General features: G+C 42.8%; 6 protein-coding genes, 1 long non-coding RNA gene and 1 other non-coding gene across 14 annotated transcripts; 3 read left to right on the forward strand and 5 right to left on the reverse strand.

Annotated features, from left to right (window-relative positions):
- Nucleotides 1-8339: 8339 nt before the first annotated feature.
- LOC121971053 (uncharacterized protein At4g15970-like) lies at nt 8340-11427 on the forward strand. The gene is made up of 4 exons (XM_042522131.1): nt 8340-8733; nt 8825-9190; nt 10372-10853; nt 11048-11427. Exons 1-4 carry the CDS (start codon nt 8440-8442, stop codon nt 11088-11090), a joined length of 1185 nt encoding a protein of 394 aa, XP_042378065.1. The 5' UTR covers nt 8340-8439; the 3' UTR covers nt 11091-11427.
- On the forward strand, nt 10046-10149 carry LOC121973875. The gene has a single exon (XR_006109787.1). It is a non-coding gene; the product is annotated as a U6 spliceosomal RNA (small nuclear RNA).
- Nucleotides 11412-13798, reverse strand: LOC121971051 (protein PLASTID MOVEMENT IMPAIRED 1-like). The gene has a single exon (XM_042522130.1). It carries the CDS (start codon nt 13773-13775, stop codon nt 11541-11543), a length of 2235 nt encoding a protein of 744 aa, XP_042378064.1. The 5' UTR covers nt 13776-13798; the 3' UTR covers nt 11412-11540.
- Nucleotides 13799-21721: 7923 nt separating this feature from the next.
- LOC121971054 lies at nt 21722-26636 on the reverse strand. 3 transcript variants are annotated; one of them, XR_006109064.1, is made up of 4 exons: nt 26464-26636; nt 25638-25755; nt 25123-25202; nt 21722-24992 (listed from the first exon to the last, which is right to left on the reverse strand). It is a non-coding gene; the product is annotated as an uncharacterized LOC121971054 (long non-coding RNA). The 3 variants fall into 3 exon arrangements; XR_006109063.1 differs by having other exon boundaries at nt 21722-22021; nt 24899-25202; XR_006109062.1 differs by having other exon boundaries at nt 21722-25202.
- A 7629-nt stretch (nt 26637-34265) lies between these two features.
- Nucleotides 34266-35905, reverse strand: LOC121973643 (expansin-like A1). 2 transcript variants are annotated; one of them, XM_042525033.1, is made up of 5 exons: nt 35770-35905; nt 35590-35702; nt 35346-35524; nt 35108-35222; nt 34266-34748 (listed from the first exon to the last, which is right to left on the reverse strand). In XM_042525033.1, exons 1-5 carry the CDS (start codon nt 35876-35878, stop codon nt 34518-34520), a joined length of 747 nt encoding a protein of 248 aa, XP_042380967.1. In that variant the 5' UTR covers nt 35879-35905; the 3' UTR covers nt 34266-34517. The 2 variants fall into 2 exon arrangements, with proteins under 2 accessions (XP_042380967.1, XP_042380966.1); XM_042525032.1 differs by having other exon boundaries at nt 34327-34748; nt 35108-35240.
- A 266-nt stretch (nt 35906-36171) lies between these two features.
- Nucleotides 36172-42098, reverse strand: LOC121971055 (probable alpha-amylase 2). Of its 3 annotated transcripts, none has more exons than XM_042522135.1 (13): nt 41638-42098; nt 41190-41268; nt 41045-41075; nt 40209-40246; nt 39639-39765; nt 39334-39560; nt 38656-38801; nt 38456-38574; nt 37677-37765; nt 37461-37583; nt 37302-37337; nt 36740-36838; nt 36172-36667 (listed from the first exon to the last, which is right to left on the reverse strand). In XM_042522135.1, the coding sequence occupies exons 2-13, from the start codon at nt 41205-41207 to the stop codon at nt 36476-36478; spliced, it is 1245 nt and encodes a 414-aa protein (XP_042378069.1). In that variant the 5' UTR covers nt 41208-41268; nt 41638-42098; the 3' UTR covers nt 36172-36475. The 3 variants fall into 3 exon arrangements, with proteins under 3 accessions (XP_042378069.1, XP_042378068.1, XP_042378066.1); XM_042522134.1 differs by having other exon boundaries at nt 41609-42098; XM_042522132.1 differs by having other exon boundaries at nt 41580-42098.
- A 582-nt stretch (nt 42099-42680) lies between these two features.
- Nucleotides 42681-43574, reverse strand: LOC121972769. Its single transcript, XM_042524405.1, has 2 exons — nt 43303-43574; nt 42681-42936 (listed from the first exon to the last, which is right to left on the reverse strand). Exons 1-2 carry the CDS (start codon nt 43572-43574, stop codon nt 42681-42683), a joined length of 528 nt encoding a protein of 175 aa, XP_042380339.1.
- On the forward strand, nt 43295-45877 carry LOC121971056. 2 transcript variants are annotated; one of them, XM_042522136.1, is made up of 5 exons: nt 43295-44105; nt 44192-44255; nt 45111-45172; nt 45332-45464; nt 45548-45877. In XM_042522136.1, the coding sequence occupies exons 1-5, from the start codon at nt 43695-43697 to the stop codon at nt 45688-45690; spliced, it is 813 nt and encodes a 270-aa protein (XP_042378070.1). In that variant the 5' UTR covers nt 43295-43694; the 3' UTR covers nt 45691-45877. The 2 variants fall into 2 exon arrangements, with proteins under 2 accessions (XP_042378070.1, XP_042378071.1); XM_042522137.1 differs by lacking the exon at nt 43295-44105 and having other exon boundaries at nt 44144-44325.
- Nucleotides 45878-70048: the final 24171 nt, after the last annotated feature.

The following is a 70048-nucleotide window of genomic DNA, read 5'->3' on the forward strand; positions in this document are numbered from 1 at the left end:
TTTAAATTACTATTGGTTAATCCTAGGAAAACGTACTGATTCCACTGTACAAAAATTTTTGTACAAGTGTTGAACTTTTCCTTAAATAACCTATTGTGTTCTTTAGAAGTTAAATTAGGAATCGCAGACGGAACTTAACATCATTGATTCCAAATTTAACTTATCTGTTCTTAATGGTTTAGATTTGAATCGCAAGCGGAACTTAACACTATTGATTCAAATCTACCTAAGTTATTAATTTCATTAAATATTAATTTCCAAAATTGGCTTCCAGAACTGCATAGCGAGACATATGGCCTTCTTGGATATGAGAGCAACCACCACCACCTAGGCAAAGCCTTTTAAGGGAAGCTAATATTTAATTTCCTTAAATAACTCTAGGTTAACAAAAAAGAACAATCGAATCACAAATTCGAAAAAGAAGAAAACACAAACTCGAAAAATAAATTCGATAAACTAGATCTAATTGCCTCTTGTATTTAGAATTCTTACAAAGAAAATAACTAGTATGATGCGGAAGAAAATTACTAGTTATACCTTCTCTTTGTAAGCTAATGACCTCGAGATCTTCTGCCGTATTCCTCGCCTCGCCTTGGACGTCGTGTGGGCAACGATCCTCCAAGATGAACACCACCCAAAAAGCTTCCTTCCTCTTCCTCTAAAATCCGGCCACCACCACCACCAAGGAGAAGAGAGCAAAGGAAAAGGGAGAAGAGAGAGGGTCGACCACCAAGAGATTTCCAAGCAAGAGAATAAGAGTTGTGTCTCATAAAGCCCCCTCACCCCTTCTTTTATATTACTTGCCCAAGACAAATAAGGAAAAACTTTTTACAAAAAATAAAATCATCCAAGAGTTTTTCTTTTTCCCTTTTTCTTTTTCCTTTTCTTTCCTCTTAATTGAATCAATCACCAATTTTAATTTTGTGATGATTTTAAATAATTTAATATGGCCGGCCACTTGCTTGGGCACCAAGCAAGGTGGCCGGCCACCTCATCCAGGGGAAAAAGGAAATATATTTTTTATAAAATTTTATAAGAAAACTCTTATAAAATTTTACAAGCTCTCTTTCCTAAAGTAAGAGTTAAAAAAGGAAAGTTCTAAAAATTAAAACCATGTTTTAAAATTTAAAACTTCTCTTACAAAATTTTCTTTTTTAACATGATGATAGAAAATTTTAATTTTAAAACTTTTCTCCCTTTTTTTCTTAAACCATGAGGATGGTTAAAAAAGGAAAGTTTTAAAACTTTTAAAACTCTCTATTAAAACATGTGGCCAAATTCAAATAAGGAAAATTTTTTAAATTAAAATCTCTCTTTTAAAACTTATAGTTTTCTACAAAGAGAAGATTTTAAAAATTCAAAAACAACCTTCCTTGTTTGAATATTGTGGCCGGCTCCTTCATGCTTGGTCACCAAGCAAAGGGCCGACCCCTATAAAGAGGATGTGGCCGGCCCTTGCTTGGTCACCAAGCATTGGACCGGCCCACTTCTTGGACACCAAGAAGAGCTTTACATTTGGATGGACTTGAGGCTATAATGAGGCTACGACAGGGACCTAGAGGAGAAATTGGTTTTAGCCTTCCGATGAGCTTGAGTATCTCGTGCTCGCCCCGAACACACAACTCAAGTTCATCGATTATAACTTATTCCACTAGAGAGTTATTATCGCATTACCGCACCAATCCCAAATTACATTATGGGCTCCTTCTTATCATGAGTGTGTTAGTCTCCCTGTGTTTAAGATTACGAATGTTCACTAATTAAGTAAGTTACTGACAACTCACTTAATTAATATTTAGCTCCAAGAGTAGTATCACTCAACTTCATTGTCATGTCGGACTAAGTCCACCTACAGGGTTTAACATGACAATCCTTATGAGCTCCTCTTGGGGACATTCTCAACCTAGATAACTAGGACACAGATTCCTTCTATAATCAACAACACACACTATAAGTAATATCATTTCTCAACTTATCGGGCATATTGATTTATCGAGCTAAACCTCACCCTTTGATAAGTCAAAGAAATAAATATTAAATATATATGTTTGTTATTATATTAGGATTAAGAGCGCACACTTCCATAATAACTAAGGTCTAGTTCTTTTATTAAGTCAGTACAAAAAGAACTTACCTAAATGGTCCTACTCAATACATTTAAAGTGTATCAGTGTAATTTATTAGTCAAGATAAACTAATACTTAATTATACTACGACTATTCTGATAGTTTGTTCCTTTCTATCTTAGTCGTGAGCAACTGTTTATAATTTATAGAGAACCGACAACATGATATTCTGAGTGTGACACCACACTCCATATTATCTACTATATAAATTAATTGAACAATTACATTTAACAAATAAATGCAGATATTGACCAATGTGATTCTTTTATTTCAAAAATAAATGTTTACAAAAGCTAGGATTTTAGTATACACTCTAATAATTACCAACCCTCAATCCTTGACGCATGTCAAAACATTAATCTGCCTTTAAATTACCCCCTCCAACTCTTGACACATGTCAGAACCTCTCCTCCCTTTAAATTACCCCTTCCAACCCTTGGCACATGTCAAATCTCTCCTCCTTTTAAATTACCCCCCTTCCAACCCTTGACATATGTCAGAACTTCTCACTCTCTTTAAATTACTCATCCTCCAATTCTTGACATATGTCAAAACACCTCACTTCTTTTAAATTATCCCCTCTAACCCTTGACACATATCAAAACCTTCCCTCCACTTAAATTACTCACCCTTCAACTCTTGACACATGTCAGAACCTCCCTCTTTAAATCCTCCTCTCACACTTCATTTTCAGTCACTCTTCAGTCACACCTCCCTCCACTACTATCTCCCTCTCAGCCTCTCCTTAAATCTTCTTAAAACATAGTTATCTTCTTAGTCATTACTTTTCATAATTCATAGAAGAAAATTATTGATGACTATTTGGATTTATTTTCAGATAGTTGGTCAATTGAGAATGATGTTTCTAGTAGAGAAAGTATCTCCAACAATAGTCACGATTGTACAGTCGAATTTACCACAGATCAGGTTAGTTATTATCTTTATTTTATGCATATTCGTTATTTATTTTATAAGTAGAGAAATTATGTTAAGATTGGATAATGTCATACGTATACATCTTTATTATATTTTTTATATAAATATTTAAAAGTAGAGAATATATGATAAATTGGGCGAAAACAATTGGTCTGAAGAATGGTATTGTAGTGGTTATTAAAAATTCTACTAATTTAAAAGGTGACAAGCTGCCAAAGTGTCATCTTATGTGTGAAAGAGGTGGAAATTAAAGTACAAACCACCATGATATCTAATTGATGGTCAATCCTTAAAAAAAATATTGGGTCTAAAAAATGTGAATGCTCATTTGAATTGCAAGGTATACCAATACCTCTAAATGGTGTGATGTGGGGTCTAAGAGTTGTCTATGATTTTAATAATCATCCATCAATAGAATATATTGATAGTCATGAGTATCTATGTAAGTTAAAACCAATAGAGAAAGAATTTATTTTCGACATGGCTAATAGCATCACACCTCGTGAAATTCTTAGTATTTTGAAGGAAATAGACCCATCAAACACTACGGGGATCAAAAGCATTTGCAATGTCATTTTTACAAACAATCCGCTAAACGAGATGACCTAAATTCTATTTAGTATGTTTCAGAGCAATTAATTAAGAAAGAATACCTCCATAATTACTGCACAAATCCAAACACCAACGAAATCACAAATATTCTTTGGGTTTATCCAAAAAGTCTAGAGTTGTCTGTCAACTTTTCTTTTGTGTTGATCATTGATGTCACATACAAAATCAATTAATATCGAATACTATTATTGGAAGTTGTGGGTATCACATCCACAATATGAACTTACTCACTTATGTTCGTATATCTTAGTAATGAGATAACAGAGCAACTAACATGGACATTAAGTACCTTAAAGAAGTGGATGGTTGAAAAGGAGGCATCGTTGCCATTGGTATTTGTTTCAGATCGGAATTTGACGCCTATTAATGCCATTGAAACATGTGTTTCCCAATGCAAGTCACATCCTTTGTATTTGACACATAAACCAATGTGTAATAAAGAAATGTGCCCCTATAGTTGGTGTGGAGTGACAACGTTTTTATGCACTATGACACTCACTCATTAATTCATCAACACAGTGGTCTTATCTGTTGGGGTTGCAAGGTTGCAAACATAGTCCCATATTGGAAACACATGGGAAAGATCATGGGTTTATAAGAGAAAAGATATCTCCATTGGCATGAGGCCTTTTGGGGAGAGCCCAAGAGCAAAACCATGAGGGCTTAGGCCCAAAGTGGACAATATCATGTCATTGTGGAGATATCTAAATTCTTTTCGATCCTACAATTGGTATCGAGCCCGGACTGCCAGAAGAGCTATGGTCTGATTGAACCATGTGGGTACAATATTGACCTCAAACAAAGAAAGTGGAGGCTCCTATGTTCGGATCAAGAGGACCAGACACCAGGCAGGAAGTCCTAGTTGCGGCTAGGCAAGGAAGTCCTAGTAGGTCGGGTGGACCGAGGTGCAGGAAGACCTGGTGGGTGCACCAGGCAGGAAGTCCTAGTTGCGGCTAGGCAAGGAAGTCCTAGTAGGTCGGGTGGACCGAGGGGCAGGAAGACCTGGTGGGTCGAGGATCAGACGTGGGAAGCCTATGGTCCTTTGTTTGAGGGGGGATTGTTGGGGTTGCAAGGTTGCAAAGATAGTCCCATATTGGAAACACATGGGAAAGATCATGAGTTTATAAGAGAAAAGATATCTCCATTGGCATGAGGCCTTTTGGGGAGAGCCCAAGAGCAAAACCATGAGGGCTTAGGCCCAAAGTGGACAATATCATGTCATTGTGGAGATATCTAAATTCTTTTCGATCCTACATTATCAACAGAAGTGGGATGTCATGCGCGATAAGTATCAACGATTTGAGGGTATTCTAAATTACCTTTGGGAGACATGGTTGCATCCTTAAAAAGAGTTGTTTGTTTTAGCATGGGTTGATACATGTATGCACCTCGGGAGCAATTCAAATCAAATGTATAGTCACTTTATAATTTTATTATTTCAATTTTGCTCATTATTGTACTATTTCAATTCTTTTCATTATTAAAACATAATGTATTTTTTTATTACAGGACAGAATCTGCACATGCGAGACTGAAGTTATATTTGGGAGATATCATATCATCTCTACAAACATATTTTGAAAAAATACATAAGATGTTGAGAATTCAGTTCAGAGATATTAAGAAGTTGTTCGAGAGATCTCTCAACATTCCATGCCATCAACATTTACATGATGACATTTTCAATCAAATAAGATGACGGATTTCATTAGAGGTGATGGAGTTAATTCTAGTAAGCTAAAATGCATTGAGGAAGCATCTCACCAGCTAGCCAGCAGATGTAACTGTTCTATCAAAATTATATACGGATTATCATGAGAGCACGATCTTGCACATTATCGTTACTTTTTCATTTCAATTCCGCTACAGAGTATTAACGCTTATTGGAGGAGATTGTCTATGCACAAACATCAGTTTAATGATGAGAAAGTACGACCCAATAGGACATCCCATGTTGTTGAGATATTAGATGAGATGGATCCACATATGCAAGAGCATATGATAGACAAGTTTTCGATATGCTAGATTCATCTCAAAGTTTAGTTCGAGCCCCTTCGTACAACACAGAATATAGAGGTCGACTTGCAGGTAGAGATGAGCAAAGTAGACGTCACATACCTTCTTTTGCAGATGCACCCACTTCAGAATTTAGGGTCTTTCAACTAATTGTAACATCTCGAGGGAGAGGAAGATATGGAAGGGGGTCCAAGGTTCGCAATACTCAAATGACTCATGATCACTCTCCAGTTCTACCCATCTAAGATACTTATATTGAGAAATTACCTATGCCTCTGTAGCATTTTATTTCTCACACTGCTGACGTTCAACCCGACGGTCATTGTGGATTCAAGGCAATAGCTGCACTAATTCGGTATAGTGAAGAAGGTTGGTTTCAAGTATGATTCGAGCTTATAGAAGAGATTCAACAAAATAAGGATATATATGATCAACTTTATCCAGATCGAAATTTGGTAGTCAATCTATTATTCTCATTAAATTGGTTAGAGCCGTAGGCACCAGAAATGTATTAGATGGAGTTTATGCCTTTGAAAATTGTCATTGCATCAATGTATAATTTTATACTGCATACATTTGGTGAGAATGTTGGTAGTTGTTTTACTCACTTGTCATTAATAACTCCTCCAATTCTAAACTAAGAGTGTCGAGAAATAGCTATTGCCCATGTTGGTAATCACTTCGTGCAAATTTTCTTACATCCTCATTACCTTGTACCACCCATTCAAACATGGTGGTGGCAACATTCATCGTACGAAGATAAAGGATGAGTCACTTGTTATAGGGCACATATTCATTTGTAGTACGAAGTAATAGGTACATTACTAAACTCGTCGAGAGTAGAATTTGGAGGCAATATTGATTAAAATTCTATTTTTATATATCTTTGTGTATTTATTTTTGTGTATTATTACATGTACTCTTCGTTTGAAAAAAAGTTTATTCCTAAACTATAAATGTATTTACTATTAATTGTTAGTATTTTTGTTAGTTTCATATATATAATTTTTATTTTGATCAATATTTTTACACTTTTTTAAATTTTTATAAATAATAATTTCTAAAATCTACAACTAAAAAATAAACAAAAGATTACAAACATATAATAAAAAATTTATTCAAAAAGGAAAATAAAATTGATAAAAATTAAAAAACTAGTTAAAAAAACAAAACCAATAAAAAATAAACAAAATTTTTAAAAAAAGGAAAACGAATAAGGGCATAAGAGTAAACAATTCTAAAATTTGAGATGGAGCCAAGAAGGAATCGTGTTAGAGGGGTGCTAAAAGCACCTCTCTCTTTTAAAATGAAAATATATTGAGATGATTTTTTTTTTCTCAAATATTTTTACAACAGTAGAGGATAATAAAATTTTAATAGCAATTTACCAAAAAGATGTGTGTATGTTTTTTAATTTATAAAAAAAAATATATACTATTTTGTTATTTATCAAAGGACATACCTTTTTACAGTGCTCTTCTCATTCTACCTTCCTGACAAATTTAACTACTTTTTCTTTTTATTTTCTCTATCATTTCTCTCCTTTTTTCTCTTTCCTCATATGCATGCAACATCTAATCTCTTTCCTCTCTTATTTTTTCTTTCCTCTCTTCTGTACGCTGATTCTTCTAAAAATATTTGAACACTCTTGAGAAATCAAAATAAATAATGGATAGTATATTTGAACTTATTGCAACCCCAAAAATCCACAGAAATTGAAATGGATATAATTAGAGCTCTCTAGGTCTATCAGTGGATTTTGGATAAAATCCACGTTGAGCCTGATATGATTCCATATCAGACTCAACGTGAAGAATTTTGGCGATTCTTTCTTTTTATATTTTAACAACTTCGAGAAGTCAAAATAAATAATGAATAGTATATTTGAACTCCTTGTAACTCTAGAAACCCACAGGAACTAAAATGAGTGCAATCGGATTTCTCTAGGTCCATCAGTGGATTTTGATCAAAATCTTACTGATGGACCTAAAGATAGTCAAAACCTACTGATATACCTAAAAATCTCTGATTGTATCTATTTCAATTCTTGTGGATTTTTAGAGTTGCAAAGAAATTAAATATACTATGTATTGTTTATTTCGACTTCTCGAGGATGTTAAAGTATTTTTAGAGGAATCGGCGTACAAAAGAGAGGAAAGACAAAAGATAAAATAAAAGAGAATAGATGTTGAATGCATAGGAGGACAAAAAAAAAAAGAAAAAAAATGATAGAGAAAATAAAAAAAGAAAAAAAAATAATAGAGAAAATAAAAAGAAAAATAATTAAATTTATTAAAAATGCAGAATGAAAAAAATAGTAATGTAAAAGATGTGATATTTGATAAATAATAAAATATTTACATTTTTTTTTTTGATAAATTTAAAAATTTACATACAAGATGGTAGATTGCCGTAATTTTAATTTTCAGATTTATGACATTATTTTAAAAGCACGTGATCACAGAAATGTGAAGAATCCATAAGTTAACACGGTAGCAGACAACAAATGTCAAATATATATATTTGTTTATTTATTTTTTGTTGTTGTTATAATCGGAACCGGTGGGGCCCGATTTGAATGCCCAACCGACATCGAGCGGACGATTAAGCCCTGTCATCTGCCAATCATAGAGCTTTCCCTGCGGACTAGTTATACTCCTTCCGCCAATGCCGTCTAGCTTCATGGGAGCGCAAGGAACTAGCTTTGGGTGCGGGAGTGTTGCGGACATCACTGCCCTCGGGAATCGGGATGAAAGCTGCGGACTCCGTCCTCCACCGGTGTCTCTCGCCGCTGCTCTTTCTTGCGGTCATCGTGCTCTCGTTCAACCTGATCTACCGCGCCGCCACGCCAGCCATTCTCGTTCCCCCGACCTCTCTCCGCGTCGATATCATTGGCGCCCCTCCCTTCGTCCCGAAGAAGCAGTTGGCCCCTTCCGACCCGCATCCGAGTTCAAATCCCCGGCCGGAGCTTCGAAATGAACCAGCGAGCTCTGTTCCCCCCGCCGTTCCTCCAGATCCGTCACCTTTGCTGCAGACTGCTTCAGTGAGTTGTTTTGCCTCTGTTTTGCCCCCTCAAAAGATGCGTTTTTTCTTCTAGGGTTTCCGATGGGAATGACGTTATATCGTGCTGCCAGGAAAGCCAGGAGATGAGGCTAGAGAGGGTTCTGAGGGAGGCGGCCACCGCAGACAACACGGTGATAATAACCTCCCTGAACGCGTTCTGGTCCACTCCCGGGTCCGTGCTGGACGTGTTTCTGGAGAGCTTCCGCACCGGGAAAGGGACCAGAGAACTGCTGAACCACCTGGTCATCGTCGCCGTGGACGGCAAGGCGTACGAGAGGTGCGTCGCAGTGCACCGACACTGCTTCGACTTCACGGTTGAGGGAGTGGACTTCTCCGGCGAGAAGGTGTTCAACTCGCCCGAGTACTTGGACATGATGTGGGCGCGGCTTGATTTTCTGCGCCTGGTGCTTGAAAAAGGCTTCAGCTTCGTCTTCTCGGTGAGTTCCGCGACCTCTCCTCTCCATCTACTGTTCGTGCCATTAGCAGGAAGAAAAAACATTCTTTTCATTTATCTCTTGTCAATCCATCCAAACACTTTTTAATCAAAACAAATAATACGATTCGGCAACAAAATAAAATCAAATGATTAATCTCAAGATCCAAATTTTCTGTTTTTTTTTATATTGATTATTTCTAGTTAAGTTAATTATTAAATCTATCATGTAGTTTATGATTTGTGGCTCCGTATGCAATGAGACATCACTGATGAAGCAGACCTGGCAAAGTGCCAAAACACCACAGAAGGATTGTCGTTTCAGCATATGCTTTTGCATCTATTACTCTATGCAATTTCTGACATTAAACTAATAATGTTCCTTCTTCAATTGCTTTACAGACCATCCAAGCTGTAACAGCTTTAAAATTTTTAAGTCCCTTGGAAAACAATAACATTGGCACATTGCCAGATTGTCGTAGTTTGTTTTATGTAATTGCAGACTTAACTGAGAACCTCCAGGACCATACAGAGTTGCAGTTTGCACATGGATTAGTAGATTTGTTTTAGCTAGATATTGTATGATTCATATGTTTACTAGATAGACAGCATTCATATGCCTTAGCCGTTTAGCCTGGAGGATACTACATGAGTTACCCTTCAAAACAATTGAATAATAAGCATTTGGCTTGAACTTGAGCTGAAATTTTAAATGTCGATGAACAAGGATATTTTGTTCTTAATATGGAAAGAATATTTCAGGAACAGATCTAAATCAAGCCTTCAAATTAGACAACCTCTTCACAGGCTAAATGTAGAGAACAAGATGTGAGTGGTTACAACAAAATTGAGATGGCCTTGTCTTTTGCGAGATGTTCTGTAAAAATTGGAAATATAAATAGAAGATTAGCATTGTCCCTTTGGCTGATGACACTCACAAATTGAGAAATTTAGAGTAGCCTTTATACATTCAGAAGTCATATAAGATTTCATGGTTGTGTGTATTTGTTTGAATTATCTTGTTCATAATTGTCTTAACCACTTGAGGTCAACAAATGGGCAATGGAAGCCTCTGGTACCTTTATGATATCGATGAACCGAAACATATTATGCTTTTCTAGAGTTAGGACAACATTTTTGTCTGATGCTGAAACAAAATCAACTGAATTGCTGATTTTGCTGCAGGATGTAGATGTAATGTGGTTCAGAAATCCATTCCCCTATTTCTATCCAGATGGAGATTTCCAGATCTCCTGTGACAATTTCTTGGGTGATCCTACCAATCTAAAGAATTGGCCAAACAATGGATTCAATTATGCGAGACCCAACAACCGAAGCATAGAATTTTTCAAATATTGGTACTCCTCGCGTACCAGATTTCCTGGAGTTCATGAGCAGAATGTGCTTAACATTATCAAGTTCGACCAACATACTCAAGACATAGGAGTGAAAATAAGATTCCTCAGCACCGAGCGCTTTGGAGGGTTCTGTGAGCCAAGTAGAAACTTTAACAAGGTGTGCACAATGCATGCAAACTGCTGTATCGGGTTGCACAGAAAGATCAATGATCTAAGAGCAATGCTTGATGACTGGAGAAAGTTTAGATCTCTGCCACCTGATGTAAGGATATCTAGCAATTTCTCATGGAGTGTACCTCAAAGTTGCAGGTAAACTTCAAATCCCTTCAAAACTTTTTGTAATTCTGATTGCTTTCTTCAATGCTAGATATCTCTTAATTGTGATGCCTCCCTTTATGTCTCATACGTGTCTCTTGCTACAACTCGATTATGATGCAGAAACTGTTTTCAATTGTTTTGTTGCTAAACTTGCTGTCTCACACTAAATGCATTTCTGATTGCAGAATACCACCAGGTTTTTTCAGCAAGAAGGAAAAGAAACCTTAACTCACATTATGTTTGACAGCATTCATTCTCCTGTTAACTCAAAAAGAGAAAAAGAAACCGAAATCAATTATCATCCAACTCTTTTCCTAGATGAATACCGCAACAATCAAGCTTTGGAATCAGGATATTTATCAGGTAAGGGAAAGCAAAATGCTAGGGTTCTATGGTGCTCATTTTGACTGGCTGATGCCAAATACTGTTGTGTATCCTTTGCCCCATGTTAAATCTTGTGTCATATTTTAGCTGCTTGTTTGCAGACAAGATACATTGTTGTCGGGATCATGTAATTTTCCATTACTAATGAAATGAGAAGCTTTGTCATGCAGCTCTTGTACCAGAGATTTTAGTATTAGATAATCCAAATTGCTCATGTCTTCCCTAATTCCACGTACTGATAAATAGCACACATGCACATATCAGTTTCCTCACATTACATCAACAATTTCCTTCTTAGGAACAAGTAATTAAATTTGGGTTTCTTACGTGCTTTAACCACATGCCATCCACGAATCTTGAAGAAAAGCTCCACACAAAATCTCGGCTCCTCTTCGCTTGCTTCCTTGTTCTTCTTCCACCAGCCGCCTTCCCCACTCCATTCTCCATCAGCCATTGCATGGCCGTCAACCTCTGCTTCTCGCCGTCCCATGCACTCCTGATCTTGCTGTCGGACCCCAACTTGAGACCTCCCACATGAACGCTCTCTAGCTTGAACCTCCTCTCCTCTAGTGCTTCGCCCTGGTCCGTTGGAGGGACTGCTTGCGCCGTGGCTATGAAGGGAGCCCCTACTGCTTCGTACCCCCTTACTGGATCTCTCAGCTGAATCACCACTAGAATTGTAGCTCTGTTGCAGTTTGTGCACCAATCATGGGGTTTAACGGTCAAATTGAGTGTGTCGGCGGGAGGCAGAGCTTCTAATGGAGCTTCTTCATCGGCTATCTCCGCCTGGACTTTCAGCGCTTCCACTGCCATGGCCTCTATCTTCTGCAGGGCAATGCATAGGACTTCATCCAAGGTCACTGCTTCCTCACTTAGACTAGTTCTTCCTTTTCTCCCCTTGTTCATCGCTGTAGCCATCTTCTTCGCCATGGCGATCGACCTGGCCGCGCTGGAGCTTGCTCCTTCCTTGTTCCTGCCGGTTATTATGGCGGATGCAATACCCTCGAACGCCACCTGCTCTGCCGTCTTGCCCACCAAATCGTCCATGGCTGCCAAGGAGAGCAGTTTGGAGCAGATCTCTTCGGATGCTACCCTGCGGAACACTTCAAACCCACTCGTCGACTTCTCGTCTTCGACGATCAACTCTCTGGAAATTTGCATGGCAAGCTTCGGAGTCTCTGTTCTTGACGCTGGTGTATTCAAAGGATTCATCGATGCCAAGTAGCCTCCATCGCTCGTCTGAATTATGCAACCCAAGTTCTTTCCAAGATCTGGAACGAGGTAAATTGGAGTGAGATTAGCAAGGTCGTTGTGCTCGTCATACTGGGGCTCCTTATGATCTCCGATCTCGAGCAATTTGAGGAACTCCCTCGTGACTAATTCCTCCTCTGTGTCCAATCTAATAGGCTTTGTTGTCTCCGTAGCGTCCGCCATTATCAGCATCTCGAGCTCTTGAAGCTCCTTTGCAATCAAATGAAGCTCCTTTGCTCTGCTTCTTTGAGCGCGGTCATGCACCACCTCTTTCACGACCTCGCTCGAGACGCTAGAGGTCCTTGCGTTGTCATTCTCCGACGCCGCTATCTCCACTCCCTTGTCGATGACTTCAAACTCGGGGAGGTCGAGGTCTTCTTTTTGATCAAAGATCAGTCCTTTGCTTGCTTCGAGGTCTCTCGCAATGCCGCTGTTTGATTTGGGCGAGTACTGTGTTTGTTTGTAGATGCCGATGCCTCCGTCGTCCATGATCTGAAATGCCAGCTTGAGTGCCATCTCTCCGCCGGCAGCCGTCCCGGAGAGCGGGAAGGCCACGTCCCACTGCCGGACGCGGTGCCCCTCCAAGTTCTTTTGGATGGACTCTTTGACCAGGGAGCTCAAGTCAACGGCGGCGGCCCCCAAGTCTAGGTGAGGCGCGTCGACGGCGATAGCGGAGATCAGGAAAAGGCGGGGCTCGAACCGGAGAGGCTTCCTGGTGCCGACGCCCCCGGCGTAGTAGAGGTGGCACCGGAGGAACAGAGTCTCTTCGAACTCGGCTCGGCCCTGCGCCGCCTGGGCGGGCATCGTCTGGAGGGACCCGTCTTTCGTCTCCTTCTTCCGGACGGAGACAGAGAGGCGGAGCCCGTCGACTGAGTCCGGCAGATGCCGGAGCGCGACGACCTCAACGGAGAAGAGGCATACTACTCGGCGCATGGAGAGGTGAGCCAGAGCGCGCACAGGCTTCCAGTTCCATATCCCCCGCCGCCTCTCGCTGGACTCGGTCGGTTCCTCACCCTTCCCAGGCACGCCGTGTGGGGTTTTCCGTCCGAGTGCGAGCCAGGCGGAGGGAGACTCTTGTCGGGAGGAGAAGCTTCCAAGGTCGTACCGAGAGGCTTCTCCGACGATCTGAGGTCCGCCTGCGTACACCCCGCGGGCAGATGTTGTGTTGGAGGAGCGGGGCAGGACGAGCGAGGCAGCGCGGCGGGAACTGAGAGTCTTGGAGAGCGATCTGTTCAGAGTTTCGAGCTCTCGGAGGATTTCTGCGTCCTGATCCGCCATCGAAGAAGCTTACTAGATCAACCTGTCTTGGAGGAAGAAGCTGAACGCAGAATGCTTTATATATATATACACATATAACATAGAGAAATTCATTTTGCCCCTATACTTTTATCTGGATTTTAAATTTCATCCTCAGATTTCAAAATATTTCATTGTTTATCTTATATTTTATAAAATAATTTTTGAAAAATATTCTTGAACATTTAGTTTTTAAATATTTTTATTTTAATTTTAAATTTTTTTTCTGTTTATTTCAAAAATTATATTTTAAGAAGTTAAAATCAAAAGTATCTTAATCATATCTTGTACATTATGAGTAGTAAAATGTAATATTTTAAACTATTAGAGTTAAAATAAGAAAAAAAATAATTAGTTGAACTATGAGGGCAAAGGTGTCAATGAAGTGCGCGGTGGTTGTTTCCAACGAGCGGCGCGGAGACGCATCAACGTGGCGGTAACAGAGCGGTAACAGAGGTCGTCGACGTTGGCGCATTAATGAAGAGTTACTCCTGCATGGATTCTGGCAATAGAGCGTGTCCTCGCCACCCGCCATTGACGCAGGGGAGAAAAAGCTTGCAGTCCAGAAACCTAGTTGACGAAACGAATCCTGATCGAGCCATTAATTCCGTTCTCTCGCGATTCAACGGTGAAGCTCTTCGAAGAAAAAGTGAAGCATCAAGTTGTTGCACTGGCGATTGCAGTTCTTCTCAGGAGCTCTGAAGCGTGCAGACATTGTCTTCATGTTGCCTGATCAGTCGTTCATATACTTTACTGAAACTGCACCACTTTTTTCAGGCAAAAACGTTTCGTTTTCTTTCTGTCTTTCTATCTTTTTCTTAAAGTTTCGAGCAAAGTGTTCATTAAAGTTTGTTGGGAGCGCCTTTGTTTTTTCTAATCATCATATATGGGGTTTTCTAATCAAAAGTACATCCCATCTGTCCTAAAATAACGTAACTATCCTCAGATATATTACTAGGCATTAAAACTAAGTCAGTTATGCAGTTATATGAATATGATAAATTTATATTAAATCTTAATTGTTATAACATGACAAGTTTGACTTATAGCATCTAGCAATTATAATGGAAAAAATTTGGTCTCCTCAGGACGATGCGATGATTAAAACATGGGATATTGTCACATAAAGTCTTGGGGTCGAAACTCGGCGTGACCGAGCATAACCTCCCCCATGTCTTGGCCATTTGCACTAATGGCTAGTAGTCACCCGTGTTGGCCTAGGGACGGGTTGACGGGGGGCGCTGGGGGCGAGCGAATCGCCTTTTTGCCACATCTAACAATTATAACGGTAAATGAATCAAGTATTCATGAATAAATTTGATATTCTACTTGATAAGAATTTGTTTAGTATTCATGAATAAATTTGATATTTTACTTGATAAGAATTTGTTTATATTTATTCAATATACATAAGATTAATTAAATAAATAAGCTTGAATAGCTCGTTAAACTAAACAAATAAATTTGAACACATATGTGTTCAGCTTGTTAATGTTCGTGAATAATATTCGTAATTAAACAACGTTTGTGAACAATATTCATTAATAAAATTCATTTCAATATGCTAAATAAATAATATAATATAATAAAATAAATAAATAAATTTAAATTATCAAGCTCAATAACCAATCAAATAACTAAAAGTTTCAAACAATCAAACAAACTTGAATTGAGAGCTCGATAATATCTAAACGAACAAAACTCAAGTCAATCTTGAATTGAGAGCTCGATAACATCTAAACAAACCAAGCTCAAACCAAGCTTCAAACAAGCTCACATTTCAAAAGTTTGGCTCATTTTAAGCTCGGCTCGGCTCGGCTCAGTTATCTTATCAAACAAGCTTAAACACCCCAAAACTCGACTCGGCTCGGCTCATTTACAACCCTAAACATGAATGTGTAGGATCGAAAGCGCTAGAAACTAGAGAGGGTTGAATAACGCTCGTACTTTTTCACTATTCGTAAAACAATCAATCAAAATAATGGAGCAGAAATAGAAAGTAAAAGAAAACAAATGCTAATACTTTATTTTTTACTTGGTTCGAAATTTGTGACGACTCCTACTCTAAGACCTACACCCGTTAAGTGTTACTTTGGACAATTTACTAATAATTCGAATAACTACAAGTATAATAATTTAAATGCTATAACTGAAATTATACTGACAACTAAGGATTAGAAGTTTCAGGCTTTCAGTCGTCAGAGTCACGTCACAGAATCGTAGTGTCATCTTTGGAGTAGCGCGCAAGAGAGAAGTTGTCAATTGAAGTTTGGTAGAAAGGGCTGCTCGAACAACTCTTTTATAAAGCATTGAGTGCCTCCAACACTATCTGAAGTGCCTCCAACTAAAGATTTTATCCCCTACATCTCAATCACGATAAACACCATAATCTGCAAATTTTATCCTTCTGAAGGCGCCTTCAAGACACTCTAAGGCCCCTTCAGTTACTCCAGGGTGCCTTCTGTTAGGGTCGATTTGTAGCTAGAAGGGGGGGGGGGGGTGAATAGCTTGTCACTCTTCGTTTGCTTGCTTTAGTGTTGTTGATTTTCAACAGATAGAACTCGAAACAAGACTCACAACGCTAACACTAGGATTTACTTGGTATTCACCTCAAGAAGAGGTGACTAATCCAAGGATCTACACATGGCACGCTCTCTACTATGAAAAATACTCCTTCTCAGTAACTACCGAAGGTGGATAAGCCTTGTACAGAACTCACACAATAAGATACAACACACACAAGAAGAAAATACAAGAATACAAATGAGAAACCTCTTCTTGCTTGATCTCTTGTTAATGAAGATGCCTCTGGACCCTTTGGAAAGTGCAACAACACTTCTCTTCCAAGCTCTAAGTCCAGCGGTGAGTAGTGAGGAAAGTCGCGTGAGCACTCGAAGAAGACTCGAGAGAAGAGATGTTGAGAAGAAAGCTCGCCACGGCTTTATACACTGCGACTCTAGGGCTCCCAATCGATTAGGCTTGCTCCCAATCGATTGCCACATGAGATGCGTGTCATCCCAGCCATCCAAAGCTCGCTACCTACGCAACGGTCATATCCCAATCGATTGGGGAGGCTTGAATCGATTGGTCGATCGATTCAGAGCACCTCTGTGCTCTACTGGAAAAGGTTTGAATCGATCGACCAATCGATTCAGCATTCTCACGTTCACACAAGAAATCCAACCCCAATCGATCTCTTGATCGATTGGCGGTGCCCAATTGATTGGTTGATCAATTAGGGACCCTTTTGTACTCGTGGCATTGCTTCCCAATCGATCGACCGATCGATTAGGTCAGTCTTCACTCGCAGCACACCTCCAATCAATCAGTGGATCGATTGGATTATGGTTTAATCGATCGGTTGATTGATTGACCTCCCTTTGACTTGATTAACTCAAGTCCAAGGTTCCCAACTCAACATCTGGTCAATCGTGACCTGTTGGAACTTTTTTGTCAAGTGTCCGGTCAATCATTTGACCCACTTGGACTTTTCTCCTGGTGCCAAGTGTCCGGTCAACTTTAACCCACTTGGACTTACTGTCTCATGCCAAGTGTCCAGTCCTCCATGACCCACTTGGACTTCCTTCTACCAGATGTCTGGTCATCCTTCACCCATCTGGATTTCATTGTGCCAAGTATCCGGTCAATCATTTGACCTAGTTGGACTTCCCAACACCAGGTGTCTGGTCAACCTTGACCCGCCTGGATTTTCATGTGCCTAGCTTCACTCACCAAGTCTTTCACCTGTCTGGCTTCACTCACCAGGACTTTCACCTTCCTGACTTCACTCACCAAGACTTTCCCACTGCCTGGCTTCACTCACCAGGACTTTCAACTGTCTGGCTTCACTTACCAGGACTTTCACCTAATCTAACTCACTAGGATTTTCCATCTGCCTGACTTCACTCATGAGGACTTTCACCTGGCTTCACTCACCAGGATTTCCCAACTGCTTAGCTTCACTCACAAGGTCTTTCACACCAAATGTCCGATCAACACTGGCCCACTTGGAGTTTCCACTTTTGCCAACCTTCGTGTTGGACTTACCCTTGCCTAACCTCCAGTTAGGACTTTCCCAGTAAAGTATCCGGTCAATCTTGACCTACTTGAATCTTTTTCTTGTCAACTTGGTAAAACTTTGACCAGAGGAGAATTGTACCAACAATCTCCCCAAATAGACGATTGCATCTGCAATCTCCATATATTGTAAAACATCGAAATCCAAATCAAGACTCAAGCTTGAGCCAACTCAAGCTTAGTCAACCTGGTCAACCTGACCTGGGGAAAATTACACCAATAATATCTCCCTTTTTGATGTTTGACAATACCTTTAAGTTAGGCTAATCTCATAGCCTCAACTTCCCTTCATGCCAAAGTATGAATGAGGATGTCCTTCATTCTCTCCCTTTCCTAGAGGGCAAACTCCCTCTTTAGGTAATGAAGGTCTAACTTAAATCCTATATTCTCGCCTTTTGGCACACATCAAAAACTCTCCTCCTGAAAAGTTACTCATACATTATTCACAACCTCACATGTTGTTCACAACACCACAATGAAGATCATATACCCTTTATTATCTTCAATGCTCACCCTTGAGCACTAAGCACTTCACAATGCTCATCCTAGAGTATTCATCATTCCAACAATGAAAGTTTCATACCTTTCATTGTATCTAATGCTCACCCTTGAGCATTAATCTACTTCATAATGCTCATCTTAGAGCATTTACAACTCAACAATGAGGATATTCACTCTCCATTATTTTTTAATACTCAACCTTCAGCATTTACTCCAACTAAGATTAATCATCTTCCATGGTTTTTGAAAAAATAAATTTTTATGTCCTTAAAGAGTAACTCCCTCTAAAGACATGCTCCAAACTTTTGTCATTGTACCAACAATGACTTGGAATCCCTAAACATTTAGGAAACTCAAAACTTGAAGTTTTGAAGTTTAAAAAATTTAATATTGAAACTAACCTTATCCTAAACTTTAACCCAGTGTTTCTTAACCATTTCTCCTTGTTTTCATCATGAAAACTACCCTTAAATATATATATAAATATATTCCAAGGGGTTATAAGTAGTTAAAGAGACTAAAAATGGCTTAAAGTGCTGAAATCAGACTTTTTCAATCAAAATCAATCTTTTCAATCAATTGGGTTGACACTCAATTGATTGAATCTGTTTCAATCGATTCAACGATCGATTCCGCGAGCTTCTGTTCACGGAGAAGCTGCCTGAATCGATCAACCAATCGATTGGAGCTCTGACTTCTTGAAATCCAATTTCAGTGAAATTCAGAAATGTCCTAAAAATTTTATAAAATTCTAAAAATCCTGAAAATTCTTGTAGACATTATTTAGGGTATATATTATCATGAAAAAATAGTTTTCTAAGAAAATACACCTTATTTTCAAATATTTACATAAAATTAGAAACTTGTAAAAACTTCAATGTTTCTTTCAAGTTTTGTGTCTAAATTTTCAATGATGATTACTATCAAAAATAGCCTTCACCAAGGTTTTTCAAAGTATATTTAAAATAATTTTCAAAACCAATTTCCAACCATGTTCTTTGGGCTCAATGCACATAACTTGTACATTAGCTTTTCCAATGATTGAAGGGCACATAACTATGTGTTGTGATAACATCAACACTCAAATAGATGCACTAAGTCAACATCTTGAATCTTGTTTATCATCCTAACATCTCACTTGTATCTAATGTGCACTAAAACACATACAAATCACCTTATAATTTTTGTGAGATGTAGATTTTGATTTTGCTCTAAACTAGAGATCATACATATCTATCTAGGCATTTTAATTTATGAACATCTACCTAGAATGTCACTTGTTAGTAAATGTCATTGTCCTTATTATAAGAAAATTAAAATAATGCATGATGATTTATGGCATACATCAACATAAGTGATTTTCAAAAGAAAACTTGCTATAACTACATGATATATGTATGACATGACATGATATTTTTATTTATTTTCCATAATATGAAAATGAATGCATAATATGATGTCATGGCATATAATGAGCAAGAAATTATGGCAATTAGCATAAATAAAATATACCTAGATAATGTATCTAAGTATCCTTAATTATTAGTTAAGCTTAAAATTAATCTAGATTGCCCCCATTTTCTCAAGAAAATGTCAAAACTCAACTTGACATTTCTTTTTCTTTTTCCTACTTAGTGTCAATTAAAATTAAGTCTAAATCCTCATATTTTGACACACTTTATTCTCCCAAAGAGCAATCAATTAATCCTTTTCATTTTCAAAGGTTAACAAAAACCTTAAAAATACCTCCAAGTGTCAACTTTATCAAGGTTGGGTTAACCACCCTACCCATTTAGAGTTGACACTCTCTAAATCCATCTAGGGTGTAGAGAATATGCTCCTAGGAACCCAAAACCTATTAGTGCTCCTTGGATGCTTTAGGTATTCACTAGAGATGACTTCCTTAGATATCTTCCTAGTGACCTTCCTCGACTTCTTAGAAGCCTTAATCACACTTAGACTCACTTAGGTCAACTCTAGGGATAGCTTCCCTTGTGACATTCTTGGTGACGTTCTTTAACCTCTTAGAAATCTTAGTCATATTAGTCTTGACAAAAATATTTCTAGGGATAACTTCCCTTGTATCTTTGACTTGACCCCTAGATCTAGGGTTGGTTTCATAACTATATGGAATCCTATGGTATGAAGCCACATTCTTCTTGGCCTTAGGTCTGTATCCCAATCCTTTACGGCCATTTGATGGCTTTTGTGTTCCTAAATTTAGGTTATGCTCATTTTACCCTTTTAGAATATTTTTCATTCTTTTTAGAGCTTTTTCTAATTTGTCAAACCTTGACCTCAAGGCTTGGTTTTCCAATCTTAAATCTTTAGATTTTGATTTTTCTATAAATCCTTGAGCATTCTTTTTCTTACGCAAGTGTCTAACATCCTTAAGGTTATTTCTTAAGTTATCTACCTTCCTAGCCTTAGGTGTGATAGTCTTAGGATGATATGCTATATATTTGTCTTTAACTCTATCATGTTTGCTATTTTCATGATAAATAGTATTAAAATGATATAAACTAGACCTAGCATGCTTTTTATCATGACTTAAAGGAATAGACTCAATAAATAATACCTTGAGTTTGCTCTTGAGAGCTCCCCCTTGAGTTGAGCTTCCTCCTTTGGCTTTGCCCGGCTTCTTTCCCTTTAGACATTGGCTCCGATAATATTCTTTTTGATGGCACAAGAAATACACATGTGCTCCTTACTCTCACTACAAGAAAACAGGGCTTTAGAGACGAAATATTTCGTTTCTGAAGGCCATTTTTCTGTCTCTAAACAATATTTGAAACGGAATATTCCGTCTCAACATTCCGTTATTGAAAGCCCCGTAGCTAATTTTGAGACAGAACTATTCTGTCTCTAATTTCATAAACGGATTGAAAAATCGTTTATATATCTGTTTTTAATTTGACCAAATGAAATTATTTTTGAAAACAAATTCCGTTTCTAATTTTGTTTTAAATCCGTTATTAGTCTGTCTCAAATTATATAACACATATAATTTTAATCTATTTATAATCCATTTACAATCTTGTTTATAAATCCGTATATAACATTCATTTATAATTTTGTTTTAAATCTATCATTAGTCTGTCACAAATTATATATTAAATATAATTGTAATCTGTTTACAATCATGTTTATAAATTCGTATATAAATTTCATCTCTAATTTTGTTTTAAATCTGTTATTAATCTGTCTCAAATAACATATCAAAAATAATTTTAATTTGTTTATAAATCTGTTTACAAAATTCATATTTAAATTTATCAATAATTTTTTATTATATTATATTTTTTTCTCATCTACATATTATTTTAGCAGAAATAATCACACATTTCAAATAAATTAAAAATATTTGAAATAATTAGTGTTTAATCCAAAAATATCACATCATCCAAATATTCATATTATCTAACTAAATCTAATTTTTATTTCGTTTATCGCGACGCTCACGAGGACTAGATCCTCCTGGATACAAATGATTTGTATATCCCGCCTCTTGAATCATCTTACGAACCATCTCTTTGAGATTTTCTTCTCTTTGTCTATCTTCCTCCATAAGTTTTTCTTCTCTTTGTCGACCTCTCCCCCTTGATCTTCCTTTGCTGGAACCAATATCTTTTGTCCCTCTATTTGACATCCTGCATCACATAAATAAAAAATTCAGCAAAAGAAAATACAAGAAAAAGTTCAACAAAAGATAATTATAGTAAACAACAAATAAAATTTAGTATACAAAATTTCTGAAATGAACAACAAATTTCTGAAGTGAACAACAATAAACACTATGCAGTACAGATTACACTATGCAAATAAATTTTTTGTAGAAAATAACAAACGTGACAAATTTCTGTAAATAAAATAAAATTTAGTAAACATCACAGTAAACAACAGCAGTAAAATTCAATAAACAACAACAAACGCAACAAAAAGAGTGTCAAACTTGGCTTTGTTTCTGGGCAAAGTATATAGTGGCAACAAGAGTCATATTAGTCGAAACATACAAACTCAAAGGAGTTCAAAAGGATACAAGGACAACCATATCGGCCATCACAATTTGCATTTTGAGAGAAAGGAACCTACCTGCCACAATAGTTGAGAAAAATGACAACAGGAAAAGTACTTAGAGGTACAGGTCTGTTGCAAGTAAATGGAATGGCATACAATAGTCAGATAACACCAGGAGGATGCTTGTATACATATTTAGTTGTGAAGGAAGCAGATATCAGGATTCAACAAGTATAGAGATAAGTGATAGCTAGAAATAGTTGTTGATGAATCTAGCACATACTTCACACAGACAAGTTGAATCTCTAGAATAATCAATTCAATCTTTCACAAATAAAATGTTTGGAAGTGCATGAGTCATGCTCCAACAATGCAATGCCCAATAAAATCACAATATCTATCAGATTAAGTCAAACAGGCATGAAACAGCTACACCTATGTATGTAATTGCAAATCCATCCTATACTTGTGATGCACAATCTACCATTTCGTACAAACAAGTTCATGCTCATTTAAACCACTAAAACCCAATTGAACGGGCTAAATGGGCACCAAAAAAAAATTCAAATACAAAAGTCTACTAGTCCTTTAAACTAAATTGCTCCTTGATTAGAAAAGTAGTTGACTGAAGGAGATCGAGTCAGGAAGAGCTTGCAATTTGGCCAAATTGGGCTAGGGATTAGGCTTAACAATTAAAATTTAGTAAATAAAATTTCTGCAAAATTCAGCTAAGACAATAGGAGTGAACAATAAATTTCTGCAGTGAACAGCATTATGTAGTACAGATTACACTATGCAAACAACATTTTTGCAAGATTAGCAATAGCAGTAAACACTAGCAATAATACAAACAACATTAGCAATAGCAGTAACAGAATGTAAACACAATTTCTGCAGTAACAATAGCAGAATTCAGCAAAGACAAAAGTAGTAACATAATTTCTACAGTAAACACAATTTCTGCAGTAACATCTCATCTTGCACAAGCTGCATCTAATATCTTGCACAATTTCTGCAGTAACAATTTCTGCAAAGATGATATGTACATTTCTACAAGATATTGTGCATCTAATAACTTGCACAATTTCTGCAGTAACAATTTCTGCAAAGATGAGATGTACATTTCTGCAAGATATTGTGCATCTAATATCTTGCCCAATTTCTGCAGTACGATTTCTGCAAAGATGAGATGCACATTTCTGCAAGATATTGTGCATCTAATATCTTGCACAATTTCTGCAGTACGATTTCTACAGCTTCTGCAGTAACATCTCATCTTGAGACAATTTCTGCAGTAAACACAATTTGCAATATACAAAGGCAAATGCAACATCTCATCTTGCACAAGCATATATTAGATGTTCTCATAGTTGTACACAAATAGCAAAGAACATATGCACACAGATAAGCACATGCACTTGAACTATACGGTAACCAATATAATTAAAGGCAATAGTGAAACATTTGTGAACAACAGTACAACAAAAACTCACGATAGAAAAAATCTATATTCACTACTAACAGCAGTAAACAATAGTAAAAGGTATAAAGCCAAAAATTGAATCAATTTATCTTTAAGATCGAATACAAAATCAAGTTTAACTCTTTGCAGAAAATTGCCAAAAACAATAGTACACTACGAACCAAATAATCTTATTACACTTTGTTCAAAACGAAGATCAAAATCAAATAATCTTATTCAGGATGCAATATTAGCTTAGGTTGTATATAAACTGCATGGATGTTAATGAGTGTTTTCACATGATACTGCTTATTTTGCTCATCAATCCACATGGTATAAGCAATATTATAATCTCCATGCTCCAGTATACATAGTAAGGTTTCTAATATTCTTTTAACATGATCGAGTTCATACATGTGGTGAAAACTTCAAAGGTTTTTGATTATTATGAGCAGGGGTGGATCCAGGATTTTAGGTTTGGGAGGGCCACATATTAAGTAACGAAAACAATTATTATACGTTGTATCTATGGTGATTGGATTATCCTTCCCTTAGAAAATCTACAAGAACTTTGTTCAAAATATAGCTAGAACTAATAAACCAACTTAAATCTAGACAGATATTTAAAAAAAAAATTTGAACCATCTAATACATAAAAGGACTACTCCAATTCCAAAAGTTACTTAGAACTATAAGTGCACATGCTTTTCCTCAGAATATGTGATCTTCAAGTATGAGACGTTCAACTCACAACTAAAAACTTCATTGTTGAAAACAAACTGATAACATAAATAACAGTAATTGAGTTTAGTCAAGTTTCTCAAGGTAGAGAAATTAATATATTTAATATCCACATAACAATTTTTGATATGGGTCATGGGATGATGTCATTTACCAGTATTGTTGATACAATAAATCAAAATGCATAAACAAGGTGAAAGACAACAGAGCAAAATGGCACAACCTTCAAAATTTTGAAAATTTTAATGTAACAATACTCAATATTGCTAGGTAAATTGGACTCTCGGTGCACAACAGAAGGTCATACCTTTGTTACATATAAACTTTACTGCTCTCTGCTGCAGTAACTCACTCTATCAAATTCCTGAATCTGATAACTTATAAAGAAAACCTATCTAGAACTGTTTAAAATCAAGCAAGAAGCTATCAAAAGGTAAGTATAACCATAAAAAAAAATCTACTAAACTTAAAATGCAAAGCCAACAAGCAGGCTGCTAAACAAGTAGATCAAATTGGTCTTAGAAATCTTACTTGATAAGCTATTGGTTCACTATCAATGCACTTTAATGTGTTCCATAATCGGGTTAGAAGCCATAGCTCCTTCCTTAACACTACAAAAGGATGTATCTTAGTCAAACATGTGTGCTACTATTACAATTTATGGCAAATAACAAATAACATTTACAATAGGATAAACATGCTCTTGCACCTCCATCTAGGAAAAAGGCAGAAACACAAAAGACTAAAAATATTATAGATATATCTTACAAAGAGGTCAAATGGCTTCCTATCTTTGAAAATAATGAACGTGGGCAATGCCTCAAATGGAAGCCTCGCGAGGTGGCTATCTCGCTGCCTTGCAGGGCAACGACTACTTCGCGAGCGGCCACGTCGCTACCTAGCACTGCCTCGTGAGGCTTCCACATCGTTGCCTTGCAAGGCAGCGATGCCGTGGTCAGACGCTTGGGAGGCTACCTCGTCGGGCAATGCAAGCGGTCACATCCCCATCTTTTTTGTGGAATAGAAAAAAAAAAGTTTAGGGTTACCTGAATTTGATACAGGTTCCTTGCTTGTTGCGGAGTGCGGAGTGAGGAAGGAGGAGGGCGTAGTTGTTGCAAAAAGGGAAGGAGACAAATTCACATCCATTGATCCACATACTAAAATCTGGCAATTTAGAAAACCTCTAATAAGATATCAACAAGGCTTTGACGACACTCGGCAGCAACTTGGATCGAACTGCTTCAACTCACTGAATGTATGAAGCATGCATATACTAAACAAATTCTTCCTCCAAAATAACAAACAAACAAAACGAGAGAGGAAAGAAGAAATGAAGAATGCTAGAAATTTTGAAAGAATATAAATCTGCAATCCGACTTTGGAAGAAGATATTCTTCTAGAATTACCTACTACCTGTCATTGTTCATAGTGCCTCTTTTAACAAAGTAAGCATGAACTAGTTCGAAATGCATTCAGCAAAATTATAAATCCGCCCCTGGACTATGAGGAAGCATTGCAAAAAGACTTCATAAGAGGAAGCAGTGCAAAAAAACATCATAAGAGAAATGCAGTAATTCAAATATGAAGAGTCAACCTTCCAAGCAGAGAAATCTTTTTGGCTTGGAACATAATGGAGAAAAGGAAACATTGCTAGTTGAGATAGAGTTACTCAGAATTGAATTCATAGAAATCGAGTTATCTTTGCAAGACAAAAATCTGGAAATTTATTTTCTTAAGAAAGAGATAGAAGTTTTAAAAGAGGAAATCTGTAAATCATTGGTGAACATAAATACATACAAAAGATGGAGAGCAATAGATGAAGTCGGCGAGAAGAAGAAAGCGGCGAGATAAGAAGAAGAAATTAGGGATTACCTTTTTTGAGAGAGAGCAATAGACGAAGTCAGCGAGGAGTGAAGCCGGTGAGATACAAGCAGCAAGAAAGCAGTTGCGAGCAAGAATAAAGAGAATATCTAAACAGGAGTTAGCGAGATAAGAGGAGAAGAAGAAAGCAGAATCGGCGAGGAAGGGATGTCACGAGGGAAGACAACGATAATATGTAAGCAAGATTTAGGTGTTTTATAAAAATAAAATAAAATAAAATAATAATTTAATACATTTCTTTATTATTTATATAAATTAAAAACAGAATTTATTTCCGTTTAAAAATATATAAATGGATTTGTTGACAAACAAAATTTCGTATTAAATTTTGTTTCAAATCTATATATATTTTTGTTTATAAATATTTATTTTATAAATTCATTTTGAGTTTGTTTTAAATTCTGTCTCAAATTTTTTTTATATATTATATTTTATTTAAATATAATAGATTAGTAATTCCATATTAAATTCATTTTTTATTGACTATAATTTAAAACGTATTTTAATTCTGTTTTAAAAATCTGTTTCTGAAGCCTTGTTTTCTTGTAGTATCTTCTTTGTCACGGGGCCAACCTCCTTGGCCTTCTCCTTAGCCTTGGGTGTCACTTGACCCTTTTTCTTGGCCAATTTAGGACACTTACTCTTGTAATGCCCTTTTTCCCTACACTCAAAGCATATAATGTGATTTTTATTATTTGAAATTGAAATAGTTATACCTTCTTTACTTGTAGAGGTGGCACATGATTCTCTATTCGATTTTGCTTAACTCATGGAGGTGGCACCATCTTCTTCTTCATTTGATTTCGAGGTATAAGCTTCTTCTTCCTCCGATGTCAATGAATGATGCTCCTTCTCAATTCTAGAGATGGAGGCCTCTTCATCTTCATCCTCTTGCACATGAAATAAGGAGTATACTCCTTTGTCTTTGTCTTTATGCTCTCTAGAGGATGAACCTTCTTCTTCTTCTTCCCATGTTGAGCATCTCTCAACTTCGAAATCCTCTTCCTATTGGTCTTGCTCCAATGAGTCACCCTCTTTTGATTTCTCTTGGTTTGGTGTAGTGGAGGGTTCTTCATGAACCTTGACCAATTTGCTCCATAGTTCATTTGCATCCTTGTATTCTCCAATTTTGTAAATAATTGTGCTTGGCAATAGACTAACCAATAATTTGGTTACCTTGTCATTTGCGTCACACTTTTGAATTTTCTCCTTGCACCATTTATTTTTCTTGAGAATTTTGCCTTTCGAATCCATTGGAGCTTCAAAACCTTCTATGAGAGCAAACCATTGCCCTATCTTCATCATGAAGAAATTTTTGATTCTTGATTTCCAAAAATCAAAGTTTGTCGATGTATACAGTGGAGGCATCCTTACGTCGAATCTGAGTCCATCTCAGAATTCCATTTGAAGTTGAGCCTTTTTGAAGTCTTTGACTTTGTTAAACTTGCTTCAACTTCTTCTCTCTCTAGTTTGTTGCCCTTTTCGACAATGATTTCGATGAAGAGCAACCTTGCTCTGATACCACTTGTTAGAGTCAATTTGTAGCTAGAGGGGAGGGGAGTGAATAACTCGTCGTGCTTCATTTGTTTGCTTCAGTGTTGTTGATTTTCAGCGGATAGAACTTGAAATAAGACTCACAACACTAACACTAGGATTTACTTGGTATCCACATCAAGAAGAGGTGACTAATCCAAAGATCCACACATGTCACACTCTCCACTATGAAAAATACTCCTTCTCGGTAACTACCGAAGGCGGATAAACTTTGTACAAAACTCACACAACAAGATACATCACACGCAAGAAGAAAATATAAGAATACAAATGAGAAACTTCTTCTTGCATGATCTCTTGTTGATGAAGACGCCTCTAGACCCTTTGGAAAGTGCAACAACACTTCACTTCCAGGCTCTAAGTCAGGCGGTGAGTAGTGAGGAAAGTCGCATGAGCACTCAAAGAAGACTCGAGAGAAGAGCTACTGAGAAGAAAGCTCGTCACGGCTTTATACACTGCGTCTCTAGGGCTCCCAATCAATTAGACTTGCTCCCAATTGATTGCAACGTGAGATCCACGTCATCCCAACCATCCACAGCTCGCTACTTGCGCAATGGTCATATCTCAATCGATTGACCAATTGATTGGAGAGGCTTGAATCGATTGGTCGATCAATTCATAGCACCTCTATTCTCTGCTGGAAAAGGCCTGAATCGATCAACCGATTAATTCAGCTATCCTACGTCTGTGCGAGAAATCTAGCCCCAATCGATCGGCTAATCGATTGGGGACCCTTTTGTGCTCGCGACATTGCTTCCCAATCGATCAACCGATCAATTGGGCCAACCTTCACATGCAGTACACCTCCAATCGATCAGTTGATCGATTGGACTACGGTTCAATCAATCGGTTGATCGATTGACCTCCCTTTGACTTGCTTAACTCAAGTCCAAGGTTCCCAAACCCAACATCCGGTCAACTATAGTCTGCTGGGACTTTTTCATCAAGTATCCGGTCAATCCTTTGCCCCACTTGGACTTTTCTCCCCGTGCCAAATGTCCGATCAACCTTGACTCACTTGGACTTACCGTCTCGTGCCAAGTGTTTGGTCCTCCATGACCCACTTGGACTTCCTTCCACTAGATGTCCGGTTATCCTTGACCCATCTGAATTTCCTTGTGCCAAGTATCCGGTCAATTCTTTGACCTATTTGGATTTCCTAACACTAGTTGTCCGATCAACCTTGGCCCACCTGGATTTCCACGTGACTGGCTTCACTCACCAGGACTTTCACCTGCCTGGTTTCACTCACCAAGACTTTTAACTGCCTGACTTCACTTACCAGGACTTTCATATAACTTCACTCACTAGGATTTTCCATCTGCTTGACTTCACTCATCAGGGTTTTTACCTGGCTTCATTCATCAGAATTTCCCTATTGTCTAACTTCACTCACTAGGTCTTTCACACTAAGTATCCGATAAATACTGACCCACTTGAATTTTCTATTTCTGCCACTGTTGGACTTGCCTTTACCTAACCTCTAGTTAGGACTTTCCCAGTCAAGTATCCGATCAACATTAACCTACTTAACTCTTCTTCTTGTCAATCTAGTAAAACCTTGACCAGAGGGGAATTGTACGAACAATCTTCCCAAACGGATGATTGCATCTGCAATCTCCATATATTGTCAAACATCAAAATTCAAATCAAGACTCAAGTTTGAGCCAACTCAAGCTTAGTTAACCTGGTCAACCTGACCCAGGGGATATTGAGCCAACTCAAGTTTAGTCAACCTGGTCAACCTGATCCAAGGTTTTCCTATGCGAGGGCACCTCCAGCTTATCCAGGGCACCTTCCAAATGCTCCAAGGCACCTCTGACAGTACAGAAAACGCCTCGAGCACTGTTCACCAGAGTTATCTTGTGTATTTCAGATCCTGCAAAACATGTTAGTCCAAATACACAAAGATACTCTCCAAAATAGAGTTAGCATAACAAGTAATATAGAAATAAAATATTTAACAGTCTTTAGACTGTATAGTTTTGATTTTCAGATTTCTAGAAACTCTAGGTCGAATCGACGTCTATTGTTCTCTCAACGAGGAACGCGTCCTCATCTATTCCATTTCTGCCAACTTTCCTGTTGGAGTTGCTTTTACCTAACCTCCAGTTAGGACTTTCCCAGTCAAGTATCCGGTCAACATTAACCCACTTGACTCTTCTTCTTGTCAACCTGGTAAAACCTTGATCAGAGGAGAATTGTACCAACAATCTCCCCAAACGGATGATTGCATCTGCAATCTCCATATATTGTCAGACATCAAAACCCAAATCAAGACTCAAGCTTGAACCAACTCAAGCTTAGTCAACCTGGTCAACCTGACCTAGGGGATATTGAGCCAACTCAAGCTTAGTCAACCTGGTCAACCTGACCCAAGGTTTTCCTATGCGAGGGCACCTCCAGCTTATCCAAGGCACCTTCCAAATGCTCCAAGGCACCTCCAACAGTACAAAAAATGCCTCGGGCACTGTTCACCAGAGTTATCTTGTGTATTTCAGATCCTGCAAAACATGTTAGTCCAAATATACAAAGATACTCTACAAAATAGAGTTAGCATAACAAGTAATATAGAAATAAAATATTTAATAGTCTTCAGACTGTGCGGTTTTGATTTTCAGATTTCTAGAAACTCTAGGTCGAATCGACGCCTATTGTTCTCTCAACGAGGAACGCGTCCTCATCTATTCCTCTTAGGAGCATTTACCTTGTGTCAAATCTGTCCTTCAGATCGTTTAGACTTTTACTCAGCAACCTAGACTTCAGAACTTTTCACTGGACATTCAAACCCCGACCCGTCTAGTCTTCTACTTGGTGTTCACGACCCCCATAACTTCCACCTAGTGTTTGCAACACTGGGATTTCGCCCGATGTCCTCGAACTATCATGATTTTACCCAGTCTCATGGACCAAGACTTCCTTGTCTAGCCACAACTAAGACTTTTCACTTGTCTAGTGTCTGCTAGGACTTCTTTGCCTAGCATCAACTAAGACTTTCGTCTTGCCTAAGATCACTTAAGACTTTTCTGCACACTTAGTCAGACTTGTTAGATCACAACACAGCTTAACTTTAAACTTTTTCCAATATCAAAATACAAACTTGATTAGCTAGCGCTTCAAGCACCAACAAAATATTGTTGAATAAAAAAAGTTTGAGATGTAGCAGCTATTAAATCATAACTACTACAACATGAATATTAGGTAAACATGTCAAATTTACATTATAGCGACTATGAAACCATAGCCAATACAAAGTGAATATTTTTAAACAAGTTAAGTATGTATTGTAACAGTTATGAAACTATAACTAATACAACGTAAATATTTTTAAACAAGTAAATATGCATTATAACAGATATGAAATTATAGTTGTTACAACGCAAACTTGTAGTGAGATGAGATGCCTTTTAATAAAAAAAAATCAAAAAGTGATGTCCTTTAATGATATCAATAAAAAAGGGCACCCTTTTGATTATTGCTAAAGTTTGTTCATGTTTTTGTCCCTCATGCAAAAGCAACACTTTGTTTTGTATGTAATGTATCTTGCAATTCCCACCCGAGTATATTGGTGTTGGTCATTTTCATGTCACGTGGTGCTCCAAATTAATAAAGATTGAAACTCATTAAAATTAAAACAAGTGTTGTAACAACGAGTCCCAAGTCGTATTTTTCCAAGGATAATTAGTACATGTGTGTGAATTCTAGAATTGGTTCCAATCAAAATCCAATTTCAACTGGGTCAAGAATAGCATCAAAGAAAAATAACTCTCATCTAAACATATTCCACTCCCTTCTAACCAATTGAACCTCAATTAAATTCGAGATCCAATGCAACATTGAATCAAATGAGTCAACTACTATCTCCATAATTCTCAACCACATAACTACAGCTACTCTAGCTAAAACAAGAGTTTCTACATTCAAGGCTTGAAATCCATCTTAATCTTACATGAACCGATATAGCATTCAACTCATAACCACATTCATAGATCAAGTAATTCTTTCACCATCAAAATTTAATATCATTAACAGCTTTCTCAATGAAAAGAGCAAGAGTTTTTCCAATACAAGAATTAAAACTAACTCAAATTTGTGAATCTGAAACATGGAATTCAAAGCAAACACTAGATTGAAAACTAATTAGTTAGCTACAGTTAATTACTACATCATATTCAGATTGTAAAAATTCAACAAAATCAGAGAGTAAATAAGGAATTTCAGATCAGGAAATTGCAGAAAAACATTAAGCAACTAATAAGATTCGGATTGCAAGAAATCAGTAGCTCAATTCTGAAATTTTGCATCACTCGGCCAATTGATCAGATCGGTGCGAATGCAGCAGATGGAATGGAGATGGAAGGAAATCCGGATGCTTCTGGGAAACGCCCTTCGAGCTCCGGTGGCTGATGAAAATCGCAGAGCATGGGAAACACCCTCTGCCTGGATCGCGGATGGGAATCAAAATCGAACTCGCGGATTGGGAAACACCCTCTCCCGCAATCTAACCTCGGATGATGAACGCCAGATGCTCAGTGATCGCCGGGGATGAAGAAGCTAAGCTCATCGGATCTGGAACAATGGAATGGGAGCGTCAACCGTTGCGAAGAAGAAGAAGGAGACACTGTAGAGGAAATCGTGAACGCCCGAGCCCAAGCTTCACTGTAGCTTCTCACGCGATTTATATCCCTTTCAAATCTGATCGGACGGTCCAGATCTCTAGGGGCTTGATCAACGGCTAGATGAACTCAGATCTGGATCAAAGCTTCCGGATCTTCATCAATGGACTAGATCTACTCTTCATTAGGTCGGATGGACCATATTCTTGACGGATGGCTCAGATCTGCTTGATCTTCAGTGGACGATCCAAAACACTCCAAGGCTTGATTGCTTCGTTTAGCCCTAGATTTGAGCCCAAGTGTGACTTGATCTGATCGGGTCCATGACCCTTTTGATGCCTTAAAATAATAATAAAATATTAGCATCAAATATCATGATAATAAGTCAATTTGCAATTAAGTCCAATATTACATGCAATTATGAAATATGATATAAATGTGAAATTAAGCTATGAATGCACCATTAAAAACATGCATTATGGATTAAAATAATATAGCAAAATCATATATATACTCAAACGGATCTATGAGTGCCAACCAAAGATATAAGGATGACAATTTCTCCCAAATCTTATTAGGAATCTGATATTCGACCCGAATGGAAAAGAGTATAGAGGAAATTTTTAAACTCGGATTCTATAGAGGAATCCGATGTCCGACCCGAGGCTTGGGAAGTTGATGACTTGGGAACATCCCCTCGGGAACATCCTCGGTAAGACATGCGGCCAGGCTCCTTAGGTGAGGAAGTCACGGTTGACTCGCTTGGGTATCCACACTTCATAGTAAAGAAACTTGGTCAACCCATACGGGTACACTCGCACAGGTACCTTCTCGGATAAACCCCCAACCCCTTTTTTCATGACTAACTAACAGTGTAGGAGGATCCCTGCTCGAGAAGTCATCATCACATTGTCCGGGCCGCGAGAACATCCCCATTTGGGAATATTTCTCCTAGACTCTGACCCCTCTAATTCTTTTGCTTAATTATTCCCGCTAATGATTGTTTAGCCATGAGTTTGTGTAAGAGCAGCCCTGCTCGAGAACATCATTAGCATGTCGTCTAGGCCACGAGAACATCCATGCTCGAGAATATCTCCGTTATGTTGACAGATCAATAACAGTAGCCTCACATCCCCACAACTTAGACTATATGAATACTATACATGGCATCTTGGGTGGTGAGACTTTACATGTGACAGGTGGAGAAGACCTGTCTCTCAGCTATATAAGAGGCAGAATGTATAGCAAGAAACTCTTCTTGGCTCTCTAAGGCTTTGGTTGGTCCCCTCTCTCTCTTTCTCTGGATGAATGACTACTTGTTGTGAGTAATTCTATGTCAACATATTCTATCAGTGCAGGTTGACCAGCTCGGGTAAAGACGAACGGGAGTTACCGACCTACATGCTTCATAGCATATCGCCGGAGTGGTTCACCGGCTCTACCGGATTCAAACTAAAAGGAAAGGGTGCGGCCAGTCCGAAGTCAGGAGGGAGGATTCAATCCACATCAACATGATTGTGGGAAAAGCTTGAATGGACATGGAGAACCAAATGCATAGAATTTATTAAACACAGTGGTCAAATCTCCACCGGAAAGAGCGTCCATTGCTCCTGGAGTTGTTAACACATCCCGATCAAATCAAGCAGAGGACCAAAAGTTGGCCACTGCTCTCAATCTTTGCTGATGCTTTTGTTATATTTAATGATTCTGTTAAGAAGCATTAGGTGATCATCTTATCTCATTCACTGACTAAAATGGATGGCTTCCATGGATTCAATCTCTGTTTTTAAATCTAACAAACCCCTTGAATTGGGGTTCTGAACATTTCTATGCACAATGGAACTTTCCATTAGGTTAGCATTTGTAGGTCTAAGACTAGGAGCTTGAGCTAGCCTCCTTAGCAGTGTCAGTAATCTGAACCCCCAAATCATAAACGGAACCAGTTCTCCATTCGGCCGGCAAGACCTCCTTCTGCGACCAAACCCACTTCCCATCGTAACCGCCCGTGACCACGAGCCTAACCTGCAATGGCCCTGCCGGCGCCCGGTCCGTGCTCCAAACCGGTCCGTTGACCCGGTTCATGAATTGCCAATTCGATGACCCAACCTGTCGATCAAGACACACAAAAAAAATTCAAAATGAAGACCCTCTTAGAATCGAGATTCAATCTAAGCTGGATCATGCGATTGTTGGTAAGGCCTCTAAGTGACTAAGAAAGCTCTTCCATTACGGATCAAATCCTCTGTCCTCAAATTTCTCTGTCCCTGTGTCCCCTTGCCGATCGGACGGACCAGATTACATCTCAAGGATGTCTTACACATCACGAGGATACTGCACACATCTTAAAGATGTCATGATGCCTTAAGATGTAATCTGGTCCGTCCGATCAGCAAAGGACACGGGGACAGAAAAATTTGGGGATAGAAGATTTGACCTACTTCCATTAGTAGTTGTGTTTTTGTTACCTTTGCTACCTCCACTGCTACAATGTCAGTCTGGCCCCCCTGATACAAGAATTTGAAGGCCAGACGATCAGGCCTTCTGCTCTTCTCTTCCACTCTGATGGACAAATTCCTGTCACTGTAATCGCATGGAATTCTGCTTATTCACAAGGAATGGATCAGGAGAAAAAGATTGTCAATCACCAGTTCCTGGAATTGGCACAAGAGAGAACACCACACAAGTTCTCGACTCCATGATTACCTCTCGTATTCCACATCCACAACGCCAAGTCCCCTCAGCTCTTTGGCCATCCCCGGCCGCGCCATGGCCGAATAAGCAGGCCTACTGACGACCCATTCCGTGTCATTCAGGCCATGCAGATCGGTGAGGATCACCTTAACACCTTCACTCCTGCAAATCTTCATGTTCTTGCATCTCACCTGTCAAATAAGAACGATAAGCACGAGCAAACGAGGCTTTTACAGGAAGGAAAAGAAAAGCTAACCTGGAAGCATGCTCCACAGGCAACGCCGCCTCTGTAAAGAGCAGAGCTTGCAGCAGCAACGTAGCAGCCGCCACTGAAGCCCAACGCCATGGGGCCGTATCCACATGATCCGGCTACAAGAACTAGGCAAAATCAAACGCAAATTCTTTCAGGAAAGAATCAGAGGCTGCAGTGACAAACCAGAGGGATCGGATAAGGACGACGAGTGGCTAGCTCGAGCATGAAGGGCCGTGGCAGAGGAAGACAGAAGGAAGAGAAGAAACAGGAAGAAGATGGAATGAGAAGCCATGTCTGTGGCTTCAAAGGTCGCCCTTCGGTGGACATATAGAAGGAGAGGAGGTGCAGTAAAATACGTGGTGCTGAACCACTAAGGCTTCTGTTGAGTAGCATCTTGTTTTCTTTGTATTCTGTAGAATAATTGGCACAACTACTTTTTTTTGCGTGACAGACGATCCATTCCAGTCAAGGGATAAGAAGAAGAAGAATCAAGTTTGTGACGTGGATCTCGATCAATTTCTTTGAACTGATGTCAACTCTTCACGTTTTTTGTTTCTGAATTAGAGAAAACAAAACCACCAATGGTTGACCAACATGGATTTAGATTCAAAGCACGTATTCCAGAGATTCACGCGGAATTACAAACTCGAACTAAGACCATATCATTCTTGATAACATTTTATTAAACAAATATCATGTCATATGTATGAATAAACAAGCGAGGAGGCTAGATCGTTAAACGATCGACAGTAATGGATTGCTTATTGTTGAGGGAACAAGGACCCTTTATCGCAAAATATAGTCGGGAAATTTGATTTTTGTCTCGATGATCGTAGAGTGCATATATGGATAGCAATAGCATTGAACTTCTGGATGACTGGAGTTTGATCTACTTGTGCCACACAGCATATCTGTTGCCACTAGTCGCGAGTTTCCATTCCTTCCCATTTGGACACCATGAGCCATCTCCGATCTTCATGCAGACTTTTTCGTCGATAATTGCTGCATAAAGGTCAGAGCGAGCCTCCAAGATCCTAAGTTTCGAGCGACTGTGGATATCTTGACGACAGCGTATGTCCATCTGCGAGTTTTTAAGAATCTTAAAGACGAGGCCTTAAAACAAGATTTGACAATGATATGAAGGTACACATACCAGTTTCACAATCTGGTCATGGGAAGAGTTGCCCCAATCATAGAAGTGGTCGTAGAAAACTGTTGGTATTCCAGGATGGGTGAGTATATAAGTGTATCCCTGAAAATCGAGCCAAGATTAAAAACCCTGAAAATTCAAGATAGTATAAAACGAACTGATAATTAAAGGCATGGTCTTTCAATAATTTCCAGTAATAGCTCAAAAAATGTTACATTTTACATATATCAAACAGCAAATGCAAGTGACTGGCTGAAACCTTTGATTAGAGGAATATCTTCATTTCCACCAACTTAAAAATGTTTACTGAAAACTCTAGCAAACACCCATTTTAATTTTTCTTGCTTATTGAGGCTATTTAAGTTGCTGTTTGTCACAAAATGTATATAGCTTTAAATTTCATTGAATATTTCAGTTTTGTCAAATAATATTTTAGCTTTCTTTTCTTACTACAGAAGAACATATGCCTGAAGTGATTATCATTCATTACTTTCGTAATCAAATAGTGAAATTAAGATATGATTTCTAGCAAAGAAATTGGTGCTCTTAATAGAATATGTAGTACCTCCATAACATGGCCAGATGGGAAAGGCCAATGACCCTGAAAAAGTACAACATCTCATTTAGTGATTATAAAAAAACAAAAGACAAAAGAGTCGCATTAGGAGAGGTACATAGAAAGTACTCCCTTTGAGTATTAGAAGATAGATGGCATAACAGGTACCTGAGTTGATCCTGTGTCATGGTTCTCAATGAATGTGACTGCTCGTGAAGGCCACCACCCAAGCACACCAGGTGCTTTCCCTTGAGGATCACGCAAACGCCATAGTTCACCCTTAACAGCTTCCTGTTTTATGAATGCTTTTAGTAAAAGGTTTTATCTGATACAACAAAAGAATAAATATGACATGAGAAAAAAATAACCAGTTACAAAATGCACCTGTAAGATGCCCTTCGTTGTGAAATCGAAGGCAGCACAATGTTGTCCTGTTTTATCCATCCAGTTAATAATCCTTTGTCTATGACTGTCTGTGAATTTAACAAGGCACCAACCTCTGAGAATTAAATCAAATTTCTATAACTGAAGTAACACTTGAAATAAAAAATAGTGATGCATAACTTCATGTTCCTGATGGGCTGACTTATGCCACCAATGACAATTTCTTAGTTTTGCTTCATGCGGATCACTTCTCTGACATGATGATGAGTGTGATAAAAGAATACGATGTATAGTATCATCAGGATAGGCACTCTTAGTAAGTCGCAAAAGCCTTAACATGATGTCCTGCCTAAGGGTCTTTCTTTCTCTTTTAGAAGGTTTACTAATATTACTTGTTTAAATGACATCTTGAAACAACAATAAATGTACCTTATCTGCCAAAACTATAATTTGGGAATGAGCTCATTCGATTTTATGCGAGTCAAGGAAACACTTCAACAACCTTTTTCCTTTCCTAGTTTACCATTAAACATTTTTGTGCCACTCCAACCCAAGCCCATATTAACGACCAATGTATAACAGATTTGGCCGACCATGCAGAAAATCACTATTTTTAGGTATTTTTTTTATGTATAACAGATTTAGGTGTCTCAAGAATTTAATCGTAGCCCAGTACTGCATCCTTTAAGAGACCCTTACTGTTCGTTATTTTCTTAATTCATAAGGTAAATGTTTGAGGCTGAAGCTTAAAAATGAAAGGGATATTATGAGGGCCATACCTTGGTTGTGATCCAAGCGATAATTAGGTGGTGCATAATTGCAACTATCCCAGTATTCTCCTACAGAAAATACAGGCTTTGACTCCTCAACATATTCCTTGACAAATTTTGGATCGTATCTACAAATTTCACAAGTAGCCTATATTTGTCAGGCAACACAGATTTTATACAACAAAAACTGAAAAGGGACATTGGCATACCCTTTTGCAAAATCAAAACGGAAATCCTGAAAACCAATAGATTTGCGAAGCCATTTCAACCAACCAATTATATCTTTTCTTACAAAAGCTTGGTTATGATCAATGTTGGGGACTCCATGCAAGTTTTCACCATAACTTCTGGAACCCTACAAATATCACATGGATGCAACAAGAGAAAAATTGAGCTTAAATCATTGGAGTACTTTATGACTTGAACAGATGATCATGCCAACAAGAAAACATTTGCATACCAGGAAAGCTAAATCAGAGAAGTACTTATTAAAAAAGAAACAAGAGAACAACCACTACGCCAGTGGCTCCAACAACTACAAGGACAAATGGTTTCACAGTCGGAAGCATGAAAAACACCAAAACAGTTCTTGCAAGAAACAGAAAAAAAAAAATCCAAATCTAAGAATAACATAATTGTAACATGTGATACGAGTTTCAAATTTTCTGTTAGAAGAGTTTGATTACGTATAATGAGAATAATAATCTTCTAGCATAGTTTAATGAGCACACAAGATAAGTATTGTCATTTTAGTAGTATGGTGAGTTAGACACAAAGTAGTTAATTATTCACCAAGATTATAAGTTCACATAAATATAATTACATCTCTCTGAACATCTATGAACTAGAAATAAGTTAATATATATTCTATCAGATAGATGATTTACCAGTCCTCCAGAACATGAAGTTACAGCATGTTCATCCCAGGCTAAAGGAATACCATCATAACGATTGTATGCTCCCCCATGTCCCTTGGTAGTGCCAACTCGATGGTTAATAACTATATCAGCCATTGCTCTAACTTTGTTCTGTTGCATTTTTTGCAGTAACGTTTTCAGGATATGGGAGGAACCATAAGAAGAGTCAAGGCAATACAGATTTTGTGGTAGATAACCTGTAAAATGAAGGCACCATATATATCCACAAGCATGAACCAACATTAAAAACGAAGTAATAGTCTAACTTTGCTTACCTTCTGGAGATAATGAATTGGTTGCGGGGGGCAGCCAAGCTGACGTAAAGCCAGATTTAGCAATATCTCCAACTTTCTTCTCTAAATTATGCCACCAATCATGTTTGTGTGATTCCCAATTGAATGCCTACAAAAACTTATATTTGTTAAGCATGAACTTCAGTTGTTGTGAATATTAGCAAATATATCAAAGCATAGCATCTATATACTATTTGTATTAAATTGAAAATCTAACATTTTAATTGCTATCTTCTTATTAATCTCACTCAAATGATTTTCAATTTAATGAAAGAGGTGGATCAACAGAAGTTCAAGATGCCTAGACAAGTTTGTATAGAATTCATGTTTCTGATGTGTTATCAAATCATCAGTGAAATCCAACCAAAAGCATCCACTCCATCAAGGGAGTCTATTCGGCAATAAATCAAAATTACATATTTGACATAAGGATGACAAAATTTTCCATTGATTACTGTAATCCGAGAGCAAGACGCAAGAGTAACAGCTTCCCAGAATTCCTTGCATTAATTCAGACAATAGTATGAGAAGGGTAGAACAGCAATCAATTACTTGAAAAAGGATTTCTCTTCCATTTCGTATTGCTCCACCTAAAAGATGGAAAATAGATTGTGAGATATAAGCTCTAGAAAGAATTATTCATTAAAAAGACTGATTTTTCTGCCCAGATCTACAAGTTTAAAAATTCAGAATCACTGATAAGCACTTGGGAGTTTATAAGAATATATAATAGAAATATGCAATTCTGAAACTATTTACACAATAACACAAAATCTAGGACACTGACACACTGCAAAAGGTTTTAAGAAGACACTTGTTTCTGTAACCAGAATTTTCTTGATCGCATATTTTGGTTCATTTAACTTAGAAGAAAGCTATAATAAGTTAATAACCCAAAAAAAAGTGTGACTATTGTCTTTTTCCCATGAACACCCTTGCATCTGTGGCATCTTGAAGTGAATAAAAGTAGAACCAGCAGGTTGAACACCTTATCTTAACAGGAGAAGATGGTATAGTCTAAGTTTCATGGTTATGAGATCTTAAAAAATTTTCAAAATCAACAAATATCATTGCGGATGAGAAAAATATGAAAGCATCACCCAGTTAGGAGCACGTGTTGTTTGGTTGAGTGATGAGGAAAAAGTACAAAAGGAATAGAGGCCGACAACTCATAGCTGGAAGAATCGAAGCAAAAGGTGATTTGGCATTACTTATTCTATTCCTAAAAAGGTGATAATGAAGAAGTACGTTTATAGTTTTGATTGACAATTGTCAGTCAATATAAGTTTATTTTAGTTTGACATACTCGCCACAAGACATTCTTCTTCTAAACTGATAAATCAGAAAGCATAACATGAAAATGATGGAGCATTACAATGCCCACTTACCATTTGAACCTTCTTTTGCGTCATCAACCACCTGCATATGCAAAATATTCCTTAAATAAGAATGTCAACATGAAATTTCAAGATCACTTCCAAGGGATTGCTCAAAACAAATGCTCCAAGGAGAATGAAAAGGTTCAGAACATACAGTGTGATGGTAACCCATATTTGATAGCTAGACTTTCTGTGTGAAACTACACCACTTGGCAGACTTGAAGAGGTAATCCCTGCAACGACAATAATTTGGAACAATGTTGCTGAAAGCTCGATGTGAAACTTAAAAAGAATATGAATAGAACCAAATGACAAATGGAGCAATGTTAAAGCAACAAGAGAACTCGATGTGGTCCTAGCAATAAATCCGATTAAAATTTGTCATTTCTCTGTTTAGCAACAGAGTTATTTGGCATCTAGTTTCAGAACTAAATAGGCACCCAATTAAGTCATTTCCATCCCCCAGATATCTAATCAGCACAATCATCCCTGCAATATCGAGCTCAGAACGGCACTTCATTTTACCAAATATGTAAAATTTCACCTAAAAAGGGACGGCGGGAAGCGAACAACCCTAGGCAAATATGAGAAGATGTTCACACCAGCTTGTGCTCTGCCCGTCGATTCGTCTCACCCATTTATACTCATCAAGAACGGCTTGTCCAGGCGGAAGGACCGCTGTCGATGACAGCCCAAAGCGATCTAAAGCGATGAAGGATTCGATTCCAAAAGCCCTCCTTTTCCTCCTCTCCTTTTTAATTAGCTTAGCAATCCAAAGTTGGAGAGAGACGCTGCTCAACGAACATCGTTGGTTCTCAATATTCCCCTCTTTCTTTGATGCGCACACGCCCAACGTCAACGGCCTGGAATGGAGCAAAGGAACACCGAATATTATATCGAGCGGACCACGAGCTGGAGGCGTACACGAAGAGATGGCTCTGCGTGCCCACCCATCGTCGTCGTCTTCTCCGCCTCTTCCGTGTCGTTTTTCTCCTGTGAAATTAACAGATTGACATTTGCCGACGCACTGATTCGATAGAAGCCGGTGGGGAAAGATGAGCTTTAAATTATCTTGTTAATTAACTAGTTGATAGATGATTAATTTATTTAAAGCAAAACCTAACACCACAAATGTGGTTGTTTGCCTTTTTTTTTTTTTTTTGCAAAGAACTAATTCCAAAATAGTGATATTGTTTATTAAAACACTGGTTGACTTTATTTAGCAAAGATATTTTATCATCAGAGTATTTGGAGGAAGAGGAACTCAACATTTTAAGATCCTTATCCCACTAAATTAGTTGGCACATTTAAAAAAAAAAACTAATTTACTATGTTAAAGTTGCTTTACAAATCAATTTAGTTGCTCAAAGCCCAATAGACCAATCGTATCAGATCATAAATGGATCGAGCGGTTTTGATCCGTTTAAAGAAGGGCCACGAGTGACAGGCCAGATCCAACAGGCCCGTTGGGCCCTGCGAGGCCGTGGACATCACTAGATTAATCTAACAAAACCAACCAACTTAACCGTTGGTTAACTCTTCATCACGGTGAACTTACCACAAAGATAATATACATTGATCTAATATTTAAAAAGAGAAGGGCGGAGAAAGAGAGGTCAAGACACCGGCGGTGATGGCACGGCTGCTAGTAGATGCAGCGGAGGGAATGCATGGCGGCGGAGTCCATGGCGGGGGCGTCGAAGCTGCGGTGGTGGCGGTCGCTCTCTACCAGGCAGTAGTCCATGAGCGGGCGGCGCTCGAGCTCGTCGTCGTGGTCCAGGACGAACTCCGGCACCTCGACCTCCCATCGCCGCATGTGTTCCCACAGGAACTCCAGCCGATTCACGTACTTCAACTTCGCGTACAGCCTGTTCCACCCATCGCCGCCCAATATTAAAAGACTATATATAAATCAGTAACCAATATCATCCCGAATTATTGTAAGACTAAGAACAAGAGAAGGCATTGATTTTTTTTTTTTTTTATTTAACCACATGATCTACGATTAATTAAAAAAAAAAAAAAGACGTGCACTCATCGAGACAGAGTCCATTGATTCCTCAGACAGTCAAACGCTGCCAACTGTCACATACCCTGTACCGTATTTGCTAACATGCGCCGGAACCTGCCCCGGGACACGTCAGCGATTCTTCCTTTTTTTCCGTTTGAAGAAACGGCAGGGTGGGACCAAACAGCACAGAATGTGGGTCCGAGACACGCTCGGCGCACGATAGCAGGGACATGAGATCGAACGGCGAGAAACTCACCCGGCGCTGAAGACGAAGCGGCCGAAGGTGGCGAAGAAGAGGCGGGCCTGCAGCCCCGGGTGGAGGAAGTACACGGCGCAGATCCCGTCGCGGACGGCCACCGGGAGTGACTCGTACGCCGACCGCAGCGCAGCCACTCCGGGGAAGTTTTCCGACCTCTCCACTCCGGTGTGCATGTAGACCACCACGAACCCCGTAGTCCCAACCTGCAACTCCGGGAACACCCGCCTTTCCAGGAAGCTCCGCAGCGCCGCCTCGCCTCCGCCCGCCATCAACTCCTTCGCTGGCCCACACCCCGATCCCCGAATCAGCCGATCCGAGCGAGCAAAGGAAAATTAATCAGCTAACGCAAAAAAAAAAAAAGGAACGCACCCGGGAAGAACTTGCCGACGATGAGGAGGATCTTGCGGCCCTTCCTGTCCTTGCCATGGATCTGGAAAGCCTCCTCGAGCATCCTCTCCATTCGATCACTGCCCATCACCTGTTCGACGGAATGCGTCAAAGAAACAAGCTTTGAAACATCGGAAGAGGATGAAGAGACGCAGAGAGCGGAGTCGGTTTTTAATGGGCAACGCAATCACGGAGGGATAACGATGAGCAGAATATTCCCGGGAATCTTCCGTCGCTCCTCTTGTCGTAGCGGAGCGAAGTTGGACTGCGGCGACCCGGACCGGCCCGGCCCTGCACGTGGCCCACTCAGGTACGACCTTATCGACTCGCTGTTCAAGATCGACCCAAATAATACCGAAGGCTTAATCGGCGGTGCCCATTACTTCAATCAATCAATCAGAGGCACACTTCGCGTGAGTAGTTAAAAGAGGCACTGTGTATGATTTGAGACTCGTTGGATTCACATAATATTTTGTAATTATTTCTTAATGTGTTACAGTTGCCGTCGGCATTGTCAGATTGCCGTCGTCGTCTCGAATCAGTCTCCGCCATCATTCTCGGAGGTAAAATTTAAATGTATCTTCTGCTGCCGTTTCCATCTGCAAACAATCCATCGCTTTTATGTGAAAGAAGGTGGTCTGCTCTCATCTTTTCTCATACTCGTCGTTTATTTCAGAATTCCATGTTGCACGCTACTTAAAAACTATTTGCCTGTTCTTTTGTGTTAATATTCTTGATTGATGACCACCTAGATGTTGTTATAGTGGCTGTAAATTATAAATTGTGTAAAAGTCTCTTGAATTCCATCTGCTCGATTCAGCACAGAAAGTGTTTGTTGATTTGCTCCAGTTGCGCTTGCTAAACCGAGGTGATAGCCCTCCTCATCGGTACATATCTAGGTGCTGTTTATCGTTAGTAACCCGTAAAAAATCTGACATTTCTCTAAAGATGCCCGTAAAAAATTGCAGCGTTTAACTGAGGAGTCCAACGGAACTTGTGATTCTCTTCAAACTTAGTTAAGAACAGTTTTAAGTAGTTGTCTAACATAAAGATGCAAATGTAATTGTAGAATTGCTGATTTCACGGAGCGCAATAGTTTGCATGGAGTTTTAATTTACAAACGCTTGCTTGCAGGTGGTGTATAACATGGAAATGACTCTTAACACAAACTTGAGATCATTCAAAATACTGCATTCTTCATTCAACTTTGAAAAACTATTCACTATTTTTTCAGTATTATTTCATCTTTGAAAAACATTTTCAAGTGCTGAGTAAAATTGCCTTTCCGGTCTTGCGTATCTTTATTGGCAAACATGACGTTTTATCTGCTTTTCCTATAAAAAACATGATGCCTTGTATGAAAATTGACATATTACCTGCACTTCTTTTTATCACTAATATCAACAAACTGTTGACAGTGAGAACGTTGGCCAAACAGGAGACAGATCTTGTATTGGAATTGCATGCATATCGACATCAGGTGAAAATGGTTATATATTAAAATGATTAAGCAGTGACAGCATCATTGCACTATGAATGGATAAGGTTTTATTATCGTAGTGTTATCAACAACATCATTCTGACCTCTTGTACAAATTAGTTCATTACACGTGACTTTGATGTACATTAATTGTTTCAGGGTTTGATCGACTGCCGTGAATCAACCATGACACGATATTTAGATTTACAGAGCTTCATTTTGCGATCTCGTGTACTGAAGTTCTATAGACAAGCACTAAGAACAGCTCGTCGGGCCCCTATTCATGCAAGAGGTCATGCTTTTTTCTCTCTTTGTTTTTCCTTCATCTTTTATCAAAAAGAAATTGCAGCATTTTGAATTCGGTGGTGTATACAGATGAGCTGAGACAAACCATGAGGCAGGAAATAGAAAAGAATCGGCACTGTGATGATAGACAGAAAATTCGCTTCTTACTAAGTGAAGGCATGCAGAGACTGAAGGGTCTAGATGAAATGCTTGATATGATGGGGCACAACTGAGGCACTTGTTAGGCATTGATGCATTCCTCCTTCAGAGTAAATGTATTGAAACTTGGTAACCTTTTATCTTTCTCGAAGTAGAGAACTGAAAATGAAATAATGATCAAAACTGAGTCGTTCTTTCAAATGATCTTGTAATTTATGGGCTAGCATGACTTAGTTGGAAATCTTTTGTTTTTACATTTGCCTTGTTGAAGTGTCATGGAGCTACTTCTCTGCTTGCTACATGATACGGTTAGTGATAGAAGGGCCCAAGAGGAAAGGATTAGAAAAGTCCAGACTATGTGGCGGTCAAAAGTCACGAGGAGGTGGCGGTCAATAGTCATGGCGACTTGACGGTTAAAAAGACAAGCTGACAGGGCAGTCAGGGCTCAGCATAGGCAGAAGCGGGTTGAGAGCGGCAGAGCTGAGAGGAGTCAGCTCGATCCACAGGCCTGCAATAGAGGGCCCGGAAACACAGAGCACATAGGCCGGTCAGGGTCGGCAGAGCTGAGCAGAAGCAGCCCGAGCTACAGACCTGCAGTTGAGAGCCAGAAAGTACAAAGTGCAGGATGCAAGGCGGTATCGGCAGAGCTAAGCAGAGGTCGAGAACTGGAAGTATAGGCCAATGGGTCGGAAGCGGCAGAGCTGAGCAGAAGCAGCCCGAGCTACAGACCTGCGGTTAGGGCCAGGAAGTACAAAGCGCGGGATGTAGGTTGAAGATCAGCGTAGCTATGTCTAGACAGTTAGGGCTGCAGGTCTGCGAACCACATGTGCAGGCTGGTGCGGGGGCACAATGAATCGGAGGAGCTAAGTAATACGGGAGCGGAGAATCTCAACGGTCCGTCAGGGGTAATCATTACATACCAACAATGCGAGCGAAGGCGAAGGTTCCTGAAACGAAAAGATGCCCTCATAGCCAGTAGTAGCCTGCCAGCTGTCTCTCACTACAGGACAAAACCCAAGTGCGAAAGCGGAGGTTCCTAAACAGAAAGATACTTTCACAACAAATAGCAGCGCGACAGGTGTCCAGGACTAGAGGACAAAGCCGGGCGTCCAACGTTTTCTGACAGGAGGGCAGGTTCTAGCAGGAGGACGCATAAAAGGGGAGAAATCCCTCGTACGCAGGTACGCGCACACACTCTCTCGTCATTTCTTTCCACAACTATTTTTCCCTTCTGCTTCTCTCTGTTCTTTCTGGGGAAAAAGGACCTGACTTGAGCGTCGGAGGGCCTGATCCGGGGACTTTTTCCCTGGGTTTCGGTCCCTAACGTGAGAAAGGAGATCGTCTGAGTGTGCGCAGGGTCCTGTAGCGGCGTCAGCCACCCGTGGGGAGCCTGCATCGCCCGCGACTTCCCGTCAACGCCCAGTCCACCGCGACCGGCCTCTGTCCGACTCAGCCTCCGGACGGGATCAAATTTGGCGCCGTCTGTGGGAACACAAGAGCCTGTTCCGGAGCGTGAAGATGGAGGACTCCGGTCGAAGCTCTAGCCGGAGGATCAACGTGACTATGACTGCGGGGGAATACGAGCTTTTCAAGGAGGTTAGGAAGCGAGCCGCCTCCGAAAGACAAGGCACAGTTTCACGACCCCGCCTAGCCCCTGAGGCATCCAAAGAACTAGCTCCCGCTTCCGACAGGAGCTCAAAGAGGAAGCAGCCGGAAGAACTTCCACGTGCTTCATTCCGAGAACCCCGTCGCGATTATCATCGGGCTGAACCTCGCGGGCGCAGTCCAAAGAAGGAGGAGCCGCCAGCCTCAGTGGCGGAAAGCTCTCTACACCCGCCTCGGGATTCAGGAAAGGGGAAGGCCGTGATCCTGGCTGAAGACCTACCCGAAGATCCTGACGATAAGGTACCTTTCTCTGACCAGATCTTAAAAGAAAGCTTGCCGAGGGGTTACCGAGCCCCAAACATTGGAGAATATGATGGGAGCAAGGACCCAGAAGAGCATCTGAGAAAGTTCAAGAATGCGGCTATATTGTATCAATATAGCGATGCCGTCAAATGCCGAGTCTTCCGCACACTCTATCGGATCGGCACAGAAGTGGTTCGATGGATTGCCCCCAGAATCCATCAGCCGCTTCAGGACTTCAAAACGGCCTTCCTACGCCGTTTCGCCAGTGATCGTAAGTACCGAAAACCGACCATTGTCTTTTTGCTCTCAAGCAGGAGCCGAGCCCTGCGGCTACATCAATCGATTCAGTCAAGTAGCCCCTCGCCACCTCCGAGATCGATGGCGCCTTCTCCCACGGATTGCGAGAAGGGAATTCTTCAGAGATCTCATCAAAACCCCGCCCGGAGTTTTGACGACATGGTAGAGAAAGCCTCGTGCTACATCAAAGTGGAGGAAGCGCAGGCCGCCAGGCGGAAAACCGAGAAGACGACGTCATCAGACAACCGACCTGAAAGAAGAGCACCCCAGCCACCCCAGCCCTTCCGGCGCATTCAGCCAAGGCCTGCCCCCCAGCCCGCACAGGGAGCCAGACCAGCACATATCATCGGTCCAGGACGCACGATCTCAGCAACTGCTTCCAATTCGCCCGGGATTCCAGGCGAGCTGCGGAGCAAGGCTTGCCTCCCCCGGCGCTGGCGCCTCAAATACAGAGAATGGAGGAAGAACGGGCTGCAGCTGGACGTGCTCGGCAGGCCCTGCCCGACCTAGCTGGCCCATCTAACCAAGCTGGCCCCGGCGAAGACCGAAGAGAAGCCGGAGAACTTGATAATCGGGGCAACGTGGCTGTGCGAGAGATCGGTATGATCTCAGGAGGGCCCACTGACGGGGACTCAGGCCGGGCTCGTAAAGCACATAGCCGGCGACTATATGTGGGGGCCGTGGGATGCAGCTACGAGCAGGCATCTGGTCCTGTCCTCAGCTTCGGGCCCCAAGACTTGGAGGGTTTAGAGCTGCCCCACGATGACGCCCTCATAATCAGGGCCGTTATTGCTAATAGCCGAGTGGCTCGGGTCTTTGTGGATACCGGGAGCTCGGTCAACATTTTATTCAGGGCTGCGTTTGAGGAGATGCAGATCGACGCCGCTGAGCTCCAGCCTGTAACCACTTCCTTGTACGGGTTCACAGATAATGAAGTCAAGCCCATGGGTCAGATCAAGCTGGTCATTTCCATGGGCACTGAGCCATTGGTGCGCACGCGGAGGAGCACTTTCATTGTGGTGGATTCGCCTTCCTCCTACAACGTTATCCTGGGAAGGCCAGCCCTGCATGAGTTCCGGGCTACCGTTTCCACGTTTCACCAGAAGATCAAGTTCCCGGTCGGCGAGCAGGTCGGGGAGGTCAAGGGGGAGCAGAAAGTGTCTCGTAGCTGCTACATAGACATGGTCCGAGTAGAGGCGCGCAAAAGCCGGAGGGCGCAAGATGGGGGGGTACACGCTATCCAAGAGGAACCGCTACCTATCGCTGAAGAACCGATTTCTTGGGAGGAGGTTCAGCTACACCCCGACAGATCGGAGAGCATCACTCGCATCGCCAGTGACTTACCTCCAGAGCTTAAGGCGGAGCTAATACAGTGTCTGCGTCGCAACCGAGACGTCTTTGCTTGGTCACCAGAGGAGTTGCCCGGGGTCAGACCAGAAGTAGCCGAGCACAAATTGCATATTATGCCTGAGGCTAAGCCAGTCAAGCAGAAGAAGAGAAACTTCCCTGCTGAGCAGAATAAAATTATCCGAGCTGAAGTAGAGCAGCTCCTGAAGGCTGGGCACGTCCGAGAGGTGCAGTTCCCGTCCTGGCTCTCTAACGTCGTGTTGGTAAAGAAGCCAAACAACAAGTGGAGGGTGTGCATAGACTTTCGCGACCTCAACAAGGCCACTCCAAAAGACTGTTATCCGCTCCCGCGTATCGATCAGGTAGTGGACTCAACAGCTGGTTGCGAAAGGATATGCATGATGGATGCTTATCAGGGATATCATCAAATACCCTTAGCCCAGGAAGACCAGGAGAAGGTCAGCTTCATAACGGCTGACGGTACTTTCTGCTATACCGTCATGCCATTCGGACTCCGGAACGCTGGGGCTACCTATCAAAGGATGATGGACAAAGTCTTTCGGGCTCAGATCGGGCGGAATGTAGAGGTTTATGTTGATGACATCCTGATCAAGTCCCCTCTGGCGTCCAGTCTGATAAAGGATATAGAAGAAACCTGTGGGACTCTGAGGCAATATGGGGTGAAGCTGAATCCCTTGAAATGTCTGTTCGGGGCCAAAGGAGGGAAGTTCCTGGGTTATCTGGTGACCGAACGAGGGATAGAGGCCAACCCTGAGAAAGTGCAAGCCCTTCGGAACATGCAGGTCCCTCAAAATCTGAAGGAGACGCAGAAGCTGGTCGGCAGGATAACAGCCCTGTCCCGATTTATCTCCAAATCCGCAGATAGAGCGGCGCCCTTTTTCAAAGTGCTCAGGAAAGCGGCCAAGTTTCAGTGGACGGAAGAATGCACACAGGCCTTTGAAGAGCTGAAGCAGTACCTGGAGTCTTTGCCATCGCTGTTTAAGCCTATTGTGGGAGAACCTCTTTGGGTCTACTTGTCAGCTACCCCCGAGGCCGTGGGGGCTGTGCTGGTTAAAGAGCAGGACAATGTACAACGGCCAGTGTATTTTTTCAGTCATTTATTGAAGGGGGCTGAGTCTCGGTATACGGCCCTGGAGAAGTTGGTCTATGGACTTGTCCTCATGGCTCGGCGTCTCCGACCGTATTTCTTGGCGCACCCCATTACCGTCTTGACGAACAGTACAATGGGCCGAGCTCTCACCAAGGTAGAAGTGGCGGGCCGGCTTATCAAGTGGGCAACTGAGTTAGGGGAGTATGACATACAATATCAGCCTCGAACCGCAATCAAAGCACAGGCTCTGGCGGATTTCCTGACAGAAGTATACCCAGCGGACTCAGAAGAGGTCTGGAAAATCTACGTGGACGGGTCGGCTAACCATCGTGGGAGTGGTGTAGGAGCACTACTCATATCTCCACAGGGAGATATCATGCAGTTGGTCGTGCGGTTAAGTTTCAGAGCTACCAACAATGAGGCAGAATATGAAGCTCTACTAACAGGCCTGCAAGCGGCTCGGCATGTGGGGGCGAGTCGAGTCATCATACATTCCGATTCCCAGCTGGTAACTCAGCAGACAACCGGGCAATTTGGGGTGAATAGCGAGAGGATGCAAGTTTATAAGGAGGCTTATGAAAAGATGAAGGGAGAATTCAAGGAGATCACAGTCACGAAGATTCCTAGAACTGAAAATGAAAGAGCGGATGAGTTGGCTAAAATGCTAGTTCCCTGAGTACATGGACGATCGACCGATCTATAGCACAGACCTTCCTTGTAGCCCAGATAGATTTGCAGAATAACGCGGGAGAAGTAATTGATTGGAGAGCGCCCATAATGAGCTTTCTTCAGCAAGGGGCCCTACCCACCAGCCCTGAGGAAGCGCGTATGATCAGGAGGCAAGCCTACTCTTATGCAATGATTGGGGATCAGCTGTACAAAAGGTCTTTCTCCAGGCCTCTACTCAAGTGCCTGAATATAGAGGAAGCGGACCAGGCCTTGCGAGAGATACATTCGGGGTGCTGTGGTAATCATGCTGGGGGAAGAACGTTGGCTCGGAAGGTACTGCTGGCTGGTTATTTCTGGCCTACCTTGCAGAAGGACGCACAGAGGTTGGTGAATACTTGTCTATCATGCCAGAAGTACCAGAACCTGACGCACAGACCTACAGAGCTGCTGAGAACTTCTACAGTATCCTGCCCTTTCGACCAATGGGGTATGGATATCGTGGGGCCTTTCCCGATGGCTACCGGGCAGAGGCGCTTCTTGTTGGTAGCATAGACTACTTCTCTAAGTGGGTAGAAGCAGAAGCTTTAGCCAGAATCACTGAAGATGCGATGATCCAGTTCCTATGGAAAAACATCTTTTGCAGATTTGGCTTACCTCACAAGTTGGTATCGGATAATGGTCGACAATTCCAGGGGCACAGGATACAGAATTGGTGCAAGGGGTTTGGCATAACTCAGGCCTTCATCTCAGTGGCTCATCCTCAAAGTAATGGTCAGACCGAGGTGGTCAATCGGGAGATAGTACGCGGGCTTAAAGTCAAGCTGGATCACATGGGAGGCAGCTGGGTAGATGAGCTCCCAGGCATTTTGTGGGCCTACCGTACGACGCCCCGAGAGAGCACAGGTCTGACACCCTTCCATCTGGTCTACGGTAATGAAGCGGTGGTTCCTCTGGAGGTCGGGATACCTTCTGTAAGAAGGATGATGTACGATGGAGAAAACACCGAGCGACGGCTGGCTGAACTGGATTTCATCAGCGAAATTCGTGAGCAAGCAGCTGCCAGGTTGGAAGCCTACAGACAGAGGATGAGACAGAACTATAATAGGAAGGTGATCCCTCGATTCTTCGGAGAAGGTGATCTGGTCTGGAAGCAGATAAAGCCCTTAGGGGAAGTAACGAAGTTGGCTCCTCAATGGGATGGACCATACAAGGTTATCAAGAAATTGGCATCAGGAGCCTATTATTTACAAGATACTCAAGGAAGGAAGTTGGATCGACCTTGGAGTGCTAATTACCTGCGGCCCTATCAAGTTTGAAGGGGCTGGCTTTGTGGACGTAGGCTGGATTAAACGAGGGGCGTAGGAGCAGTAAGATAGTCAAGTGAAAACTCGAAAAGACATATGTACATGTAACGAGTTCCCAGTTTAAGTGGCTAGTACAGATCATTTGAAAGGAGCAAAAATCTCATCCGGAAGGCCTTGAATAATTAGGTTGTGATTCGGAAGGCCTTGAATAATTAGGTTGTGATTCAAGAAATCTGCCGCGGGGATGGAGCTCAAGAAGCCCTGCGCGTTCAGTTGCCTGATAACTCCCGCCGCCGTGTATGGCACGGTCATGGCAAAGCGTGCCCCAGCCTGGGATAGAAATTCGGGGGAAGTCAGATACGACGTTCGACTTCGCAGGCAACGAGCTTCTTCTCCCTCCTGATAGGTTGACAAAGCGGTAGACACTCCCGCTAGAGTCGCCCGAGACTGGGACAGTTCCTCCCTTAGGGCCTGCAGTTCTGCTTCCTGGGCTGTCAACTTAGCTGCCTGAGCCTCCAGCTTATTGTCCTTCTCCCGAAGCAGGGTATCTCTGGACTGAATCTCCCCAACCTGGTGGGCGAGCTGTTGCTGATATCCCGCCTCTTGTGCAGCTTTTTCTTCACACGCAGCTCGGAGTTCATCTCTGACCTGCATCAGAGACCCTTTTTGCCGCTCAGTCTGGTTGGTTAGAGCTCGAATCTCGGCACGTAGGGCGTGGTTGGCCTGATCAGGATCATTCAGTTGTAGCTCTAGTTCAGAGACTTTGTCCCGGATGTCTTTGCTCTCATGATGGAGGGTGTGGAAGGATTGATTCAACACCAGGGACTCTGCGTGAGTCTGGACCACGAATAAGGACCCTCAATTAAAACAAACTCGCGTTCAGGAAAAGGAACAAGGTACTTACTTTAGCCCAAGACTTCGAGAACCTATCCATTTGAGCTAAGGGCGACAAACTACCCATTTGATTCATGCTCTCTGCCCACAAGCTGCCAAGGCCGCCTTTCATCGCCAAGACGCTAGTAGAGACATCATGTCGCCGAGCCTGAGCTGCTTCAGAGGGGATAGTGGTCCTATAACAATGGCGGGCAGGTGGAGAAGGGCCGGCGGGTTGAGAAGGGCCTGCGTCCGAGCCGGGAGGAGCAGGAGGCGACTCGGGAGTGGGCTCGCCTGGTGCCGGGCTACGTCGCTCACCGGGGATGTCCTCCTCCTGAGGAATGGGGGTGGAATGAGATGCAGAGGGTCTTCCCCTGTAGGGGTTGGGGGAGGCTGCCACGGAAATAACGCAGCAATAACAAGAGGAAATGATGTTAGAACCAGCCATGATGACGGCAGGGAACGCCGCAGTGATAAGGGAACAACAGCTAGTCTGCGAGAAGTCAGACCTGGTCTTCGGCGCCGTCTTTGAAGTTGGGGCTGACCGTCAGAGCCGGAGTCGTCAGAACGCGGTAAGCCCTGAGGGGAGGTTGTGGCATTGTCACCCGTAATGCCTCGACCAGACAAGTTTCGACCCGCGCGACGAAGATCTGCGCGACCCCGTCGAGAGGCCCGGGGGGCTCCTCGGAAGACCCGCCTAGCTCGATGGCTAGTCTGAGCGTGATCCCGATCCCCGCTCGGAGCGACAAGTGGAGGAGGAGTTTCTTGAGCAGTGGGGGCGGAAACGGGTCGGACTGCTGCCCCGGGAAAAACGGGGCCGAGGTAGGGGAGTAGCCTCCTCTCCAAGATTACTCGGCCACGCCGCATTATCTTCAGATCGTCTAGGGGCAGGGGCAGAACCTCGGAGGCACGATACAGGGCCTCCGCTGTAGGCGTCGACACGGAAGGTTATCTTTGCAGATAAAACAAGCGTAAACAGGAGAGAAAAGCCAAGTGCGGATTTACCTAATGAGCGCGGCGCCCCAGAGAAGGAGGGATTCAGACGGAAAAAAGAAAGCATATCTCCAGACAGCAGTCTCGTCAGATCCAGGCGCCAAAGCTCCATTCTTGTCGCCGCTGCAGCATAGGAGAGGTCCATATGATACTCTTCCAACGCCGGGGGCGGAGGAAGTTCAGGTTGCCAACACATAGGCCAGCCTGTCTCTTCAGGAAACCGGAGAAAAAAGAATTTTTTCCTCCAGTTGGCGCGAGGAGGGGGAAGACGGGAGAAAAAGGCAGTTTGACTGCGAGCTTGAAATTCAAAAAGACCATCGGCGCGCCGAGCGAGGGAGAAGAAGCAGTGAAAGAGGGGAGCAGACCAGGAAACTTCGCAAACCTCACAGAGTATCACGAAGCCACATAGAATCTTTATGGAGTCGGGAGTTAACTGACCTAAGGGGATGTGGAAGTAGCGGCACACTCCAGATAGGAAAGGATGTGGAGGTAGACGAAGGCCAGACACAAATTGCTCAGTAAAGAAAGTACACGAACCCGGCGGAGGATCGAAGTACACATTTGCAACAGTGGGGATGATAGGGCGGAAGCTTACAGGGATTTCATAAGTGTACCGTAGGTCATCCCAATCTAACTCGGCAAAGTTTGAAACGCCTGGGAAATGCTCAGCCAACAGAGAGGCCCAGGAAGGAGAGGCCATGGAGGAAGATAACACCTTAGAGGATGGAGAAGTCAATCGCAAAGGAAAGCCAAGGGAGAAGGGACGGATCACAGCAAGGTCTCGGAGGAAATTAGTCGGCGGCGGCGGCGTTTGAGTGCTCTACTGTGATGGTGAAAGAAAGAGTCAGATGATACTTATAGGTATGGTGGGTGCGGGACATTTTTGTAAGTCAGCAACGGACGGTAGATGCAGGGTTTGGAGTAGACGAGGAACGCTCGGCGATGAACTTCGAGAAGATAGCCAGGGGGCATTAAGGGAAAGGCAAGGGCTCGATATACGAAGCGCTTCCCTAGGAAATTGTTTCAAACAGGACAAAAGTGTACGGAAGGGTCCCCAGAAGGCGGATAAGTCAAATCAGCGAATGGCACGGACACGGTAGGTGGCCTTTAGCCCAGACCGGCGCAGTAGAAGGGCAGTGATGGGGGGAGAAGCTACGTAGCAAAGGGAAGTAGACAAGGGAAGTCTGATCAGCGGAGCACGGTCGAAACCAACAATTAACTGGCCACAGAAAACAAGCTACAAGTACGCAAAGGGGGCGCGACACAGTTGTTGAATTGCAGAGGAAATCGGAGATAAACAAGCCGAGGTCAATATGATTACACAAATACCACCAAGGAAGGGCCGGTAGCAACGCATCAAAAAGCAAGCAGCATAACATGGTTCTAGTTACATTACATTCGGAGAAGGAGGAGACAGGTTGTCAGGAACCGACTGAGGAGAAGCCGGGCCGGTTGGTTCATCAGGAGGAGGGGCAAGGGCTTCAGAAGCTTCGGGGATGGCGGCAGGAAGATCCTGGGGAGACACCTCTACGGGAATTGGAGCGGCGGCGGGAGGAGGAGCAGCCTGGAAGAAGAGCCCGTCATCCGCCTCGAAGGAGGGGAAGGTGTCCTGCGGCAACTCCCGGGCCAGGCGAGCAGTATCCAAGAAAGTGGCGGGGGGCGCTGCGCGCAAATAACCTTGTTCGAAAGCTTGTCTCACCCCGCCAGCAGCTCCGTAACTCAGCAGCAGGACCATCCAGCGCCCTAACTTCTGAAGGAAAAAGGAAGAACGAACATAGGCTAATCGGTAGGCCTTCAGCCGCCCGAGCTCTCCCGCCAGGTACTCTGCCAGGGCGTCCTTGTCCTGGGTAGCCTCCGCGCGAGCTGTTGCCAGGTCACTCTGGCCCTGAGACACTACCTCCTGGGCCCGCGAAAGCTCCGCCTGCAAAGATTGAAGCTGGGCTTGGCAGGCTTCCCACTGAGCTCGCAGGGTGGTTTCCCGACCCACAGTAGCACTGGACGCGGTTTGGGCCTCAGCCAATCCCATCTGTAGGAGCTCCCGACCTTGCTTCAGCAGAGCCAATTCTCTGGACTGGGCAAGCAGCTCTGCCTCTCGGTCTTTCAGTTCAGAGGTCGCCGCCTGACGACGTTCCACTTCAGAAGCCAAAGAGGACTCACTCGCCTTTAAGGCCGCCTCCAATGCCCGCAGTTTGTTTAGGGCGGCGTCAGAAAGGGCCCGGGCGGAGGCCGCTGATTCCCCGGTGGCGGGCAGCCAGGAGTCCAGGCCTTCCAGGGAGGGCTCAGAAGGAGCTGTGGAAGATAAAGGGGGTTCCAGTTCCCGAAGACGGGCCTTGAGTGCCGCATTCTCCCGTTCTAGTTCGGCCGCTCGTTGGACTACGCTCAGACTCGCTGAACAGGTCTGCAAGTGCCCATAGGAGGGAAAAGGAGGTTATGGAAACACACACGCACGCCCAGAAAAAGGAAAAGAGGGAAAAAGGGACTCACCGCGACCAGAGAGCAAGCAACTTGATCGAGCTCTTCCAGAGGGTATTCGCTTTCCCAGAACTGTCGATGAGCCGATTGCCAGGAGTTGGCCAAGGCCTCGTGGAAGTCGACCCTGCCAAAAAAAGGGGATGAGGTGGCAGCCGGCACGTTCGCCGGGTCAGTCGCTGAAGGAAGCTTCCAGAGGGCCCTAAAGGCCCAGTCCGGGGAGTGCGATTCAGAAATGGGCACGACCAAGCTAGTTGGCATCAGAGGAGAGGAGGCTGGAGGAGTCAGCGAATCCAGGGGTTGGCCACCAGAAGGTGAAGGCGGGGTAGGTAGCACGCTCTGGAGTGGCGCCGCAGTAAGTCGGTCTGATGGCGGGCTTACCACCTCTAAGTCATAGGCCTGTTCCTAGCCCAAACTTGGCTCCTGAGCCGAGCTCGTGCCCGAAGACTTGGAGGGGGAAGAAAGAACCACCACGCGTTGGCGCTGTGAAGGTGGAGGAGAAGTGGCGGGGACCGGGGCCGTCCGTTTGCTATGGCGTGTCACACGCAGCCGCAGAGTAGGACGGAGAGGAGGAGCCTGTCTAGTGGGCGAGGAAGCAGTCGCCGGTTGATCGGAGGTGTGGGACAATGCTGGGTCTGCAGCGCTGGGGGAAGGTAGCACTGAGAGCGGCGGGACAATCACAACATCAGAGGTCGGGGGTGCTGGAAATTGAGGACCGAGGGCAGCAGCTGGATCAGAAGGTAGGCCTGGTGTCAGCTCCTGATGCAGGGCTTCAAGGACAGCAACTGCGGGCGTCTCTTGGGAAGCGAAGGAACGGAGGATAGCGGCAGCTACAAGAATAAAAAAGAAAAGACACCTCAGTTAGCGAAGAGCGGCGTGCAAGAATAGATAACTTACCAAAGGGAGCGCCGATTTCTGCAGGGACGGGACTAAGATCGAAGGTGTATAAGATGCCTTCCAGCATCAACACAGACAAGCGAACCAGAACACCGGTCAACTTGTCCGCAGCTGCAAAGCAGGCAGATTCGTGAACATGTGGGGGAAAAGCCGGGAGGGGGCGCCACTGAGAAGGCCCGGCTAAGGGGGGAGGCGGTTTAAGAAAGAAAAAGCGGGACCTCCAGTCCTTATTGGAAGAAGGTAGGCCGTCAAAGAACTTAAAGCCTGGCTTGGCCTGAACGTTGAATATCCCCGCCTCGGCTCGCCGGAAAGAGTAGAAGTGCTGGAATAGGTGAGGCGTCAAGGGAATCCGATAGATACGGCATAAGATGACGGTTCCACAGATAGCTCGAAATACATTGGGGGCAAATTGGGAGACGCCGATGCCACAATACTGGCATAAGTCTGAAATAAAGGGATGCAAAGGAAAGCGAAGACCGCCCATAATCTGATCTTTAAAAACAGTGATACAGCATTCAGGAGGGGACGAAGGATGTTCATTAGGTGATGGGAGTCGAAACTCATAGGAGGAATCCAATCGCAGAAGGGATTGTAATACCGACAGGTCATGGTGGTCTAAATCCGAAAGATAGCATGAATACCAGGGGAGGTCCTTACCATCCATCGTCGCGGGGAAGAAGCAAGCAAGAAGGGTGGAGGCGAGAAGGATCACAGGCCAGGAACGATCAGAAGGGCAGAGGGGTCGCGAGCTCAGGCCGGAAGATGGCAAGTTGCACTGACAAGGACGAGCGCGGAGGAGGAGAGGGGGAGAACGAAGCGTTGGAAGAGCATCGGCAGATGACCTTTAGGGTTTATAAAGCCCATTCAGGCCTAGGAAGCATCGAGAATCGGGCCGAGTATCTTTTTGGGTAACCCGCCCCGCGCCGTCTAAGGGGAAGTGAGCACGGAGGCGTATGAAAAAGGTATGGAAACTGACGTCAGGAAGCGTGGACCATAAAGGCAACGGACAGGTGTCAGCATAAGAATAAACCTATTAAAGATGAGCGCGGCGGGGTAATCATGACAAGGTGTGGCTCTAAAAAAGAGGCATCCCTCGGTAGGGGCAAGCGAGATATTTTACAGAGCTGCAAAAGCCGGGTAATCCAGTAGAGGTCGCGCAGGAAACAGGGCTGATCAGCGAAAGTTAGGAAGGCAGGGGTTGGCGACCAGGAGAGCTGCTCACTCGAAGTAGCTAGGCAAGCATCTCGGTGGAGACAGCCCCCGGGCCGGTTCATTAACCACACCAGCATGCAAAGGCACGCGAAGCTCCCACAAGCTAGAAGAGCGTTGCGTACCCAGGGCCGAATAAGGTTCATGTTCCCTCTCTCCCGCCCACATCCTATACTATGCGTGATATGCTTGCAGGAAGACGAGGGACACGGCAGAGCGAATGCAAAACTAGCAAACAACGGCCGGCCCGGTAGAAGCAATTAAGGCGGTTCGGGTGGGGAAAATGGAGGATGAAGAGAGCATCACATGTGTTACGGGCGAGGAGGGTCTAGCGGGTCTCGGACCAGCGCCATCGCCACCGGTCTCGGACCGGAGTGTCATTACTGGTCTCGGACCAGCGCCATCGCCACCGGTCTCGGACCGGAGTACCCAGACTCTCGCCCCAGTGCGAGTTATAAGTGAGCTCTGCTCTCACGCCCAACGACCTTTTAGGTCGGCTCCCATGCGAGAATTAAAAGTGAGCCCTGTGCTCACGCCCAACGACCTTTTAGGTCGGTAGTCCCAGACTCTCGCCCCAGTGCGAGTTATAAGTGAGCTCTGCTCTCACGCCCAACGACCTTTCAGGTCGGCTCCCATGCGAGAATCAAAAGTGAGCCCTGTGCTCACGCCCAACGACCTTTTAGGTCAGTAATCCCAGACTCTCGCCCCAGTGCGAGTTATAAGTGAGCTCTGCTCTCACGCCCAACGACCTTTTAGGTCGGCTCCCATGCGAGAATTAAAAGTGAGCCCTGTGCTCACGCCCAACGACCTTTTAGGTCGGTAGTCCCAGACTCTCGCCCCAGTGCGAGTTATAAGTGAGCTCTGCTCTCACGCCCAACGACCTTTCAGGTCGGCTCCCATGCTAGAATTATAAGTGAGCCTCGTGCTCACGCCCAATGACCTTTTAGGTCGGTAGTCCCAGACTCTCGCCCCAGTGCGAGTTATAAGTGAGCTCTGCTCTCACGCCCAACGACCTTTCAGGTCGGCTCCCATGCGAGAATTAAAAGTGAGCCCTGTGCTCACGCCCAACGACCTTTTAGGTCGGTAGTCCCAGACTCTCGCCCCAGTGCGAGTTATAAGTGAGCTCTGCTCTCACGCCCAACGACCTTTTTAGGTCGGCTCCCATGCGAGAATTAAAAGTGAGCCCTGTGCTCACGCCCAACGACCTTTTAGGTCGGTAGTCCCAGACTCTCGCCCTAGTGCGAGTTATAAGTGAGCTCTGTCCTCACGCCCAACGACCTTCTTAGGTCGGCTCCCATGCGAGAATCAAAAGTGAGCTCTGTCCTCACGACCAACGACCTTTCATGTCGGCCCCATGCGGGAACCAAAAATCAGCCCCTCTGCGAAAATCATAAGCGAACTCGGTGCATACGCCTAACTACCTTTCCGTGAAATGTGCCTCACCTTGAGCAGAGCGTTTTCCATAATCAGGTCAGCTATATTTGGATTTATTTTATGCAAATTGCAAATATGCAGCAAATACGCAGGGCATGGGGTGTGAAAGGCCATCTACCCTACTCCTACAGCGCCAATATTGACTACGAAATCAGGTTTTACACGTTCATCACAGTTGCAATTTTCAAGCACTACATTGACTTTATCATCCAAAATACATGCATGAAAAGAAATCATGAGGCGACTCTAGGTTCCTACACAAGGTTCAGTTTCTAAGAACGTGTTTGCTAGATGAAAATTAAGCAGGAGAAACTGGGCCAAAAGGGGACGGATCGACAAGCGTAGCAACGCCGTTCAGCAAGGGAGGGATACAGCCTAGACCACAAGCAGAAGCACCGTTTGGCAAAGGAGCCACTGAGACAACTATTCCCCAGGCCAGCTTTTACTCGTGGAAAGAATTGGCCCGGGGGAATAAGCACTTCCGCGTGAGGACCTGTCAGGAGATTCAGGCGCGCCCACGGCCCGGGCCAGCTCCGCGTAAAGGGAGTCGATGACTGTTTGCTGCCGAGCGAGCGTGTCTTGCTTGTCCTCAAGAACCGCACGGAGGAGAGATAACTCTGTCTCATGCTCTCGTTGCAAACGATCTTGGCGGTTAATTTGGTGCTACAGATCAAACTGGTATTCATCTTTCATCGCCTTTTCTGCATGCACGCGAGATTTTGTAAGACGATACAGGGAGTCCAGGTCATGCAAGGCAGCCCGCAGACGAGCTCGATCCCTGGATAAGCGCTCCAGTTCGCGTTCTTTCTCGGCAAGTTGCGAGGTAAGCTGATCTATCTGTATCTGGGAAGGTGGTTGATCGACTTCGTCAGAGGAAGGAGAATGCATTGCGGAGGAAAGAAGCAGGTAAAGCGCGGGTGAGCAAGAGATAGTAGGGAAGCAGGAACGAAGCAGGATAGATCGAAGAAGTGACCATGAGGCTCTTTATATATAAAAAAGAGGCGGGTGGCCAAGTCAAAGCAAAGGCATGGGCGCGACACTCCAAGCGACTGGCGATGCAATGAAGAAGGCAGGGTATCCCAGGCGACGCGACACAAAAGTAGGTGCGTGGCGCAGGAAGCAGAAGAGCGCAGAGATATGCTGAGGTCATAGAGATACGCTGAGGTAGATACACAGAGATTTGCTGAGATCACAAAGATATGCCGAAGTCACAGAAATGCGCAGAGGTCTAGTCAGTCAGACTGTCGTCTTCCTTCGACTAGACTTGTGGGGGAGGCTTGTGATACGGTTAGTGATGGAAGGGCCCAAGAGGAAAGGATTAGAAAAGTCCAGGCTATGTGGCGGTCAAAAGTCACGAGGAGGTGGCGGTCAATAGTCATGGCGACTTGGCGGTCAAAAAGGCAAGCTGACAGGGCAGTCAGGGCTCAGCATAGGCAGAAGGGGGTTGGGAGCGGCAGAGCTGAGAGGAGTCAGCTCGATCCACAGGCCTGCAATAGAGGGCCCGGAAACACAGAGCACATAGGCCGGTCAGGGTCGGCAGAGCTGAGCGGAGTCAGCCCGAGCTACAGACCTGCGGTTGAGGGCCAGGAAGTACAAAGCGCAGGATGCACGGCGGTATCGGCAGAGCTAAGCAGAGAGCTGAGCAGAAGCAGCCCGAGCTACAGACCTGCGGTTAGGGCCAGGAAGTACAAAGCGCGGGATGTAGGTTGAAGATCAGCGTAGCTATGTCTAGACAGTTAGGGCTGCAGGTCTGCGAGTGGGAGGCCTGGAAATGCGAACCACAGGTGCAGGCTGGTGCGGGGGCACAATGAATCGGAGGAGCTAAGTAATACGGGAGCGGAGAATCTCAACGGTCCGTCAGGGGTAATCATTACATACCAACAATGCGAGCGAAGGCGAAGGTTCTTGAAACGAAAAGATGTCCTCATAGCCAGTAGTAGCCTGCCAGCTGTCTCTCACTACAGGACAAAACCCAAGTGCGAAAGCGGAGGTTCCTAAACAGAAAGATACTTTCACAACAAATAGCAGCGCGACAGGTGTCCAGGACTAGAGGACAAAGCCGGGCGTCCAACGTTTTCTGACAGGAGGGCAGGTTCTAGCAGGAGGACGCATAAAAGGGGAGAAATCCCTCGTACGCAGGTACGCGCACACACTCTCTCGTCATTTCTTTCCACAACTGTTTTTCCCTTCTGCTTCTCTCTATTCTTTCTGGGGAAAAAGGACCTGACTTGAGCGTCGAAGGGCCTGATCCGGGGACTTTTTCCCTGGGTTTCGGTCCCTAACGTGAGAAAGGAGATCGTCTGAGTGTGCGCAGGGTCCTGTAGCGGCATCAGCCACCCGTGGGGAGCCTGCATCGCCCGCGACTTCCCGTCAACGCCCAGTCCACCGCGACCGGCCTCTGTCCGACTCAGCCTCCGGACGGGATCACTACATATATAAGCTTTGATTTCTGAACTAATTGGGAGGGAGTTCAAGTTTATCGACTTGGTGATAAACCTTCCAACAGTACAGGTCTAACTAGATTGATGCAGTTTAGGGTCATGAACAAACTCTAAACTTGTCTAAATTTTACATTTTTTTACCATTATTATACATCTCTAATATATTTTGGTAGAAATTCACATGTTCAAATTTCAGTGGAATACTTATAAAAAGTAAACTTTTGCTCGAGGCATTAAGGTTATTCTTCAGAGAATCTCCCAGAAGAGGACATCAAGGGATTGCAAGAATTAAGAACATTGAATCCGCTCTGACGAACACAACTGCATTAGAAGAACTCAAGACTGAATTGATGAAGCTCGGATTGATCCTAACCAAAACTGAAATCAAGCAACTCATGTTCATCTCATCAGCTTGAAGTATAAATTTTGAAACTGAACCCAAGATTTTAAAAATCAGATCCATATTCTTTAACATAAAAGAACCAAAGCTACCCTCAATCTAACATTTTTTTTTCAGTAAACTCTTTGAAATGAAAAAAAAAAAAAACACTCAAAGGTCCCTTGTATATTATCTTCTCAAGATTTTCTTAATGATACAGCAGTGAGATGTGTACAACATGCAACGCATTTGGCTTTATTTTTCCATCTCTGATCAAACACTGTCTGTTCCAATATAATAACTCAACAAGACTTGTCTGTTTAAAGAACAGAGAAAAAAAACATGAATTATTTATGTGCCATTCCTTGCTGCTACTATTCTTCAGTTGCATCTTCATTTCAGCAGGGAAATCAGGGATATGTTTCCTCACTCATGGAACAAAACATGGAACTCAATCTGTATTATGAGTATCAGAAATTATTATGATAAAGTCTCATGAGATCTTTCTTTTGAGAGAAAAATAAATCCATTAGAATTTAGATTTTTCTTCTCATCTGGTGATTTGTCTCTATAGGGCTGCCATTTAACTATTTTCTACGTCCTCTCATTTCTTTTAGCTGTTACTTAGGGGTGAGCAGTTAATCCGTCAAATCGACCAACCCACTTATACCCACCCGAATCGAGTCAAAAAAAAATAATCCGCCAGATATAGGGCCGGATGTAGGGTCCTAATATTGCATTATCTGATCTAGTAGGGCCGGATAGTTTTTTATCCCAATAATCAAGCCAACCCGATTCGTGATCACCCCTACTTGTAGCAACTAATGTTGATAAGCTATTATACGTTGTAGCAACTACTGTCGATAAATTGCTACACGTTGTAATAGCTATTTTCGATTAGCTGCTATAACGTGTGATCCTGTCCGAATCGCCGAACCAAAGGACGCTGGGCACGTGGCGCACTCCTAGTCGATGGTGTAGGCCTCCGTCTGGCCGCACGAATCTCCGGCGAACCTGCACAGAAGTCGGGCCGGGAAGGGGTTCCCGGCGGCGACCCTCCGACGCTCAAGTCAGGTAAGCGAGTGGTGGAAGAAGTGGCTCCGAGGCTTGTAGAATGCGTACCTCCGGCGAAGTAAGAGGCTCTTTATATAGAGCGGTGAAAGAACTAATGCACGTCCACCGAGGCGCATACGTGTCCGCAGCCCATACCTCGGTATGTACCTGTCAGAGAGCTTACCCGACACCATACTGCTACAGTTCAATCACGTCTTCGATGGGACAACAGAACACCTTGTTGTCAGACTTAGAGTATGGCCTAGTCATAGGACTTGACGGCTGTCAGAAGATGTTCCTATCCTTCACCCACCGCCCGGCCGGGACGTCCGTCCGGCCGGCCGGCGCGAAAAGCGTTGTCCGAACGGCCTTAATTCCCGGCGCCAGCCGACCGGCGCGCCCATTATGTCCTGCCTTCTCTTAGGCCTTCCGCTCGGTCATTATTTACTATTTCATTGAGCGTCGGAACCCCGACCCCTGTCAGGGCGTCTTTCACTATCAGACGTTTACGGGCAGGCCGATCGGCCTGCCTTTTTTCATGCGTCCGGTCGACTCACCCTTCTTCGACGGGCCACCTGGCCTTTTGACCTCCACATGGCGTTGACCCCTCGTTAGGCGGTCCCGGGCTCTTACCACCGGATCACTTGCCTTCCCCTCGAGTCTAGTCGAAGGAGGCGAAGTCCGACTGACTGGACTGCCGATCTGACTGAGCAATGATTGCTGCATTGTGCCGCTCGGCCAGGCGTAAGGATGCTCATCCGTTCGGCGGTATCTTGCCCATGCCTTGTGTTTTCTTGGAATCCATGTCTGATGCTCTCCCCTATTACCCATTACGTGCGCTACGCACGGTAAGGGGAGTTCATTAAATGCGGCCAGTATCCTGCTGACACGCGGCGATCGTGCGTTTGTCAGCGTATGGCGGTGGCGTCACTTCCGATGGGGCAGCCGTCGTTTGAAATGAACGGCTGGATGACAACCTTGATATCGGTGACCTGAATCGGACGGTGGAAATTGATGGCGGCCGCCCATATAAAGCTCCCGACCCCTGCTCTTCGCCGCATTTCGACCTCCTCGTTTCCAGACATCCTGTTGCTCCTTCTTTCGTCGGCGACCTTGCGTTTCGGCTTTCCGGCGACCCTACAGCTTCTTCAGACCATCTTCCTTGCTCGTAAGACCCTTTTTCTCGCTCCCAATGTTTTCTTCTTTCTGTTAATCGTTTCCTTCAGTCGGTTTCCACCCATTCCTTGCTTGAACCTTTCCCTTTTGTCCCGCATTCTTGTCTTTCAACCATGACTAGCACCTCGCAGTCGACCGGCGGTGCTCCGGGTCTATGGTACTCGACCATGGAAAGTCGTTTTGACGAGGAGGACGCGTTGCGTCTCGCTCGGACTTACGACATTCCTTCCGACCACCAAATAGTATTAGCCACACCGGCCGATCGGCCTCATGAACCGCCGATCGGCACAGTTCTTTTTTTCCGAGACCAATTCCTGGCCGAACTACGCTTCCCTCCTCATGAATTTTTCCTGCAAGTCTGCAATTACTTCCGCATTCCGCTCGGCCAGGTAGTTCCCAACTCTATCAGACTGCTGAGCGGAGTAATAGTTTTGTTCAAACTGAACGGCATCCCCTTAGACCCAAAAATTTTCCACTACTTCTACTATCCCAAGCAGGCCGAGTGGGGAACTTTTGTTTTTCAATCTAGGATAGGTTTCGTCCTCTTCGACGGCATGCCGAGCTCCAACACACATTGGAAGGAGCACTTTTTCTATATACGTTTTCCCGAGCGGCCCACTTTTCGTACCAAGTGGCAGACGGCGATGCCAGCGCAGCCGAAGCTTGGCAAATTTAGAGGCGACGCGGCCTACCTTCATGCAGCCGAACGGCAGGTTGGTCAGCGTTATCATATTGACAAGCTGCTCCTTCCAGGAGTAATGCACATATTTGGCTTGTCCTCTACCACAGCCGATCTGCCCTGCAGTATGAGTAAGTTCCCTTATATTCCCATTTGTTTTGTTCTAACTGATTTATTTTTTGCTTCTGCAGCTGAAGTCATGTGGCGCGCCAAGGTGACTGAGAAGCTCAAGTTGAAAGCCGCTCAGATTGAGGCGGTGACGAACAAAGAGGTCGCCGAGCGAGGCCTTGGTCTAGCAGATCCGACCGGCGAGGCAAGTGAGGGGACTCAGAATGCCCCTGAAGCCGTAGCAGCTACTACCTCCCACGAGGAGGCAGCGGGCGACACAGAACCTCCTACCCAAGCTGAGGTGGAGGGTCGTTCGGCCGACGATGTTCCGCTAGTCACTCGGAAGCGCCGCCGACCGGAATCTGCGTCTGCCTCCACTCCACCTGATGAGCCACAGCCCGAGCGGGGCGCGGATGTTCCGATGTTGTCCGGGACGGTTTCCCTCGAGAGTACTCCGACCCCACATGGCTCTCCGAGGGCCAGCTCTAAGGTGCCGCCATCCAGCCCTTCTAGAACTCTGCGCCGTATCAGGCGTTTGGGCGAGCTTCCCTCCTCGTCCACCGGTAAGGCCGATGCCTCTCAGAGCGAGCCGAGCGACTCGAATTTAATTAAGACCGTTCTGCGCCTCCCCTCAGAGAAATACATGGCTGCTGCTGATCGGCCAGTGGTCCCCGAACAGCAGATCACCTTGACGGGCCCCCTTGCAAAAGCTTGGGAGGGCGCTCGGCGTCGCATAAAAGCGATGACTCCTGGGCAGCTCTGTTGGAGTGTATACTGAAAGTCTAAGCTTTGCAAACATTCATTATGAATAAAGAATCATATTGGTCACATGGTCTACATTTGTTTGTAGTTGTTCATTTAATTTATATTGTAGATAACATAGTATGTGGTGTCACATACAGAAGATGATGTTATCAGTACCTTATAAATTATAAACAGTAGCTCACGACCAGAATGGAAAGGAACAAACCATTAGAAGGTCGTAGTGTAATTAGGTATTAGTTTATCTTGACTATATAATTACACTAGTACACTCAGAGTGTATTGAGTAGGACCATTTGAGGTCGTTCCTTTTATACTGACTTTATAAAGGAACAAAGACCTCAGTTATTATGGAAGTGTGTGCTCTTAATCCTAATATAATAACAAGCACATATGTTTGATATTTATTTCTTTAATTTATCAATGGGTGAGATTTAGTTCGATGGATCAATAAGCCCGATAAATTGGGAAATGATATCACTTATAGTGTGTGTTGTTGATTATAGAAGGAAACTGTGTCCTAGAGATACTAGGTTGATAATGTCCCCAAGAGGAGCTCATAAGGATTGTCATGTTAAACCCTGCAGGTGGACTTAGTCCGACATAACGATAAGGTTGAGTGGTACTACTCTTGGACTTAGATATTAATTAAATGAGTTGTCAGTAACTCACTTAATTAGTGGACATTCGATATCTTAAACACAGGGAGACTAACACGCTCATAATAAGAAGGAGCCCAAAAATGTAATTTGGGATTGATGCGGTAGTTCAATGATAGTTCTCTAGTGGAATGAATTATCATTGATAAAATTAAGTTGTGTGTTCGGGGCGAACACGGGATGCTTAATTTTATCGGGAGACCAAAACCAATTCCTCCTCTCGGTCCCTATCATAGCCTCTTATTTGTAGAGTTCTATACCCACCTATACCCACCTTCTATTCCCACCCAATAGGGGCCGGCCAAGCTAGCTTGGGAACAAGCTAGGGCCGGCCTAGGTATAAAATTGGGTGGCCGACCCTAGCTTGGACCCAAGCTAGTAGGGCCGACCAAATTAAATTAAAAAAGAAATTTAATTTTAATTTTTATTATTATGTGGAAGATATAATTTAAAGAGAATTAAAATTAAAATATCTCTCTTGTAAAAGATCTACAAAAGATTAAAGAAAGATATTAGATCTCTTTCCTTATTTGTAGATTGGAGAGATATTTTATTTTCTCTTTAAAATTATTCACATGTTAATAAAATTAAAATTATAGAAATTTCCTTTTATTAACCATGAAGAGATTTTTAAAGAGAAATTTTATTTTTTAAAATTTCCGGAAACAAATTAGGAAGTTTTAATTTATTGATTAAAACTCTCCTAATTTGCTCTTTTGATTGTGGTCGGCCATCACAAGATGATTGGGAAATTTTATTTTATTTTTCTCAATTAATTCATGTCAAGGAAAATTAAGGAAATTTTATTGTAATTAAATTTCCTAATTTGCCTAGGCCAAGGAATATAAAAGAAGGGGTGAGGGTGCCTCCATGAGACACAACATCTATTATTCCTCTCCCTCTTTTGTTCCTTGGTGTGGCCGGCCATCCTCTCCCTCTCTTCCTCTTGTGGTGGCCGAACCCTTCTCTTCCATTGGAGCTCTTGTGGTGGCCGGATACTACTCGGAGAAGAAGAAGAAGAAGGAGAGAAAGCTAGCATCTCTTGGAGCTTGGTTAGTATTTTGGTTTTCCTCCTTGGTGAAGTTTTTCCTTTGTGGCCGAACCTTGCTTGGAGGAGAAGAAGGTGGTTGGTGGTTTCTCATCTCGGAAGATCGTTGCCCACACAACGTTCGAGGTTAGAAGAGGAATACGGTAGAAGATCAAGAGGTTTTTCTACAAGGTATAACTAGTAATTTTTCTTTCCGCATCATGCTAGTTATTTATGGAAATAATACCAAATACAAGAGGCTTACGTTCTAGAATTTCGAATATGTTTTTCGATATTGTGTTCTTTTGTTTTTTTCTTTTCCTTGTGATTTGATTGTTCTCTTTAGTTAACCTAAAGTTATTTTAGGAAATTAAATATTAGCTTTCTATAAAAGGTTTTGTCTAGTCGGTGGTGGTTGCTCCCATATCCAAGAAGGCCATGTGCCTCGCCACGTCAGTACTGGGAACCAATTATGGAAATTAATATTTAATGGAATTAATAACTTAAGGAGACTTGGGTCGAACGTGTTAAGTTCTGCAGGAGATCCAAGTCGAAACTTAAAAGAACAAATAGATTAAGTTTTGAATCAAACGTGTTAAGTTCCGCAGGCGATCCAAAATTTAATTTAAAAGAACACATGGTAGCTAGGAAAAGGTTCAGACCTTTGTACAAAATTTTTGTACAGTGGAACCTATAGATTTTCCGAGTAGCAACCAACAATTGGTATCAGAGCTAGGGTTTTGCCTCTGTGTATTTGGTATTTAGTTTAATTATGCACATGTCATACATAATTTAGGCAGGATAATAGTAGGATGTGCTAACTTTGTGAATGCAGGATCCAACTATTATGACTTTTAGTTATTATGTGTGTGATTGGACCCTTGGACATGTCAAGGGCATTAATATGTGTGTGCATGATTGTATTAAAATACAGCAGGAGCTGTATTTAGTTTTTATTAGGATTTTATTTTTGATCTAGATACATGTACATTCCTTTTATGGAATATAGGATCAAAATGTAAAATTCTATTTATGTCGCGGATCGAATCTTGCAAAGCGTGGAACCTTCTAAGGACCAGAGGCGCAGCGGAACTAGCAAGATGGATGCGACAACTAGACCCGATGGCGGTGGCCAAATATGGCGGCAGCTTGGGATGACAACACGGAGGACAATTAGAGATAAAAGCCATAATAGTTGAAAATTAAATTTTCTATTTATTGCTTTTATATTGTGTTAATGTGCATGTTAGTTTACAAGTTTAGTAGGCTAGCATAGTTAAAATTCCTCATTTATAAATAACTAAGTGGGAGAGGGATTTTAAATAAATCCCATGGTCTCCATTATTGGTTTGTAAGTGATGCAAACAAGCTTGCGCGTTGGCTCTGAGTGCCTTCCTCCATAACGGATGAGCTTGTTTGTGGATCACTAGAACAGACTTCCATTTTTGGATGACTATAGGAAGTTAATTAAGAGCGTGTGATCTTCCCCAACGGAAGGGGCATAATCTTATTAATGGACTTTGTGTCAAGTAATGGTATACACTTAGACACATCTAATAGTATCCTCCCCATCGGAGTCACTGCTATTATTTGTGTGACCAAATGAAACCAACTATTAATTTGTCATAAAACTAGGT

The sequence above is a fragment of the Zingiber officinale genome, chromosome 4A, assembly GCF_018446385.1.
Source record: "Zingiber officinale cultivar Zhangliang chromosome 4A, Zo_v1.1, whole genome shotgun sequence".
Taxonomy (NCBI): domain Eukaryota; kingdom Viridiplantae; phylum Streptophyta; class Magnoliopsida; order Zingiberales; family Zingiberaceae; genus Zingiber; species Zingiber officinale.

Coding starts and splice junctions, on each gene's coding strand:
- LOC121971056 (XM_042522136.1), top strand. CDS start 43,695: ATGAGGAGGATCTTGCGGCCCTTCCTGTCCTTGCCATGGATCTGGAAA. Junction 45,173..45,331: donor TGCATGCATATCGACATCAG/GTGAAAATGGTT, acceptor TAATTGTTTCAG/GGTTTGATCGACTGCCGTGA. Junction 45,465..45,547: donor GGCCCCTATTCATGCAAGAG/GTCATGCTTTTT, acceptor TGGTGTATACAG/ATGAGCTGAGACAAACCATG.
- LOC121971055 (XM_042522135.1), bottom strand. Junction 37,584..37,676: donor CAACGAAGGGCATCTTACAG/GTGCATTTTGTA, acceptor TTCATAAAACAG/GAAGCTGTTAAGGGTGAACT. Junction 37,338..37,460: donor ATGACACAGGATCAACTCAG/GTACCTGTTATG, acceptor GTACTTTTTCAG/GGTCATTGGCCTTTCCCATC.
- LOC121971053 (XM_042522131.1), top strand. CDS start 8,440: ATGAAAGCTGCGGACTCCGTCCTCCACCGGTGTCTCTCGCCGCTGCTC. Junction 9,191..10,371: donor GCTTCAGCTTCGTCTTCTCG/GTGAGTTCCGCG, acceptor ATTTTGCTGCAG/GATGTAGATGTAATGTGGTT. Junction 10,854..11,047: donor AGTGTACCTCAAAGTTGCAG/GTAAACTTCAAA, acceptor TTCTGATTGCAG/AATACCACCAGGTTTTTTCA.
- LOC121973643 (XM_042525032.1), bottom strand. CDS start 35,878: ATGGCTTCTCATTCCATCTTCTTCCTGTTTCTTCTCTTCCTTCTGTCT. Junction 35,525..35,589: donor CCTGTGGAGCATGCTTCCAG/GTTAGCTTTTCT, acceptor CTTATTTGACAG/GTGAGATGCAAGAACATGAA. Junction 34,749..35,107: donor TAGCAGTGGAGGTAGCAAAG/GTAACAAAAACA, acceptor CTTGATCGACAG/GTTGGGTCATCGAATTGGCA.
- LOC121971051 (XM_042522130.1), bottom strand. CDS start 13,775: ATGGCGGATCAGGACGCAGAAATCCTCCGAGAGCTCGAAACTCTGAAC.
- LOC121972769 (XM_042524405.1), bottom strand. CDS start 43,574: ATGGCGGGCGGAGGCGAGGCGGCGCTGCGGAGCTTCCTGGAAAGGCGG. Junction 42,937..43,302: donor CGCTTCGTCTTCAGCGCCGG/GTGAGTTTCTCG, acceptor ATTTATATATAG/TCTTTTAATATTGGGCGGCG.